Here is a 72,089-nt window from a genome sequence, read left to right as displayed (position 1 = left end):
TAGTAATTGACCACTGAATCTAAATCTAAATCTTACCCTCTCATCCTGACAAATAATTCTTTGTATATAAGGGTGCAATTTTATGGAGTTGGATAATGGTCCCAATTAGTCCATTTGTACAAAAGGCCCTGTAGTGATGTTAGATTAGGTTAATTATTGATGTTGTGGTTTATTCTTAGGAATAGACGTTATTCGTATCTGGTTTATTTGACCTATTACGATTCCCTGGTTAAGTGATGTTAAGTTACGTTAACGCTGGCCAGTCAACCACATTGTGAAAGTCTGTTGTGTTAACTCCAAGGCTGTGTGTTAATTATGAAATGTAAGTTATGTTGATTCCTTTCATATTTGTATTATGAGTATTGGCGTTAGTAATGTGCATATATGTCAGTGCTTGCTGATATTATCGAGTATGCATCGTGCGTGCACTGTATTGTGTGTTTCTGTCTCATGCTAGTTTCAATATATTATCTTTCATCGTGTGCTTATTTTCCTTAGTCATATCATGCTTATGATCCCTTATGATGTACTAATTTTGGTATCATTACCCTTTAAGTTTACAATATGCTATCTGTTATATGTTATATGTTATATGTTATATGTGTCACGGCGTTATCAGTAGTTTGAACGATGTTAGTCGCAGCTGCGCCATTCGCTCATTCCATTGTGCCAGAGTCATTTTCCAGTTGTAGAGATTGGCTGCTAGATGTTGCTCAATTTTTGCTAATGGTGATTTCTCTAGTGACTGAGTTTGACTGAGAATGATTTTATGTTAATATTTTGTCATTTATGTATCTTACTGATGCTGAGATGATGTCTGTATTGTATTTCAGACCACGGCCACGACCAATGACCATGCCTGTTATTACTGTTATTACTAGAATCTCTGCTGTTATTATTAGACTTTGGAACTCATCCTGGCCTTAAGTGGTGTTCTGGCTGACACACTGGGTTGAATGCAGTGTAAAGGACAAACTAGTGCCTCCTATCAGATAGAAGTCTCCCCACACACTGGTGGTCCTTCGAGTCAGATATGACTGTTTACACCCCTTGAAGATAGAGTCTGTTCAATAGTATGAGGCTCAGGGTGGACAGCCCAGGAGCCATATACAACCCCCAGTGTGCTATGCCAACTACAAAGTGGATTTAGTTAGTTATTTGTATAACAGGCATGAACGAGAAGTGGACAAAGCATCAAGAGAGAAAGGCCAGGATGACCCCCCACCCACCTCTACTGATGGCTCTTTAGCTCCCCCATGGCTGAGACAAGATGATGTTCTAGCAGATAACGATATGTGCTACATGGATAGGATAGCACACCAGTTGGTTCCAAAGCAAGACATCCCATTCCTTATCCATACCTGCTCTCCAAGCACCCTGCAAGCTGCTTCTGTGCAGATACAGATACAGGAGAGTAAGCAGGAGCATATTCTACTTCAGAAATCCCAACAGGGAATCTCATCAGACCTAGCAAAACCTTGGTCACTCAGAACAGACATTAAGCCACTGGCTGATACTATTCACCATCTCCAGTTAGGTTTCCCTTCATACTTCTCAGCTGAAACTATATCCATGTGCAAAGCAGCAGGAGCTGACTTCATCAGAGATATCGCTACCCTGCAAGGTGGAACCAGATACTGAGGAAGACGATGACTAACCTACACCTCCTCCATGGCCAGACAGTAAGGAAGATGTGTAATTACCTAGCAACTAGCCTCTACTAGAGCACCTAGATCAGATGATGGACAAGCTTCAAGTCTTAAAGAAGGAAACCCTAGTGACTAAATCTTATAGGCCACTCAAATCAAACGCATCACCACAGATTCCCTCCACATGTACCGCAAGATAGCAGCCACTTCTTCCCAGACTGTCTCTCTGTAACAGCTTATCCATCGCACAGACATCTTACGAGAGCCTGGTCCTACTATTCCTAACTTCACTAACTGAGATTGAGTGAGTTGTCTCATTTGTAGATCACATTAGAGAACATCTTGCCCATCAACAGGACTGAGCTATTTAAATATGTAGTATTAGTAGATCACTTGAAACTAGAAGAAGCTAGGCTGATTTCAGATGCCCATTTGCACTCCCCATACACAGACACTATGGAGGTTCTGAATGATAAGTTTGGCCAGCCTCATCAGATAGCTCTGAAGCAAACTGCTACAGTAATGGACTCTCCTGATGAGAGAGGAGGAGACACAACTGCATTTGAAAAGTTTGCACTCCAGATCCAGTCACTGGTAGGCATGCTCCGGACCATAGTCCCAGAGGGAGAAATGGAATTACAGTGTGGCTCACACATAGTTTGCCTACTCAGACTGTTAGAAACTGGTTCAAAGTGACCAGTCCTTCAGGTTCGATCTCCTCCAAGTTACCCTGTGCCCTCGGTCTTCTGTAGCCGGATCCGGGTAAGTCAAGAGACACTGACACCAGGGTAGTGAATCAAGAGAGTTCCACTTTATTGAGGAAAGCACAGAGTATATATGTGTCCTATATCTACTATCTAAATCTACAGGATGATGGGGAAAAGTGAGGCATGTTCTACAGGTCTACGTAGAAAAGAAAGAAGCAAGGTTAGTAAAGATTAGATGTTCTCTGCATGAACGAGCCACTAGCTGTTCCCATGCCTGCCATGAGCCACTACTGTGCTTAGACAGAGATAGAGAAAGAGAAAGGGAAGGGTAAAGGAGACAAAACAGAGAGCAGATGACCTCGGGTGACCAGCTCGCGGTCAAGCTGCCATGTCATGACTGATAGGCAGAGACCTTGTGTTGGGTGCCTGAAGACAGAAAGGCTCCAGTATCTAACACTCCCCCCTTTGATTCCGAAGGAATCATATATCAGTATAAAGACCTTTCTCATACGCAGGCACCAAGGCAACATTAGCATGATTAATCACAGAGGTATAAATGCGAGTTATGAAAGAAGACAGCAGTGACAAAAAGCAGGGTCCACAAACAAGAATCAACACAATAATCAGGAGCACGGGAAAACAGATGTTTATGAGCCAAGATCCCCAAGGGCTGACAAGGTCAGTTAACCAACTGAACCATGAATCATCGGTGGGTGGAGGCTCAGCAATAGTGGTCTTCATGTACGAAATGATGTCAGTATTGTTGTTATAGTAACTATGTCAAAGGGATGTCAAAGCAACATGTTTCATTAATGACCTTGCAGATGCCTCCCTCCTTTGCCAAGAGGAGATCTAGGGCTAGGCGGTTCTGCAAGACAGCGGTACGGATCTTATCTACCTCATCATTGAGCAATGCCAGGACGTTTTCAGTCCTATTGGCTAAATTAAGTACCTGCCATGCCAAACCATTAATTTTATTAAGGGCTGCAGTAGTTCCTCCTCCCAGGAACAAACTCCAACCCACGTTTGCTCCAGGGTTAGTCCATGGGTTGGCTAATACATACCCACCATACTTATTAGGGCCAGTAATTACAGACCTTTTAGCCCTGTCAGATGTCGACTGCAAATTTGTATACATGACCAGAGACGGGATAGTTAATGCTGGGGTACAACATACTTTCCAGGGAAATTGATGACGGGTATGACTAACAATCAAAGTGGGTAGGCTGAGGTATGCCAACCTACCGCATACCCACATGATAGCTGCAGATGCTCCAGTGCCCAGGATCGCAGGGCAAAGAGATGATGTGCCTGTTATATTATTTATTGTGCATCTGCCCAGTCCTGCGCCTAATGCCCATACCTCATTTTTACACGGTGTGTGGCCTAAAAATGGACCATCAGGTAAGCCTGCAGAACATAGACAGGTGGTACCTATTGCTAGGGTCATGTTTCTGAATTTGGGATAATACTGTTTACTAATGCCAATGTCGCAGTCTGTCCTGTGGTCCAGCCATGAACCACTATCCAAGGCCCATGCAGGGAGATTACCACTGGCAGCTACTGCCTTAGATACATTTAGCATAAACCCTACTCCCATATTGATTTGACAGTCTGATGAATTATGATTAAGTGCTGTTGCCATAACATCATCTACCGGTAATGGTACCCAGGGTGTATGGAATGCTTGACACACCAGGAAGTCCTTCCCTGGCTCCACCTCCCCTGCCGCTACCAGGGAGACCACACAAGCTAAATTACAATTACACTGTTGTTGATGACTCTGAAAGCCCACTATCCCCCCTTTCGTACCTTTCGAAAATAATGCCAATATTATCATACGAATTATTTCTATAGTAAGGTTTTGCATGGACTTATCAGGAAAACAAGGAGAGAAAGGACCAAAGAGTCTGCAAAAGGATGTTAATAGGCAGATAGGATATCTATCAAGTTATAATACCAGTGCTAAAGTGTATTGACATACAGGGCCAAGGAGTACTTCCTTGGTGTGTGGTGCAGCTGAGGGGCAGTCCCTCAGCATGAAATCATATAACAAATTTTGTACTATATGTGAATGTATTAAGGTGCATTTTGCTTGTCAGACACATCAGCTATTTCTTCAGCCAGCTGGCATGTATCCACTGTGCTGATCCTGATGTTAGCACAGCGGTTCGGGTCACTGCGATCATAGTTGTTGGAGGTCTGTACGCAGCTTCACCCACTTTCCAAGGGTTCACGGATTTGACCAAAACAGTGTCACCTGGAATAAATGTATGAGTAGGCTTGTCTGCGGGAAAAGGGAGAGCGCAAGAGACATTACCATGCACACTGTTCAATTTCTCAATCAACATTTGGGTGTAGTCCGCCAAGATCACGTCCATGTCACCTGAATGAGAAACACCTCGGTTACTTTTGACCCATGGGGTGGTAAATGGTCTACCAAAAATGACCTCAAATGGTCACAATTTGGTGGTGGCACTGGGCGTCATTCCGATCTCACACAACACCACTGGCAGTACATCTATCCACTTCTTTCCTGTTTCCATCATAGCCTTTGTTAACCTTTCTTTCAAGGTACGATTCATTCTCTCAACAATGCCAGATGACTGAGGATGATAAGGGATGTGAAACTTCCAGTCAATAGTTAGGTAGGTGCATACTTTCTGAGTTACCTTGGAAATGAAACAGGGTCCCTGATCTAAATCTAGTACCTGAGGCAGACCGTACCTCGGTGTTATCTCCTTGGCTAGGATTTTAACCACAGTTCGGGCATCTTCCTCAGAACAAGGAAACGCCTCAGTCCACTTGGAAAACCTGTCTACAATCACCAGCAGGTACTTCAACTGAAGGTGGCATGTGCGTAAAATCCATCTGTACGAATACCTATTACCAGGGCCTACATTGGGAGCATCTCTGCCAGGGGTCCTGCTGAGATTCTGTGCACATGCACTAGCTTTGTATGGCGTGACATGGACCAAGATGAGACTGAGTGGCAAGTACTCTCCTTTGGTACAACCTGTAGCCCCTTCTATGCCAAATTCACCCTGTAGCATCAGATTTCAGAGAACAGCCAACCAGGGGATGAGGTGAGATTCTCAGTTGACAAATGTTTTTATACTGATAATTGTCTGCAGAGCCTGCAGATTTACCTACTGTTGCTGAGGCTAGACATCTTGTTCAGTTCAGAACACTTCTGCTGTCAGCTGGGTTTGAGTTGTGTCAGAGAGGTTACATACTCATGAGAAGACTGACACTCCTGAAGCCATCCTAGGTCTCAGCTTGCCCTTTTGCAAATACCACCCAATAGATTATGGTGTCCTCTTAGGTTTCATCTTACCCTAGAACACTTGAGCTTAGATGTTAGTCAGATGGTTGTGGGGTAAACATAGAGTCTGGGATGATCCACAGCTACCTTCTGACCTCCTACAGCAGTGGAAAGACTGGAAAGAAGAGTTACAGTTTTTACCCCAGATAGTCCTTTCCTGGCCAAGGATGCTATCTGGTGACTCCAGCTGTTAATCCTTGATAGCCCACTATAGAGTAACTTCCATCTAGCTGCATTCAGATAGGATGGTCCTGTGGTCAGATTGCATGACAGTATTGGCATGGTTTAAATCTGAATCTTGCCATTTTAAGGTCTTTGTCAGCATGCAAGTGGCAGAGTTCCAAGACCTTACAGATCTCCATGACTGTTGGTATGGAGCTCTCCATACCAGAAACCCCGTGTCCATGCCTGTCTCTGCCCAACCTCATTTGGGAGTCTTACTCTCTCCCTTACAGGTCTGCTCAAGCAGCTGAACTGATGGCATTGACCACGCCCTTCTGGGTCAAGGATTAGACCATTTTTATCAGGACTACAGCTCTGATCAGCCCAATGAGAGCAGTCCTGTCATGTACCCTGAGTTTGTATGAAACGCAGATTGCTATCAGTCGGCACCAAGCAATGAGAAAACATGGAGACAGCTTCACATGTCGATGATACATCATATGGGCATGAGCGGCCATTAACAGCTGCCCAACGTGCAACCTCATCCGCTAAGGCATTGCCAGAAACCCCGTCAATGACATCATATGAGGTAAGATGCTGTGAGAACTCGCAGAGCCCAACAGTCAAGGACCTCTGTTCCTACTAGAGTCTAGATCTGTGTCTCGAGCATCCCACAACCATGCTTGAGAATGACCTCCCAGAGCACTGTGGCATTGCTTCTACCAAGCCAAAACCTTGAAGCACAGATCCAAGTATATGCGAAACCTGGGAGGAGCTCCTAGAGAGCACACAGCACAGTAGTCACCCCATTGCTGAGCATTACCAAAGTGTGAAGAGAGTGATCCTGAGGAAAGCAGAAATGTGCAGTATTCCAGATATGTTTTGCCTTTTGAAAGCTGGAAGACCTATTCGTAAGAAAAGCCGATGTGTGTGTCCCATTTGTTGAAAGTCTAGAGCTTATCCATGTGGTGGGGGCCAGGGAGATCAGAAGACCTACTGCTTAATACTCTACATCCAATAATATTTATAGATTCAGCCAATCTGACTACCAGGCTGGTGATTCAGGATTTTGATTGACTTCTGTGACATCCAGGCCCTGAAGGAGTGCTCACTGAGATCTGTCATTCCTTTTGGAGTAGTGCAGCTAACCATGACCTGTGATGTAGTACAGGGCAGAGTGATATGGCTGATCAAAAAACCCGATAGACCACCATGGTAGTACAGGAAACAAGGAAGGTTGAAAGTAACATGCTGACTGAACCAGGTAGAGGACACTGCACCATGGAAACTGGCAAGTTGGGCAGGTGTTCAAACTCAGCAACCTCTGGGGACACATGAGAGTCAGTAGACAGTCGCAGGGGACTCTAGAGAGCCACAAGATGTGGCCATAGGAACAGGCCAGAAGGCCGGAGGGACAGCGTCAGGGGTCACAGGAGAGCCACTGGCCAAAGAATCAGAGGTTGTAGGAGAGCAGCGCAGGTCCAGAGGCACAGTGGCAGCTAGTGGTGGTAGGTCTGGATGAGTCTTCAACACCAGGATCAGAACACTGTACAGCATACCCCTGCCCACTTCTATTTGGGAAGTAGTGCAGCATTGCTTACTCTGAAAATGGAAGGCTGCCCAGCATCTCCTACCTCAGGGAAAGAAGGCAGGATGACATCTTCCATGTAGCGATCAAATGGCTTGGAGATGTCCTCCTTGCCAGGAACTGGAGATGGGGTGGTGACTTCCTCTATGATGCTAGTGGACTGCCCTGGAAACAGACATTTAGGCATACAATTTGGCAGACTCTCAGTTGAACAGGATGTGACAAAGCCATCATCAGAACTGGGAATGTGGAAAGTGGCCTCCAAGATGGAGGCAGGAAATGATGTGGTTTGTTTGGCATCCAAGACAGAAAGTGAGGCAGCCTCTATTGCACGAAAAACATATGATGGTAAGGCAACCTCTATGTCAGGGATGGGAACTGGCTAACTGGCATCCTCCACACCAGAGACAATCGGAACAAACTCAGTGCCGTCTTTAATGCCAGGAACAGGAAACTGAATGTCTCTCAGAGCCAGAAACAGATAGATGAGGGGTTTTCTTCCCATGGGACAGGAGACTGGAGAGCATCCTTAGAAACAGGAAACAAAGCAGTTTCTTCCACACAGGACACAAGAGGCAGGGCAAAAGGCTCGGTGCTGTTGAGTGCTGGGGACACCTCTTCTTTGGCATGTTGCACTAAAAACAGACACTCAGACCACCACCCCCCCCCCCCCCCCCCCCCCCGAGAAGACCTTCAGGCAGGCAAACCTGGATCCTGGCTCTAAATCGGTCACAGGTTCAATTGCAGGAATAATCTCAACTTATTGCCTCTTTTTGCATCAACAATGCTTGTGACTAGATGGATCAATGGACCCAGGATGCTAAAGAAAATGGCAAAGCAACCTCAGAATTCAGACTACAGATGCTGGTACAGATACTAAAGTAGATATTGATCATTTTAATAAATTTTATATCAATCTAATATTAGCACTTTAAGTGTCTCTACTTTCCACAATCCTGCATGTTCTTGCTGGGCTAATATATAAGCCCAAACTCTAGCTTGGCCGTCCAAAAACAATAGCATATAGGTTGCCTTCTTGTACTCCTCCACAGGACTTTCAAGAACAAACTTGAATTATATTTCACATAGCATAAAGAAAGAAGGGAGCATAATTTTCCAGTATAAACCTCTGGACCTCTCACAGGAACTGACAAGGGCAATAGAACAGAACCCATCGGAGTAATAGAGCTTGGATAGCAGATAACATTGAGCTGGGTCCTCACCAATCCTTGGGCTATCTTCATGGTCCTGCTGATATTTTCTGCAATCTTACGAGGCGAAGTATTCTGAAAGGATAGATGAAGCAGGCTGCAATAGTAAATGTTTCAATGCCTTTTTAATGTTGCTTCTATAATCTAGCATCCAGACACAGTGAAATGGATAATCCACATCTCAATAATCAGGGTTAAACAGGGAATAAAACACAAGACGACAAAAATGGATTATAAAGGAAAAAAACACTAATCAGACAAAACTGACACTCAACTAGAAAAAAACATCAAAACAATACTTTGTAGTGTTAACAGGGAACAGAGGGGTATAAGTGTAGATGCACAGGAGTAGATGAAGGTAAGTACAATCAGCAGGAGACAATGACCATAATGGATAATAAGCATAATAAGTAACAGGGAAGTAAACAAAGGCAGGGCTAAGAAGTAAACAAGAGCACATGGCAAGACTGACAGGAAAACAAACAGAACACTATGTCATTCGATTGTCCCATTGTGCCAGAGACATTTACCAGTTATAGAGATTGGCTGTTAGATGTGGCTCAGATTTTGCCTATGGTAAATTCTCTAGTCACTGAGCTTGACTGAGAATGATTTTATGTTAATATTTTGTCATTTATGTAACTTACTGATGCTGAGATGATGTCTGTATTGTATTTCAGACCACGGCCACGACCAATGACCATGCCTGTTATTACTGTTATTACTAGAATCCCTGCTGTTGTTAACTCTTGAACTCATCTTGGTCTTAAGTGGTTTTCTGGTTGATACACTGGGTTGAACACAGTGTAAAGGACAAACTAGCACCTCTAAGCTCATATCAGATAGGAGTCTCCCCCACACCATTAGTCATGGACCATCAAGGTACTTCATAGTGACAGAGGCACCACTTGCCACCGGGCAAAGCAGGCAACTGCTTGGAGCCCCATGCCAGTGGGGGGCCCTAGGGCTGACAAATGTGCGGTGTGCAGTATGACAGTATAAGTGCAGTATGTCAGTATAAGTTTGCAATGACAGTTTGAGACCTCAATTCCCTAAGAGTGGCCAGCATGACTCCACTCATTCCTGTTGCAAGTAGCATGCATGACTGTTTAATAATGACAACAAATTGTTGACAATGAAAGCCAGTCAACAAAAATGAAGAGGAGTTATCCTTCTGGCAGTGAAAAGAGAAAGAAGAAAAAAGAGGAAGAGGAGAAAATAAAGCATGACCGTGGTGAGTGGAGCAAATATAATGCCAAATGTCAAGTCAAATTTATTTATATAGCAGTTTCTATAACAGATGTTGTCACAAATCAGCTATACCAATTTCCAAGTCCAAGCCCCCAGTGAGCAAGCCAAGGGCGACAGTGACATGGAAAAACTCCCTAGAATGTGAAGAAGAAACCTTCAGAAGAACCAGGACTCAAATGGGGGGGGGGGGCCATACTCCTTTGGCCAACAACGGACACTATAATAATAACAATATAGACAATAAGGAGCAGAATAAATAGTGAAAGAGAAAAATAAATAAATAATAATAAAATGAAAAAAATACACAATTCATGCCTAGTCCAGTTTTCTAGAAGTCCTAGTCTGGTCCTGATGGTGTGTGCATGTCCAATCCCACACGAGCATGTCTAACAAGGGCAACAGAGAAGTAGGTGGCTGGTGTGGAGGTGTGGTGGGCTACAACAGGGGGGCATCAGGGGGTGGTGGGAGTAGCCATGGCAGCTGAAATGAGTTGAGGCTCAGTAACATCGTGACATCAAGGGTAGGTGTACCTCAGCAGAAAGAGAGAATGGATTATTAGGTATGTCCAGGTATGAGGGAGTGTAAATTGGGGAGCAATAATGTGCAAAGATGGACTCTGGCAGATCTGGCAGCACAGCTAAAAGGATAGAGCCAAAATCGAAACACAGGCATGAGGGCATCCTGGTACATTAGCACTCTGCCACTCTCAGTCAACACACTTGAGTGAGAAAAGAGAGGTAAAATGACAGCATGATAACATCCCAGTTTACCATAACTCTCAATGCCCACAGACCCCCAGATCTACACCTGTACCCAAGATGGGAAGTAGTTAATAGAATGCCAGACTGTAGTTTTCAACCTAGCCTTAAATATTGAGACTGTGTCTGAATCTAGAACATTTACAGGAAGATTTTTCCATGGTGTGGGAGCTTTATAGGAACAGGCTCTGCCACCTGTAGATTTTCCTATACTTGGGACTAGTAAAGAACCTGCACCTTTTGATCTAAGCAGATGTGGTGGGTCGTAATGTACTAGGAGTTCTCTAAGGTACTGTAGGGAAAGACCATTCAGTGCTTTGTAGGTCATTAGAAGTATTTTATAATCAATATGAAATTTTACTGGGAGCCAATGTAATGTAGCTAAGATAGAAGCATCTTACAAACTGGTAGCGACTGGCTAGATAAGATTTAAAACCAGGAAAGGGCTATTCCCCTAATCCCAATAAAATTATTGGGTCTATTTAGTAAAATGTTGTGATCTATTGTGTCAAATGGTGTACTCAAATCAAACAGTATAAGCAAAGAAACACAACACTGGTCATAAGCCAACAACATGTCATTACGTACTTTAATCAGTGCTGTTTCTATACTGTGATGAGGTCAAAACCCTGACTGAAAGACTTCATGTGTATAATTCAGGTATGAGTTTAGCTGCTGAGCTACACCTTTATCTAGGCTCTCAGAAATAAATGGAAGGTTTGAGATCAGCCTGTAGTTTGACAGCTGATTTTGTCAAAGTCAAAGTCAAATTTATTTATATAGCACTTTTTATAACAGATGTTGTCACAAAGCAGCTTTACAAATGTCCGAGTCCAAGCCTCAAGTGAGCAAGCTAAGGGCGACAGTGGCAAGGAAAAACTCCCTAGAGCATGAGGAAGAAACCTTGAGTGGAACCAAGACTCAAAGTGGGGTGGCCATCCTTCTCTGGCCGACAAAAGTCACCACAATAGTAACAATATAGACAATAAGGAGCAGAATAAATGGTGAAAGAGAAAAATAAATAAATAATAATAACATTTTTAAAAAGCACTTAATTTCTAGTCCAGTTTTCTAGAAGTCCTAGTCTGGTCCTGATGGAATGTGTGTGTTCGAGTAATATAGTGTGTTGAGTCATATAGTGAAAGATAATATGAACACAATTTTAATCTGTTGTTTATATGGATGAAAAAACACCCAGCTTTTGTTGGGTGCTTGTGTTTTAAGCCCGAGTTCTCTTGGCACAAAGATGGATTTTCTCAAACATTGACCTGATTTCTAGAGAAAAGAGATGGAAATTTGTATTTGGAAAATGTGGGTGCTATAATGCTCCTACAATAGACATAATTACATAAATATGTAATGCAAAGTCTTCAGTGCAAGATGGTGCAAAAACATTACATTAAATGCCAAAAAGTGTGAAAGTTGTAAACATATGCAGTTTTACTAGAGATCATGGCAGTAGTGCTGTAAAACAAAGAGGTACACATTATTAGATACACAATATTAAATACAAACACAGGACTACACACGTACACAGTATTAGACACGTACACAACATCAGATAGGTACACAGTACTAGATAAAGTGGCAGAGCACGGCATGTATAACAGATAAATTGGCAGTATTTTGAAGGTATAGGTATGTGTATGATGTTCATATCCAGATTTCATTTTCCATTATGAGATGTATGCTAGGAAGAAGCATTATCGAGCCTCATAATAGCTGACAGAACAGATCCCCTATACCACTGTCAAGGTTGCTGACAGAACAGATCTTGTATAATACCGTGATGGAATAAGCTAGTTGCTAAAGCTGCTTCAAACTATTGCATCATGTATTGGTAAACAGTTCAAAAGGTTATGCAGTTTTGCTCCTTATTGAGATGTTAACCATCCATGTAGTATAGAAAAAAACATTGGCCACCACAAAGTGATATCGCAATCATAAAAATCATAATTTGTGCAAAACTGGACATGGGTAAGATTGTTTTTGCTGTGTGTGTTTTGGGGGTGGTGGGCATAGAGCTGGTTCCAAGCATAAGGGTGGAACTGGGTGCACATGGTCATCAACACAAGTACAACTATGGTCAATAACACAAGAGACACTCTTCCTGTTCTCTGTCCAAACCCCTTCTGTTATTGTTAGTTATTGTAATAGGACTGGGTTGTGTGGAATGCTCACTGTGTTCATTAGGCATGCTTGATTTCATAACAAGCCCAGACAATCAGCAGAGTTGCTCAAAATACAAAGAGAAACGAATACAAATCTGTATGACATGATAAAATGAGCCTTGTGAGATTAGCAGTGTGTCTAATATAAAAACCTGAAATTGACCTAAATTGTGTTGCCTTAACAAAGATGCAGCTATTTCTTACCATTGTGTGCAAACAGATCAGAACTGTGTTCTGAGAGAGAGAGAGAGAGAGAGAGAGAGAGAGAGAGAGAGAGAGAGAGAGAGATGTTTCCATAGAAACAGACAGGGGTCCTTCATCTGCTGTTTTAGCACAGTGCCTTCGTTTGTTTATTAAAGGACTCGAAGGGGGATGATGGGTCTTTAGTGGATGTGTGCTTTTGGCATTTGGGCTTAAGATCTTCATTTTAAATATCCAAAATCAAAATTGAGCCCCTAGATTTATCGAGTAATTTATATAGGAAGTAACTGCAGTGTAGGGGTAGTAAAAAGTGATTTTTTTTCACAGCGGTCCATCAACTGTGCAAGCAAATACCTCTTAGAAAACAATTACTTTCATATATGGACCAGGAAATCTTTAACAAGTTTACGCCCCCCCCCCCCCCCACTTTAATCATTAAATGTTAACCAACCAAGATCTGTGAGGTAATGAGACACTGTTATATGCTCCCATTTAATTCATAAATGAGATTTTAAAAAAAGAATTATTCCCGCATTTCTCGCAAAGAAATGCACTTACCAGAGCCCTATAGAGATCTCCACCAAACATGTCGCAGGCTGAATGTGCTAGGAGTGACCCTTTTCTCTGAACAGTTGTCCTCCAAAATATGCTCAGCAGTAGTATTTGAACAATAATTATTATAATAGATGCGTACATTTTGAATTTGTTATTGAGCGTCACTAAACCTAGCAGGATAACCTAGCTAGCTGTCGTGTCTGAGGTAAATGTATTTACATTTCAGAGCAACAAAAATGATAATTTTTTCATTTAACTATTTGTTTATATTGATTAACTTAAGCTAGCTACTTTGTCAAACCGTATGTGCAACCCCTTATCGCATGTTACAATAGATTGTGGTATGACGTTTAGATATACAACAGCCAAGTAGAATTATTTCTTCATGTGGAAGTTTTTTACGCAAGGTCACCGGACATGTCAGCTCCCTGAAACCCAAAATTTTTATCGCCATCTCTAAATTTGGAGGGAGAAGCTAAACTAACGTTTTAAAACTAAATTAGGTTTATCGCAGCTAGTCAGTTAGCTCAGAGTCGCTAAAATAACTAACATTACCTTTTCGTCGTTCGGAGAATTCATATAGGTTAGCGATTTAGTTAGCCACAGCTTTGGCGACTGTTCCTTGATAAAGTGCAGTTAAAATAGTGTGCTGGAGAACCCGTTTGAACGTCGAAACAATTCCAATCAGCATCAGAACATAAAAACACACACAAGATATACTCTGAGGACACCACTTTATTGTACAACACAGTCTCATTTTGTAATTAGTTATTATAGGACAGACATACCTTAAGCAAAGAAAATGTAGCACAGAAAGAGAAATACCGAGCAAGTTCAGTGTCGAGATCGTGCGCGTAATCTTTCATGTTCCATGCCGGGTAGCGTTACTGATTGGCCAGACTAAACTAATTCTGCGTCTGTGGTGAATCCGAAATCGTGCGTGTCAGTAGTTTAATACTAACTTCTTAACGCAAGGTTGAAGATTGACTTTACACCCCAACTTACGTTCGAACTTGCATTCAATTGGTGTAGCTGGCTGCTGGTCCAGTCACCACAACTATCACATTCTAGTTATGGCAGGTCATCACACATAGCCTGTAGCCACGAAAAAAAGAAATTATTCACTTCGGACCCGCATGGCGATTTACATAACCACAAGAACAACAAAAAAGATCAAGGAGAAATGAACATTACTGAACCCCATTAAACAGTGTTTCCGTCAGTTTCTGTGACACCTATCTGAATCCCAGCCATCATTTTGAGAGGCTGAGGTACTAGCTACATACCGTAGTCTTTTTTAGCTTGGACGGCAGTCACAGAAGGAGGTAAGAGCAGCCGTAGATTCCGCACGACGTTGCTAACTTTGCAAAAACTGAGAATCATAGGTGGCTGCAGTCTTATATCGTAACGTTAATGACTCTGTGCTCATACTGCTTTCAGCAGAATATTCATTGCTTAGAGTAGCACCATCCGAAAAAGGCCATGCTGGCAAACACCTGCAAGAAGTGTGGCCAGTTCTACCAATGAAACCTGACAGTTCAGGGGAGGGGCACAGTATTCTGCCTTCGCCAATGTCGTTAACACCCATCATTATCAGCCTTTAAATGTGTTTCTACGCACAACGTTATGAAGCAGACAATGGACGCAGCCAAAAATGCATCACAAATTATTCAATAAAAAGAAACAAAATACATGACCCGCTGATGTGACAATTTTATTTTCAAAATACAATGTTAAATATGAACAAAACTGTTCAAACTGCGTACAGGATACGGCTGCCGGCGCTTGTGGATCTAAGTGCCCTTTTCACAGACTGTTTGGACAGATGTTTGAAGAAAGCTGTTATATACAATATTTTTTCAGAGCACACTTTTAAAAAGTGGTGGGGACAAAATCGGCCAGTTCAGAAAGTAGTGGGGATATGTCCCTTGCATCCCCTGTGTAAAATGACGGCTATGCCTGTCGCCCAGTAAAATGTGCATAATGCATTTGTGGACAGACCTGGACGTAAGGTGGAACACAAACCCTTCCCCAAAGTCTGATTAAAGGATGCTGAATTTAGAACAGAAATAATAATTTGTATCCCTCCACACCACAAGAGTTTTTTTTTTTTTTTTTTTTTCCCATTTAGCTGTGTTTCAGTCTGGGTTTGAGTAAGGCTATGTTATGCCTGCAAGTGTGTTTATCCAGTTACGTTTGTACTTCATGCCAACTCACCATTTGAGTAGACAACTCTCTTATTGTTATTTCCTTTCTTCATTCTCCTCCATGCAATTAATTTGTGCTTCTAGTGTGGGTAGGGCATGCTGTGTGTCCAACAGTTTTGCAGCTGAGAGGTTTGATGAGAAAACCAGCATGGCTGTGCATTAAAACCTGTTTAAATGGGCTAAACAATGGGTGCTTTGTGAGTCTCCCCTTTTATTTTATTTTTTAAAATCTTTTTCTTCTCTTTGGCTGCCACTCCATATGAAATAACATTGGACATCAGAGAAGGGGGTGGCTTCCTCCATTGCATCACAGCACACTAAGCAAAGCCAAATAAAAGAAGAGGGAGGGGTGTGGGGGCGAGTCTCTGAAAAGAGGAGCATGCAGGTTAGACTTGCTTGCACACCCTTTCACTGCTTTGTGTAAAAGGAAACGCTGCCACTTTTAAAGTAACCTTCAAGCTTCACGTCCCCTTAGAAAAAAGCACGCAATGCATGCTGTTGATCTCAGTTTGTCTTCATGAGGACCTTTATAGGAGTGACACGTTGCCTGAGCACTCATTCTCCATTAGCCTGATGGATGACAAAGTTGCTAATGGCTGTAGTTGTGTGACTGATTCAAGCCAGTGGTCCTTGTATATGAAATCTGACATAAACACTTTGATATGGGAACTTTCTGATGCTGCTACTGATGTTTTAACCTAACAAACGATTATTTGTCTTAGTGAGTAAAAAGAAGAAGATGAAAAACAATAATTCTTGTATGCACTTGGTTCCTTAGTATGGTACCAAGTATATAACATTTGTAAAGTTCTACTGAAAGCTTCAGAAGCAGAGTGAAGGGTCTGTGGACATCTTGTCTCAGGTGCACATAAAACAAGTGAAAGTGGAAACACAGTTGCACAAGACCCTTGCACAATTCTAGCATTCACTGTTCAAGAAATGAACTTTTTGTGAGCCTTACCCACAATGCCAAGCTGTCACATTGTCATGATGAACCTTATTAGGCTTCACTGGATCAACTCATATGTGCCCACATGTTTTCCTCTCCACCCCTCGTGGAGCTTACAGCCCCCTCAAGATACATCCACCCTCCAGGGGGCAGGAATTATAGAAGCACCATAAGACATTTTTATATGAAACACCTTTCTGCCTTCAAGTCCCTTACTCATTAAAACAACACCCCCTAGTCCAAACCCCCATCACCCAAGCCTCTGCTTCCTGAAGAGGTCAGGTTATGGCTTGGGGGCCTCTGAGGGAAGGTTTAGAGGGTAGTAACTAAGGGGTGGAAAATTAGGCATGACCTGACATGGATCCTGCAAAACATGCTCTCTTTTATCTCATAAAAAACCTCATTTGTTTGGGAAAGGGCCTTGTGTTTCTGAGGGGCATAGTGAGGCCAGTAGGGTTTAAGTTTGCTTCAGTAGCTGAACTTTCCAATGATATTTACAAACGTTATATCATAAATGACAATAAAAACCTTATTAACTGTCTTATCACTGTTTAGGAGCCAACAGTGATAAAATAATTTACATTGTGATTTGTTTGCAGTACATTTAAATAAAATTAATGTTGGATAATGTTGTCACAACTTGATAGTGATGCAATGTTTTTGCAAACATTCATTTATTTTTGCAACCCTATTTGGTCATATTTACAGACCTTATTTGGCCCTATTTGTAAAGCAGAAATAAATGTAGCACATAGGGTATTTATGACTATTGCTTTGACAAGCCATGAATCAAACTATTGAACCCAGGAATGGATGTTGCCTGCTCTAAATCTTCCATATAATGCTCCTAGCCTAGTCTGTTTAATGTGAACAACAGTAGAGATTTATGCTGTGATTACAAGTCCCCCCCCGTATTGTGGCTTAAAGCTGTCCCACCATAGTTTCTTATAAATCCAATAATTATTACTACTTCATATGGCTGCCACTTTTTTAGTTCTCATTCCAATACCGTGTGCAGGTACTTTCCAGACAAAGTCTTCTCTGTCTTTGACTAATGTGTTAATGAGTAATTGAAATTCTGATCTGCAGTCATTGCTCCATTTATCAATGGATTTATGAGTCTCTTTCTCCATCTTTATGTTGAGCTGTCTGTAAATAGCACAGAAGTTGCCGCACTTTCATCCAGCAGTTCCTCAGAAGCTCACGGCTATTTTGTCAGGACAACAAGATTTTTCCACAGGCTAATAAGTCATAATAAGTCATGATTGTGCAGAGTTCAAAGTATACCGTGGGGAAACTGACCCTGTGCTAAGCTCTTATGACTTATTGGAAAGAATGGGGAAAAGTTAAATATGATCTTTATTCCGTGATCCTAATTTTCACTGCCATCATCATCATCATCATCATCATCATCATTGTCATCATCATCATCATCATCATCATCATCCTTTCATGATGTAACTCTAACACTAATTATATTACATTCTAAGCTTGGTCAGTAAACCTAGCTTCTTAAGAATAATCATAATTTGAGGGGATTGATGGCTTGTCTACTGCTGTTTATCACTTCAGTTTTTAAGCAACAGCAGGTTTGTGTTTTGCTTTTGGAAACAGATGAGTGGTTATTCTAGCTTTTTGTTATGGATTGTGCCTATGTGGAATATTCTGTAGGTGGTGGATTGCTTTTTTCCAGTCTTTCAGAATGTGTAAGGACATTCCCGTTCCCAAAGAGCTCCAGTCCAGTTAGTGTTGGTTGGACTGTGGGTCGTGTGGATAGATTCAAACGTGATGGATTACAGTTTGTCATTATCCATCTGTCTCTGGAAATCATCTCCTTGTATTTACATCAGCTGTGCTTTTACTTTCCAGAGGCCTTCATAAGTCCTAATCGCTCACACATGTTTCTTGTTGAACAAAGAGGCACCTTCCTTCTGGTACTGTCTCCGTTGCTCTCTGTCTCTTTCATGGCCCACAGTTTGTTATATACTGTCGTAAAGTATTATCCTGTAAGTCAGTGAAGAAACAGCTGGGCCACATGCCTGCGCTCCACTTTACTGCTAGCACATCTTTTACTGCTGGGATAAATCTGGTTCTTACTGGCACAGACTCTCTTTGATGCTAACAGAACAATTAGTTGATTGTACTAGTCGAATTACTCAGAAACTGGCCTTCACGTAATTGGATGCTAAGATCCAGGTGGAAGCAGAGGTGGAAGTTGCAAGAATCTGGTGGTCAGGCAACTCAGAAGCTGACCCTCATCTGCTCTCACTGGGGAACTGTCTGCCCAGCTGGTAAATAGGATAGCACTGTGTTGGGTCCTGGGATGTGTTAGTACACTGGTTTGGCTCCTGTCATCTCACAGCTGGGTGAGAGAAGCATGAAGAGCCTGATGTGTTTGTTGGTGTGACAAGACTGTTTCCTCTCACTGCTCAGCTCTGTACAGAGGAGTGGCCTTTTCTTTGTTTCAATCTAGAGAATTAATGAGCTTCTGCATTCCACCATTTAAATAACAGGATTCATGGATAATCTGATGTCAAAATATAAAAAATAATAAACAATTTAACAATTAAAGCACAACTCTGTGTTAGTGACTCCATGGGCTTATGCTCACAATGGTCTGCCATTTGGTCAGTGACCAAATTCAGATGGAGGTTGGATATTGGTTAATGGTTATTAACCATTTTTTAAATGTCAAATGACATTGACATTTAGCCGACCATTTGCGTGTTCTATGTGATGAGATTCACAGCTTCTGAGAAGCAAACTCCTTAATCTCCTGAGGCTGCAGAATAGGGACTTGATAGCAGAAGTGAGGATTAGTGAACACTCATGGTTACTTACAGATAAGTGGAAGCTCTAATGGCAGGAGATCTGGAGATGGGCCTGAATGACTCACAGTAGTTTCTTCTCAGGTGGAACTAGTTTGCAAAATTCTCAGACTACAGGGAGAGAGGGCTAAAACGATGGCTTTAAATCCTTCTGTGACTTTATTACTGTCAGTAATTCTACTGACTTCTTGGCATGACATTCACTTCATGGTCACTGAATCACCTTCTCCATGGAAGTTCAAACAGCTCCTGTATCTTGCCAAACATACAACAGAAAGTTTCCTCATCATCTCGGAATCTCAAAGTGGTGTGATTTGGAGATTGTTCCTCAGTTTCCCCATTTGGTTGATGCATTTACCTAATAGCATGAAGGCAGTCCCCAGCAGAACTTACATCACCATAGTGGTAAATTTCAAGATTCCTAAAGTTTTGGGTGGTGAGGTGGGGCCTGTTACTGTGAGTCTCCAACCTCCATCTGAATGCTTTCTCCAGGACCATGTGGGTGCCATTCATGTGTTTATCCACTTCATATAGCCATTCATCACATGGGGCCAGGTCCAGCAGAAAGGCCAAGAGGTTCTGAGCCAGGACATACAACTCTCTCTCAACAGCCTCCCATGTTGAAAAGATGAAGTGAGAGCTGGGTGGCCACAGAGAAAGATTAAAAGTGAATTCAGGAGGCAATGGAGGAAGCATGAGGAGACATGAGGAAACATTCTCTCCTTTTATCATTTGCATGGTGCTCTGGACACACGGGGCAACTTCACAGCCCCTTATAGCTATTTGTTCCATCAGTTTCGGACCATGCTTAATGCTGCACTTTAAGAGGGGAGCTGTTGCTTTGCAACAGCTTCTGCCACAGTCATGCTTCTGTCTATATGCAGGTGAGCTGCCAGAGTGGATGTAATGTGTGGATACATGTGGAAGGGACACCTGTGGTCACTAGACTCCACACAGCAGTAGACAGCATGAAAGTTTTAATGAACAAGCTTTTTCATGGTGAAACAATGAATGATACTTTAAATGGTACAACTTTCAGGTAAATATTTGTATTACTTTAGTATGTTGTGTTTTTTATATTAACTGTTCAGGATAATGAAGATGTGTGCCAGTGCTTACTGTATGTCAAAACAATTCCTTAGTGTTGATTTATAATGTAAATGTAAATTATCTAAATGCTCTTTATAAACCCTGAAAAGGGAAAAGTAAAACTCAACCCATTTGTCTATAAATCAGTCAAGTTTATACCACCATAATACAGATCATTGCACTGTAGAATGGTGTCTGTTATTCTACTGTCCCTGTGAGCCAGCCAGAAAATGAAATGCCTCTGAAGATTTTGCCAGTCTTACCCATAATTAAGGAAGAACTTTCCATGCTTATGAACACAGCCATGGCCATCCAAAGCCTCTGTCTATGGAAATGCTCCTGGAATCACAGTCTCATGCCCTGTGGGTTCTGACACATACCCAGGTTGGGAGGAAGAGTGGGGAAGTTAGCTTGGTTTGCTGTGGCTGTGAAAGCCCTGGTGCCCATCCAAGGATGACTACTGTGAGCTAATGGATATTACTGTGATCTCGGAAACTAGCATTGACACTAATACTGAAGTAAAAAAGAGACAAAAAGACCTGAATTGGAATGATGAGTTTTATGGCTTGCAGTATTTTTGGATCGAATTTGTGGTTCAAAATTTAAAATGTAAAAATTCAGTTTTCTTATTTAATATAAAGAGTTAAAAAAACTAAAACAAAAACAAAACAACAACAACAACAACAAAACAGACAGTAATGAGAGTTTGCCCTTCATTTCTAGCTAATCATATAAACCTTCTAGTCTACAGCTGGAGAGCATGTATTGCCCATAGTTATCAATTAATTAATTAATTAATATATTTATCTTCTAAACCCACTTAATCCAATTCAGAGTCCCAATTGTTATATTATTCAGTTAGTATGTGTATAGAACCTAACAGATGCTTGTGACATTACAGTCAAAAGTGTGCCCAAGTCTTTTCAGGAATTTCCATTTAACCCTACTAATATGTGTTAAAACAAGAATACATAGTAACACATTGTATCGCTTAATAGTTTGTTTCCTATTACTGAGCAAAAGTGGACTTGTTTGTATATTTCTTTGAAAATAGTCATTTGTAGATTAATGCAAATCATTGTTTACTTTAATGGGAAAATAGCAAATTAGCTAGGCTTTAAGTTAATAGTGCTATCAGACCAGTTTCTGACTCACTTACTGGATAGCTACTATCTTCTACATAAAAATTCATTTGAAAGTGCAGCATGTGTTGTGCAGTAGATTCTGATGTTGGCTGCCCAAATGTAACCTGGAGGAATTTGTTATTGGCAGGAAGCAAATCTAATTAGATCAAGCATTTCTTATTTTTCCTTTTGAACCTGGAAATTTGAAGTTGGCCCTTATTATTAGTTAACATTTGAGGTATTGTGTTGATTTATTTATTTTTTTACTTCTCATTACTCTATTAATTAACATTATGCATGATGACTCCATGATGAAATGTCTCTGTCAGTAGTCGGGCAAAACCAGACGCTTGTGGATATGAAAAGAGGAGGGGATTTATTAACAGCACAGGGATAGGGGTTAATCCTACGATTCAAGACGTAGAGAAATAGCCAGTCCAAGTCCGAAACCAAAAGAGCAAAGATACAAAAAAACAAGCAACAAATCCGAAAGGGGTAGGCAAAAACACAAAAACCAGAAATACGAAAAGAGGGTACGATACACAGAAAGGCTATCCAAAAAGAACGCTCAGTTAGAGATGAACTGTCGGCAATACTTCGCAAAGACTGTGAGTCCGAAACCTTCAGATATACACTATAAATCAGGACATACAGGTGGGTTCAATACTCTGGTGAAACGGATCTGATTAAACGCCTCCGATTGGTCACGTCGTTGACTGGGTGACGAATGGGCTGCTGGGTATTGTAGTCTACATTGGGCTCTGGCGTCATGACTCTGACTGAATTGATCGGTTAGTGATATCTTAGTGAAGCTTCACTGTATATCCCTTTGCTTATCTCCCTATTCTTTTTTTTTTTAAATCCCTATCAATTAATCACGATGTTCTAATATTTACATCTGTGCAAAAATCTTGGGAGAAAAGTGTTGTTGTTAATATTTGTGTAAATGATCTGAACTTGCCCTCTATAGCTGCATGTGTTCTACTCTCCAGATTATCTGTGTTGGAGCATATATCTACCTGCTCTGTACTGCTAGAGATAGGCCTCTCTCCTTGACATAACCTCACTCTTGCTGTCATCAAGATTTCTAGACATAAGACGTCCAGTGAATTCATTACACCTTCCAAGGGGTGTAAATCACACCTGTTGGCACACACATGTCTCAAAAAGCAGAGCATCAAAACCTCCTGAGGAGTCATTAAAATGTCACTTTTTCACCATTCTGTTCCTCTCAGGGACCCCGTGTTTAAAATTCCTTGCATACTTTGCTTAATTATTGGGATTGAAATAATGTCATTTTCCATTTTGAGGTTGAAGTGTGCTCATATAAACAAATGTGTATGATGGTGAGATCAGGCAAAAAATGGTTTTCTTTCTGGTTGTCTTCTCCTCTTCCTCTTCCTCCTCCTCCTCCTCTCTCCTTTTGTTCCCACTCAGGTTCTTCTGCTGTCAGCAGAAGGGGAAATGCTTAGGCCTCAGTGGGTGGGATTCTTTTTGAGGACTTTTGACTGCTCTTTGATTGCATGACTGATCCTGCAGCCCTTTAAAATGAGCCTCCAGCAGTGGGGAATTGGCCACTGTAATAAAGCAACCTGCTACGATCAGCAAGACCCAACCAGGAGCACATGATCTCTTATGTATGGGTTTTCCTTGCTCCTAAAGGTGTAGGCACACTCTCTCTCTCTCTCTCTCTCTCTCTCTCTCTCTCTCTCTCTCTCTCTCTCTCTCTCTCTCACTCACTCTGTCTCTCAAACCCCCTCTGTGAAAGCAAGTAAACAAAATAAACAAATCATTTTGAATTCAATTACTAGAAAATGGATAAAGGCACACAATTTGTCGTTTGTATGTATTACTAATAGAACAGTAACCTGTAATGGGGTAACATTATTACCATGCTACTTTGACCTTCTGGTTAGTATAAATGAAAAAAAGAAAATTAGTTATGTATGTTTCACATTCTGCATTTAGCCTTTGCTGTGATGATGCTGAATATGCTGTGAGTCAGTTTTCTCCACTCTCCTAAGAGTGAATTTGTAGACTGAACTTAACTTGAGTCCTGTGTATATATGAAAAAGTCCATCTCAGGCACAAGTGTCAACCTCAACACTCGTAGATGAATCCTGCGGCCTTTTTGTATCATTTAGGCTAAAGTTTTAATTGATAAATTGATTCCTTCAGGAAATTATGACCTTTGAACACTTCGAACAGCTCTCTTTTTTTTCTCAAAATCTAATGCTGCTGTGCCTCTCTTGTGTTCATATTTTGCTCAGCTCTTTGGGTTTGCATTTGAGAGAAACTGTGGCATGCCAGCAATTGTTGTTTTTTTTGTTTGTTTTTTTTTTAATGTTTGCGTTCTTCAGGATACTGGTGCTGGTGGTTTTTCACTCATTGCTTCAGGTCTTTTGCAGGGAATATTCGGAACAGCATGAAATCCTGCAGAGAGAGAAAGAAAGAGATGAAGAATGCTGCTAAAGATCACACGGATACTGCACCTTTGCCACTTCCATGATGAAATATGAGCCCGTGACTCTTCGGCTATCTTCAAGCCTGTTATCCATCTGTCATGGCGGGTTTTGGAAGAAGGACTCCTTAGCCCGACGCTAAATCAAATGGTTCATGCTGGCTGTTTCCCAGAAGCCACAAAAACACGCTTGCAAGCTGCGTTTTGGCCTTATACAGCCCTAGTGATAAGTATCTCTGTGCCTATGAAATATTAACAGGGAAAAAAATAAATCCTGGTTTAGGTTTTTTGAATTAAATGTGTTCCAAACAAACTTGTCAGTTTGGATTTTAGCATATGTCCACAAAAATAAAGACAACCCAAGTCTGAGTAAGTGGTGCTAAACCAAAGGGTCAGAATAGGACATGTGAGGACATGTGAAACACATGTGGGTGCTATAACAAAATTAGCTGCATTATTTACAAAAAAGCTGGTCAGGTAAATAGTCAGCCATGCCATGCTACTGTGCTACATGCTGCAAAGTGCATTACATACACTTAGAAGCCAGCTAGCTAAGTGAAAACGGCACAGTCTCACGTGGCCATATGCTAGCTGTGACATGTTTCAAATTAGGATAAGAGAAGATTGTCCATAGGCCAAAAACTGACCCTGCAGTATTCCAATAATCGCATTTCCCACACACCTCATTCTAATATTAGCTCTTGTGACATTAAGCAGAATTTATTACTGAGAACGTTTATTCTGTTCTATGCTAGATATTAGAAAAGTTTCATGTTCCAACTGTTAATGTTGCATTCATGAACAAAGCACTTCATGTCAAGTTGAAACAAAGCACCTCATCTCTGTGTGGACAAGGCTATTTACTCAAGAGGCAGTGTATAAATAAAGAACCAAGGCTAATGGTCTCCTTACCATTCCACAGCTGGAACAGAAGAGAATAGAGTCTGCCAAAGAGCATCCTTCCATGATTCAGGACCTTGCTTGGGAGCCTTTATGGGTTCCATTACTTTTTGAAAACCTTTAAATCTGAGGCAAACTAAATTTATTTTATGTAGTTAGATGTGCAGATAGGAAACAGCTCTCTTTTAGCAGGGCTTCTCTGATTCTAGCATGAGGATTTGGTTTCTATGTGCAACAGATGTCAACAGGATTTCTAAGTAACGGGGTTTATAAATAATAATAATAAATACATTTTCTCAGCACTTTTGAAATTTACAGAATGCTTTATAGATTAAAACACAAAGAAGAAAAGAAACACCAATAAATGTGAGAAGACCACAAAGAGATCATTGAAAGTTAAAGCTGGCTTCCCTCTACAGCTTGGTTTCTGGAGTGACCAGCAAATTCTTGTTTGATGATTTGCTCTAGACCATATCTAACAATTATTTTGCTAATTTTAAATTATTTAGAAAAAAAAAAAAGGTTTTAATCAATTTCAGAAGTTATTAAGTTGTTATTGTAAATTGGGAGCCAGTGTAAACAGCCATCTATTTACACTGGCGTTTACAATTTATAACCGGAGGTTTTTGTGCGTAAAATTGATGTTTATGTCATGGTATGCATAAATATAAGGTTCTATGACCAGGTACGTCTTTAACAGGATACAGCTTTATTTACATAACCACAGTAATAGTACTCTCAGGTCTCTCTCTTTATTGAAGTAACCACAGTAATAGTACTCTCAGGTCTTTCTCTTTATTTACATAACCACAGTAATAGTACTCTCAGGTCTTTCTCTTTATTGAAGTAACCACAGTAATAGTACTCTCAGGTCTTTCTCTTTATTTACGTAACCACAGTAATAGTACTCTCAGGTCTTTCTCTTTATTTACGTAACCACAGTAATAGTACTCTCAGGTCTTTCTCTTTATTTACGTAACCACAGTAATAGTACTCTCAGGTCTTTCTCTTTATTTACGTAACCACAGTAATAGTACTCTCAGGTCTTTCTCTTTATTTACATAACCACAGTAATAGTACTCTCAGGTCTTTCTCTTTATTGAAGTAACCACAGTAATAGTACTCTCAGGTCTTTCTCTTTATTGAAGTAACCACAGTAATAGTACTCTCAGGTCTTTCTCTTTATTGAAGTAACCACAGTAATAGTACTCTCAGGTCTTTCTCTTTATTGAAGTAACCACAGTAATAGTACTCTCAGGTCTTTCTCTTTATTGAAGTAACCACAGTAATAGTACTCTCAGGTCTTTCTCTTTATTGAAGTAACCACAGTAATAGTACTCTCAGGTCTTTCTCTTTATTGAAGTAACCACAGTAATAGTACTCTCAGGTCTTTCTCTTTATTGAAGTAACCACAGTAACAGTACTCTCAGGTCTTTCTCTTTATTGAAGTAACCACAGTAACAGTACTCTCAGGTCTTTCTCTTTATTTACATAACCACAGTAATAGTACTCTCAGGTCTTTCTCTTTATTGAAGTAACCACAGTAACAGTACTCTCAGGTCTTTCTCTTTATTGAAGTAACCACAGTAACAGTACTCTCAGGTGTCTCTCTTGAGCCGTCCATTACCACTTTCTTCTTCCTACCTGATTTACCCCTGATCCTTGACATCACAGCTACTTCAAACCCCATTAACTAATTAATTTTTAATTTTAATTAATCTCACTGTCTCCCCCTAGTCCTCCATCTCTCTTTCTCAGTGAGTGAATAGTTAGGCTGGTTTCCTTGCCCACGCTGCATCGTTCACACTTGCACAAGCGAATGCGGAAAAGTGTGTTTGGAACGTGTGCGCTTAGGAAGTGGCACAGGGAACAGTCTTTGCACTGGGAGTTTGCCTTCTTCTCATTTGTTGTTGCTGCTGCCATTGTTGTTGTGAGAAACCGGATCTGTGAATAATGATTCTCCAGATATATCCTATCAAAACAGGAGTAGCCTCTTCACACTTGAGGCTGTTTCTTTACTTACTGCTTCAATCATTAATGTATTTCCCAGGCCACAGTGCAGTGACTGGCCCACTTCCATATCCTATCATAGCTGGCGCGAGCTTGTTCAGTCAGTTTGTATTGACTCAGTATTTCTTAGTTGCTCCTTTCCCCACCGTCACAGACAACAGCCACACTGTGTGTGCGTATATATAAGGGAATAGGTCATGGGCTTAAGGAAGTGGGAAACTGACAGCATTAACACAAGGATCTGAGCCATTAAATGGATCAGAGGTGAGTTTTTTTCTCAATCAGGATTAAGATGACTATATAACCAGCCAAAGCAGGTATTAACACAGTGACAAACACTGCCCTGACCGACTCCACCAGCAGTCTCCCACAATCTAATAGATTTGTGTGTGTGTGTGTGTGCAAGAGATAGAGAGAGATATATATAGAGAGAGGGCAGGGCATGATAAAATGCCTCACAGTGTGTATAAGTGTGTGTGGACATGCGTGTATGACATGCGCAGTAGTGACAGGAGCCCATGAGTGTGTATATATGTAAGATTGTGTGAGAGTATGTTTATGGGATAATTTTTCTATCTTCTGCATGTGCGTGTGTATATGTTCTTAATTTTTCCCCTCTGTGGATGTGTCTGTAAGGATGTATTTGTGAGTGTCTTCAGTCTATTTTGGTCTCTAACACCAGACTGTATTTGTCTCTACTGTACAGTGTTTGTCATTGTATGAATGTCTGAGACATACTGGCTCACCATAGCCATATTTGTCTTCTGTCGTTGGACACTCTAAGTATACCAGGCCCATTCATTCACTTGAATAAAACAGTATTTTTCTACCTTGATGTGAATGTTTTGACTGTTTACACAGCATAACCTTTCAACCGGCTGTGTTTTTGTGTGCAATATGCAAACTGAGAAAGAGGGGTGACAGTTTTAAAGAAAAGCAATGAAAGTTTAGACAGACATACAAACACACCACACTGGCCAGTACATTTCTCCCTCATTTATGCACAGATAGGGAAACCCATACAACAAGACATACACGCACTGCATGGACAGACACCATCCTTGCAAACAAAGAGAAGTTACTACAGTACTGTAAGATTTGAAGAGCTTCACACAATGCAGCAGAGGAAGGCTCATTGCATAGAGAGAGCCCCACATGGTGCTCTGAGCTGTGTCCCTCTCATCCAATTCCACATAGAGAAATGGCAGCGAGGGCAGAGGTGAAGGTGGTCAACGCCTCCTTTATTCCCACGCACTGGACGCCTCCTGTGTGCCTCCTCTTGCCGGTCCAGGCTCCAGGGCTCAGGGGCTCTTGTCAATGTATAGTATAACTATGTGTGCCAGGAAACCCAGCGGAGAAGGTGAAATAGGCAGCTAGCGAAAAACCGCAAAGTTTGTTCACAGACAGCCGTGCCGAAAAAAAAGATTCCACATCAGCAACCATATGTAATTAACTGTTTTAGGTAGGTAGCTATAAAGCTGCATTTGTTCCTTTCCTTGGATTTCCTTTTTCGGGGCTTGGGAGAACCGATTCTATCAGCACTGCTCAGCCCCTGCTCACAAAATTGTGTTTGTCTCTTTGTCTCCCCTCTAGAAGTGGTTTGTGGTTCTGGCCAGTACAGTGGAAAGCCAGAGGGAGGGACAACTTTGTGGCTGGGCAGGGGGGCGGAGGAGTGGTAGTGGAAAGCAATTGGTACATAGTAGGAACAGTAAAGAACAAAGCATTCTGGGTTCCAGTTGTCCCTCAGTGACTCGGAGGTGAAGAGTTCAGGCCAGCAAATGATGAACAGTTCTTTAAGGGTTCTCTAAGCTAAACAAAATCAAACACGCTTCCATGCCTCTTATTTCTGTCCATGGTGAGATTTTCATAAAAGCAAAATAAACTTAGCTAACAATTCTGGTGTTTGAGGGCAATCTGTAGATTCTTGTGGGTCTGCTCTGTGAGCAATCATGTGTGTATTTGTTTGTATGTGTGCGCATACACGTTTATGGTTTATGTTTGCAGGTGCATACCGGGAGTTAATGACAGTAATCATATGGTCATATGGGTTTACGGTGTATGACAATACTGTCTGTAATCTCCCACATTGCTTGGCCACAATCATCTATGACTTTAAACTAGAGCCCAGTGCCCTCTGAGTCCATTCCATATATATATATATATATATACATACACACACACACACACACACACACACACACACACACACACACACACACACACACACACACACACACACACACACACACACACACACAAGCTGCAGCCCATGGCCAGACCTTGCTTCACTGATCTTCACTCACCCACAGCCCATAGAGGAGGACTTGAAAGTCAAATCAAGTTATTCATTTTCTGGGGTGATGTCATCCTCAGCTGCCCTATAATCAACAATTTCCTGCAATGTGATTGGAGGAGTCAAGACCCGCTTTGCGCATGAGAGGATTTTAAGGGCTGCCAGTGGCAAGTAGGGCACAGGAATGTTGGAGGTACCCACATTAATGGCTGTAATTTTAGGTGCCCACGTTAATGCCTTTGTCCTAATCACAAAATTACTTGCAGCTGTTAATGGTTTAGTAGTACATAAGAAGCTGTTAATAACAGAGCCAAAATAAAACTAACCTAAATGTAATAGTAACAGACTGGTAATAATGAACACAGACAATGAGAAGGCCAGAGATTTGGCTGGGTAAGTGTGACCCACCTCAGTTAAACCCACCCATGTGCTTACAATGCTCTTCCCTAGTGCCATGCAGTGTCAGTCTTCAGAAAGAGAAGAGGAAGGGGAAAATCTTAGCTTGGAATTATACACTGTATTCAGCATTAAACACACTTAAGAGAGGAAATTACATCAAAATGGCAGGATGAAATCATGATCTTGAAAAGAATTTGAACTGGCTGGCATAGACTGGTAATTGCTATTATACACATTGCAATCTATCATTAGGGTTCACAATATAGCAATATAACCTATAATGCCTGTCAGAACAAATTGTGCACTCATCTTCCCAAATGTACATTCTGATAGCTGCACAATGAGCAGTGATGGAACAAATTCTATGATTAATGTCTGTATACAGTGAAATATTTGCAATTAGAACATCTGAAGTGTTCAAATATATTTGGGAATTGAGGACTGATGCCTGCAAAAGAGTAGCAGTCACTGAGCAATCAACAGAACAGCAATACAAGGATAAAGACAAATTTAATTGGCTACTTTAATTAACTAAATTAGCCATATGTTTTTTCTTTTTTTCTTTCTTTTTTTTTTCTTTTTTTTTACAGTATAAGCAACAATATATGATCATTCTCAGTTGCCATTAACTTTGACAATACCTCTTCTAACAAGGAAATAGCTTCATTTTTTATTACCTAAAAGAAAAATGAAAGCAAATGAATTTTGTTGTTAAGGATGTCAGCTTGATCACTGTCCTCTGGTCCACTCCCGGACCAAGTGGCCACCTCAGCTGCAATCTGTGAGGTTAAGAGGTACATTTGAGGTACAGGTTAGGAGGTCTGCCAACTCAGAAAAAAAACAAAACAAAACCAAAATAAAACACAAGGAGACTAAATTCTTGGTGTATTCATACAGTTTAACACATTCTATGCTTAGCCCAAAACATTATATATCATTCATGGAATATGACTATATTGTGAATGGAACCAATAATTTGGAGTCTGACGTGATACTTACCAAATAATCTGGATTGAAAGTAATTATGGAAACAATATAACAAAGCCAATGCTTTGGGCTGTGGAGTTCTGGCTCAGGCTTTCCTTCGATTTCAAAGGTAAGTGATGTGTTAATGCTTAAATTGTGTGAAAAATTATAACTGTATCATACCTTGGTCAAATTCTTTCTATAGTTGGTGCCTTGCTTCCATGGAACCACAGCACCCCCTGTTAGTTGTTAATAGTTTTGTACAAACTATTTTCTTTGAAACTCTTAAGCAATTGTTACCCGTTTGGGCTGACCTACAATCCCCCCCCCCCCCCCCCCCCCCCCATTCAAACCAGTTAGAGGGATAACCACCAAACTGGCTGAAGAAGACCACTTGGTCAAAATCGATAGGTTAAAATCAATCTTTTTTTTTTTCTTTTTTTTTTAATAACACAAATCATTCTGTCAGTTTATATAGCCAAACAATGTCTCTTTCCTAACTGCTACTTGTACCTGTAATGTTGGTCAGATGCTCCTGACACTAATTCCTTCGGCAGATGGGAAAGACGTGTTTCCCCACGTGAGTGGCAAAACCATCGTCTCAACCTAACATGATGAAGCCACTAGAGGGCAACAGTGTAACATGTTGCATCCGTTTTCATTCGTGACTAACGCTCTATAGTAATACACTGGATGAGCAAAATTTAAATCACTTCACGTTTTAAATTTTAAATTTCATTTTTTTTCTACTGTGGGCAGCACCAGGAACGTTTGGGGTTAAAAACGTGTCTGCCACTAAAGAAAAGGAAACCTTATAATTTCAGTAACACATTGTACGTTTCCATTGAACTCGGCGAAATTTGTCCTCCTCCTGACGCCATTGCCTATTTATCTAGCCCAGAGACTGCCCACAGCTCTGCTGGGAGGGCCTAAGTAAATCCCCGTGTACTTTGAGCTGGGAGAAATATCAACAGCTGGAGTAAACAGTAGGAACACTCTGTAGTCTCTGAATCTCATGGTGAGTTTTAAAACTGAATTGCGATCCACAATGTGCACGGATCAGAAACAAAATTATTTATTGCTTTTTGCTAGATGTGCAGAATAGTTTATTAGTGTTTTTAAACTAGAGTACGTGCCATTCATAGTGAATACAATACCAAGTATAGTTTTTATAGATTGTTTGCGTACGGTAGTTACGGTCTGGTTTAATAAAAAAAGATTTTTCCTGTGAAATACCCATGTTTCTTAACCACAATCCAGGAGCTCTCTGTGCATTTACAAAAATATTGACTGGACATGAAAATCTATAATGATAAATCAGTTGTTTAGTTTAGTGGTGTATTTTCTAAATGAGCTCAATTCCTGTCTAGCTTGAGTAAAAGTGAACAACTCGTACAACTGTGCCACATAAAGCTCAACAAGCCCTCAGTCACAGCTCTGCGAGAGGAATTACAAGGCCTGACTTGGGGTGCTTTACCCACTGGACAAAAGGTAATATGAAGGCAGCCAAAAAAAAAAATTTAAATAAAATAAATCCAGATCTGCAGAATGGATCACCCACCCCTCAAGTCCCATCATTGCATCTAAGTGTGAACATGACAAATTAGACAAAAACATAATGCGATAAAAATACATTGCGGTCTCTAATGAGGACACTTCCTTTGCCCTGCAGCCTTAGTAGGTCCTCACAGCTATTTGATTAAAGGGACAGAGAACACTTAGTGTCTTTAGGTGTCTCTACATAGGATGCTTGTGTTCCCTTCTTACAGTGGTAAGTGATGGACTAAGTCCAATTCAGGGTGTAGTCAACTGATCTTGACCCTGCAAAAGGTCCCCAGTCTTTGTATAATGAGACAAATGATTGTCTTTTTAGTACATTTTCCAGCTACATAAATGTCAGCTCTGTGCAATAGACTTTTTTGGAAAGGACCAGGAAAACTCCTGAGCAGTGTCAGAGGTGTCATGGGTAAATGTCAGATAACTGTGGGGTGTTACTGGCTGTCAAAAGGTAGAGCTGATTAAATTAGTTCAAGGCCTTGACATTTGGCCCTTAAAATTGCTTTCAGAAGGACAACCATAAAGGTCTCATTTCCTGGAGCCTGCTTGAGATCTGTGTAGGGCCACTACACAGATAGAGCAGAATACTGATTTATTCACAAGTCAAAGACCTAAACCATTAAAATGATTGGTGGGTGGCAGTGCTCCAAAATGTCCTTATGTAGTGTCGATTAACTTGGGCAAACAGGATTAAATCAAACAACATGAAAAGTAAGTGAAATATTAGATTAAAACATTTTCTTTAAAAAATTCATCAGGAACACTCCTTTCTGTTGTGTTTTAATCTGTGGACATCTGTGTATACCATTTAAGATTGCCAAAAGTATTCACTCACCCATCCTAATCATTGAATTCAGGTGTTACAATCACTTCCATGGCCACAGGTGTATGAAACCAAGCACCTAGGCATGCAGACTGCTTCAACAAACGTTTATTAAAGAATGGGTCACTCTTAGGAGCTCAGTGAATTCCAGTGTGGTACTGTGATAGGATGCCACCTGTGCAACAAGTCCAGTCGTGAAATTTCCTCACTACTAAATATTCCACAGTCAACCGTCAGTGGTATTATAACAAAGTGGAAGCAATTGGGAAGGACAGCAACTCAGCCACGAAGTGGTAGGCCACGTAAAATGACAGAGTGGGGTCAGCGGATGCTGAGGCGCATAGTGTGCAGAGATTGCCAACTTTCTGCAAAGTCAATCGCCACAGACCTCCAAACCTCATGTGGCCTTCTGATTAGCTCAAGAACAGAGCCTAGAGAGCGTCATGGAACGGGATTCCATGACTGAGCAGCTGCATATAAGCCTTACATCACCAAGCGCAATGCAAAGCGTTGCATGCAGTGGTGTAAAGCATGCTGCCACTGGACTCTAGAGCAGTGAGACGTGTTCTCTGGAGGGACGAATCACGCTTCTCCGTCTGGCAATCTGATGGATGAGTCTGGGTTTGTTGGTTGCCAGGAGAACAGTATTTGTCTGACTGCATTGCACCAAGTGTAAAGTTTTCTGGAGGGGGAATTATGGTATGAGGTTGTTTTTCAAGAGTTGGGCTCAGCTCCTTAGTTTCAGTGAAAGGAACTGTTAATGCTTCAGCATACCAAGAGAGTTTGGACAATTTCATGCTCCCAACTTTGTGGGAACAGTTTGGGGATGGCCCCTTCCTGTTCCAACATGACTGCGCACCAGTGCACAAAGCAAGGTCCATAAAGACATGGATGAGTGAGTTTGGTGTGGAAGAAGTTTACTGGCCTGCACAGAGTCTGACCTCAACCCGATAGAACACCTTTGGGATGAATTGAACTGGAGACTGCGAGCCAGGGCTACTTGTCATTGAAGCCTATGAAGGAATACATTTGGCAATATAGTGTAGCTACCTAGGTAGCAACATCAGGCAGTATATACACCGTACTACAATAAAAGACAGCATAAGAAAACTGCCCTGTTCTGGTCAAAATCGAAGGTACCATTGCAAAGTTCATGGTCTGAGTAAAGTTGTTGCTGTGAGGTAATTGTTGTGGTGAATGGTAAACAAAAGAAGTAGATGCACAACTTAGCAGCTAATGTTAGAGTTTCTTTATGCATAAAATGCTGCCCAGTTAAAGTAGGTACCTACAATAGCTGTATCTATTCGTGTATCTGCCTATTCAAAAGAAAAGAACACTGATTCATTGCTGTAATGTTTTAACAGTAGAGTGATGGGTTGAAAACTGCATTTACTAGTAAGTGTCCATCCTTTGGAGAGTACAGACTGATACAACCAAAATTAAACATCTTCAGGGTTAATGTTTAATGGATGATTTGAAAATGTGTAATAGAATAAGCCCTGAAAGGCACTTCAGCAATAATTTTATAAATAAAATATTAGAATAGGCAGTGCATTATATTTTACCATGGGATGTAATTAGAGTAATTGACCACAAATTATTTAATATTTTATATAGCCATTTAACAGTATGTAAGATTTATGTGCTGGATGTGCTGACATTATTTCAGCAGTATGTTCCATTGTGGTTGCCTCCCTTTCAACCACAAAATCTATCTGTCTTGCTAGACAGATTAGAATAATATGAAAATGATTAATTGCATTGCAGGGTCGGTGAGGGTTGCCCATTACAGAGGAACAACTTGCTGTCATTCCTGTGCTGAGGCGATGTGTCTATTTCTAAGGGATCAGCACAACAGGCACCTCTCAGAAAAACAATTTCCAATTAACTTCTGCTTTATGTGCGTGCTCTTGCATGGCTTCTTTGGATCATCATGTGTGGGACTGGGAGAACCTTAGTGATTAGACAGCACTGCTGTTTAATTTAAAGCACGAGAGACTTCCAAACATAACCAATGGCACATCATAATAGTAGGAAAGGCTCCTCTGAGAAATATAATCAAGAGAATGTGAGACGTATTCATCCAGCTCCCCTACATTGATAGTCACAAATTATAGCAAAGACATTTATTCAGCAATAGTAAAGGGCAAATTGAGGCTTTATGAAACACTCAAATGTTTGAAGCAACTGCCTAAAATTGCTTCACTCTTTCAAAATAATCTGACACCCATCCCCATGGTGACACCTACTGGTCAAAGTGCTGATGCTTCAGGAAAAGTGTAACTGTTTTCTTCTGGCTTTGTCCTTTTGACTGTGTTGCCATAGTTAGGTCTGCTGGAGTCCACTCTTGCATTTTATATAGCACTATTTTACACACTTTAGTATTTGACCATGCCTAACGATCTTTCTGCAGAGGTACATCCTGGTTTCGGGTTGTTGCTGAGCCTCCACTAGTCTCAGCTGTTGTTGCTCCTCCTGCACACCAACCCCTTGCTGTGGCTCCTCTCACCTCCACTCTCACCCACTCACTTCTCCATCATCCTGGTTCCCTCCTCTCCCTGGAGAAGGCTCTAGGCCGTCTGGGCATGCGTGCCTAAGTTGTTCTTTCACCAGATGGACCTCAGACCCACTTAAACTCACTGAATTCAGACTAGGACTTTTAGGAGTACAGAATAGACTTCTGTTGCTTACTTGTTTTTATTACTTAATTTGTTCTTTATTTTGCTCCTGTTGTGGAGTCTGGTCTCAACCAGAGGAGGATGGGCTCCTCCTTTGAGTCTTGGTTCCTCAAGTAATTTTTCTGTTTTTTTCCTGGATTTTTCCTCTTACTCTTAGGGAGTTTTTCCTTGCCACTGCCCTCTTTGGCTTGCTCACTAGAGGCTTGGACTCAGACATCTATGAAGCTGCTTTGTGACAATAGTTGTTGTATAAACTGCTTTAAAAATAAATTTGACTTTGATAACTGATTTTGTATCTATCAAAATATGACGAGGGGCACGTCTAGAAGGTGTTCCTCTCAGTTTAATTAATTACTTTTAGTTTGCCATTTCTGGAACATATAAATCATAGCAGTTCCATCATAAAAGTAATATGAATTGCAAACGAATTAAGCAAATGTAAGATTAAGAATTAAGTAAAACTTAAAAATAACTATTCTTATTTTTGAATGTCTTATATACAGTAGGGCCATCTGTAGCCTATTAATAGGAACATGGGCATTCTACATGTAATGCTAAAAATGAGCCCATGTGGTAGAAATGATGCAATCATTCATTCAACAAATCTGTTTATGACCAACAGAGTGTGAAAGAGTATGTTAAGTATCTTAAGATTCTTTTAGTTTGAAAATGGTTTCTAGACTGTGGTATGAAGATGAGAAACCAGCCAGGACTTGGTGCTTTAAGATCAGGACTTGGTGCTGATCAGCTACCTGAAGGCAAATGCTGCAGCTCATGAGTGTCTAGCAAATGTCAACTGAGCATTTAGAAATTTATTTTCAAGCACTTTTGAAGCAGTTTAGAGAATGGTTAGAGATGGAATAACCAAACTATGTGCTGATACTTTGTGGAAGAAAGAGACTTATTATGGAAGAACCTCAGAAATGATGACCAGCAATGTTTTGCTAAGACGAAACTAAGGAGTTACTGTAGTTACTAAGAAAATCCTTAGCTGAAAAACAATTACACTGACATAGTTATTTAGGGTTTGGGAAATGTTGAGGACTTCTTTGAATAATCTTTGATCAGATATTTAAAATTGGATTGTTTTGGGGGCTACTTTAATTTGCATTACTTTATACCACTGAACATACAGTAACTAAAATACATTGAATGCCAAAACAATGATGTGATTAAAACTACATTTGATGAGTTTTCACTTATAAAGGACTTTTAACTTGAGTGTTTGTATTTTAAGATACAATTTTATGCGTATATGTTGTTGTCCCTCAGTGTCTCTCATTAGCGGGATTTTAAAGAGCAAAAAAAAATTGCATTCTTGAATTTACATGGTTGTATTTGCTATCATGCATCATAAGTCAAGTGTTTAACACAAGTAGAAATAGTGGAAAATAGTTTTATAGAGTCAGTCAAGCCATGTTGGTAGTCCTTGGTTGTGAGATGGGGTTACAGTGCAAATACTTTGGCAAACAATTGGGAACCCGTTAAGACCAGTTGCAGTGTATTTGAGACAGCAGCATACGGCAAGCTCATCAGGGGAGCAATCATCAGCCGGTTGAGCTGCAAAGCTCCTGCAGGTTTGGCAGTGGCTGTGAGGAGCCTCGTTCAAACTGATGCTCTGTTCCCTTAGTTTATCCAGTCGCAACGCTCACAGCACAGTAGTATGGTAAAGAGGATATGCAGAATCCCAAATCCTTCATTTTCTTACATTGTAGCTCACATTTAGGCCATCTCATAATGGTAGCTTCAGCCAAACTGCTAGCTGGACAGTTTTATAATAGAATAAGCTACACAAAACAGTAAGATGTACTCTAGATGTTAAATTGGATCCATCTGGTTAGGCAGGACCAAAACAGAAATACTATCAATAAGGTAAAGCTGTGTAAAATTTGGAGTACAAAAAAATGACTGATGATTACATGGTATATCCATAACTTGCAGAATACACAAGTTACCCATAATGACCTGTTATTCTTCAAACTGTGCGACTGAAGATTATTTAGAAGTGGAGCTCTGTCATCATGTGGAGCATCATTGCTCCATAGGGTATCAAACATGAAGGCTGGGGTCTGTGGGATGATAGCGATATCTCTCAATGAGTGGCATATACCTTCAAGTGGCTTATTCAGGGTACTTCAAGTTCAAATCAAGACTAATTCCTGTCACCAACAGTTACTCAGGATACTCTTCTACTGTATATTTGTATGTTTGTATTTGTTTGACTAATAAACTGCATATGGAGATGAAGATGGATTTTGTGTTCGTTTCCCTCACAGCTCGACTGTAAATGCAGACAGGCAGTTATAGATAGACTCTGCCTAAATAGTACATGGAGATTTTTCCCACTTAGCCTTTTCAAATCTGTATTTACTTTATCTCACTGTTGGATGAGAATATTAATTTTCACACACAGAAGTATTTTGTGGTCTTTTTGTTGCCCTTCTGCCAAGCTATGCAAGTTAAGTGCAGAGTGCAGAGTGGACATATTTGACATTTTTCGGATATTTTTCCCTTTCTTTATTTTATTTTATAATTTTTTTTTTTTTCTGTGCCTCATCATTAGCACACCGGTGCTCTGGGGGAGGGGCAGTATGCCTGTGGAGAGAAACAAGGCAATATCCAGCTCTCTCTTCTGTAGCAGACTCCATGTGCATTAATTAATCAATGTTTAACTGACTGGAGATGATGTTAGCCATATGTATCCCCTTGTGACCGCCTGCCAACAATATGCTGTTTTTTTCTTCTTCTTCAATTTAAATGACATATAATTTATTTTAGCTAATCAGAGACATTTTTTCACAGAAAGAGACCCATAGACTGCTCATTACCAGATCCTCTTCAGTCTCAGGCTTCACAGAGAGTTATATGGTGGCACTCATCTATAAAGGAATTTTTCTAAGAATAAAAAATATTTTACTTCAGTTTTTTTCATTGACAACTTTTAATCATTCTCTTTAGCAGATGTTTTGTTAATGTGTTATTGCAGCATAGTGAGAACCTCCTTAAAGCTAAGTGACATATTCAGTAAAGAAAGAGAACTAGCTTAGAGGTTTATAATGCATTTAATAAGGGGAGTTTGACATTCTTACTGTGTGTTTAATGAGGCAGATTTCAACATTTAAAAAAACAAAACAAAACAAAAAAAACCCAAATATTTCCAAGTGACAGTGTTTCAAAATGATATGAATAATGAAAAAAACACTTCCATAAATCTTATATACATTGTACAAGTTGAGATTTGTTTGTTGTAGTTGCAGGTAGTCCTATGGGCAATGCACTTTTGTATGCTAAATTCTGTAAATGTAAATGCATTAACGTAGTTGCCAAGTTAAAAAAAATTAGCATGGATCAATGTCTTAGCATCAATGTTTTAGACTCACTCATGCTATATTCCTTAAATATTATAAACAGAACCAGAGGTAAATGACATTTGACAAATTTTACAGGAGAGCACAGATAACGTTCAGCCATTCTCTTTCCTGTCTATGTTTATTAACATAGGTTTACATAATTTATTAAAAATTGGCTTAAAATCTGCATCTGATCTTTATTTGCCATTAGATAGGTCTCAAGAGCTTTATTTTGATATATAGAACTCTTTTCACCCAAAACATTACTTACCATCATCAGGTTCCAATCCCTTATAATTTATCATTATTAATTTGTATGACATGGCTATGGATTGTCAGTGAAAATTACAAGAAATGAGCAGTTCCTTCAATACCTTTATATTTTCTGTCAAGCATGTAGCTAGTGTACATTTTTCAATTTATCACTACTGGCCAAGTAAAACGACCAAACATATTTTCATTCAGACCCTGGAAAAAAGCTGTGGCGAGTTTATATTACAGAGATTAAAACTTTTGCAGTTTTTCAGTCTTATTAAAACAAAACAAAACAACAACAACAGCAGCTTTATGGTGACAATCAAAAGAAAGACTGTTTCTGTTTATCAATCCAAAAAATGAATAATATAAACAGGAAGATTCTTCTGGCCAATGATTTCAAGGGTTGAAAATATGTCACATGAACTACATAACAGCTGTCCTGTGTGAAACACACCATTTGCTGTCTTTATGTTTCAGCTGTATTTAAGTGCATACCCTGATCTCGGCTCTTCACAAACTGCTTCATTACTTTGTTGTCCTTGGGGTACCTGCACAGGCAGAATCTTGTCTCCCAACTGTCTGCTAGATGTCAGCAACATTTCTTCCCCTGCACACAGATGACTGCATGTGTAGCTGATTCTGGTCTTGCTTCAGCTGTGCAGATCTAGGAACAGTGTTGAAAAAGCAAATTAACACCAAGATTAAAAAATGAAGTGTTTAGTGGTCACGGCAGGGCAGAAATCCTTCAGGATCTGGAGTGCAAACACTTGATCATCTGTATTCACTGTGTTGAAAAGAGTCTTTTGGATTACCCACTTAATCAAGTATCCATTTGGCTCAAGGAGACTGATTAAAAACTTGTCAGGGACTGAAATCCAAGCAAAGACTGAAGTGTTTCCACACCGAATAGATAGTATATGACATCACAAATTCTGTATTTGAGTTTTGTAAAGGACAAAACTACCTAAAACTGTTTTCAACAGAGAGAGATGGCAATTTTTTTTAACAATCTTAAAAAACAAAAAAAAAACAAAACAAAACAAAACAAAAAACCTACCCACCAAACAGGAATTGGTCTAACTGTACAAGCAGGGTTGGCTTTCCAGTTCCTGGAAAAATCGGAGTAATGGCTGCTGCTTTTATATTACTTTTTGCTTGAGCACCGGAAAAACAATAGATTTTCTCCATAAGCTCAAAGGAAAAGGGGTATCTCTGAATGCATGTATACTTCTTATCACAACGTGCACTACAATAAATTCTGCTATACATTGTGCTGCTTCCCATTGTTATTGTTATTCTGAGAATCCATCTCTCATATTCAAATTTGTAGTAAAGTACACAGAGATCCCAGAGAAACAGAACGTTTTGGACAGAGGTCCTTCATCAAACGCTAATCCACCCTCTGGAAACTCACTTCCTTAAACAAAAGGGAAACAAAAGAAAAGTACAACATAACTTCCCTAAGTCCCTAACAACAAGTACAACATAACTTCCCTAAGTCCCTAACAACAAGTACAACATAACTTCCCTAAGTCCCTAACAACAAAATGGTTGAAAAGGGCAAAAGAAAATGGCAGCAACCCCCACAGCTCCAAAGAAAGAAAACACTCACATTCCTAGGCGCCTTAATGCAAAAACGTGTATGAAACCAGTATTTCTCATAATGCTCTTGTATAAAGCCTAAGCATAACTTCTCAAAGCTTCTTACTAAGCAATTGAATGTCAAGTACAGTCTCCAAAGGCCTTATTAAAAGAACCTGGCACACAGAGCTCATTACAATCTCATAAGGCCCTATTGAAGAACCTAATATAAGACCTTCGTCTACCGTGACTGCATGGAGTCTACTGCTCTAGACACCATAGGGCAACAGAACATTCTCAACATGCATATTTAACCAGTAGCTGATGAGACCCTCGGTCAACCAATCAGCTTTCGGTCCTAATCAACCAGTCACATGATGATCCGGCCACTTGTTGCTTCTCTTGTTGCAGCGCCATTTCCTGGAGGACCTTTGAAACAAAACTAAAAAGCAAAGAGGCACAGTACAAAACCAAAGCAGTGGCGGGCGTAACAAAAAATAAAAAAATAAAAAAATAAAATTTTATATATATATATATATATATATATATATATATATATTGTGTGTGTGTATATATATGTATTGTGGTGTGGTGTAGCTAGGGTCTTGTTGGTGCAAAACAAATCTGTGGACCCCCTATGTAAAATAAGCACAATGTAATTTGCTTGTTTAATTCCTATTTTATGACTCAGTAAACTCAATGGTCTATTTAACGTTTATTTAAATATATGTAATATCACAATAAATATATTTAATAACATGCTACTGGCCAAATAAGAATTGTTTACCAAACAATTACCATGCAATGTGCATATTTTGATCAAATACATATTTTGATGTATTTTAATAGAAGTACGTTCATGTTTCAGTATTGGTTATAAATAATGACTATATCATATTTGAAAGGTCAGTTTAAAAAACATTTGTCTGTTTGTCTTCTATGGATGAAACAGTTTATCACTAAAAGGGGCATAAAATGAATGTCAGGGAGTGTAAAGCAGTGTGTGTTTAGGCTGATGAGGTATAGTGTTAAGTTAAATGATCTATTAGTTAATTATCGATGCATATGGCATAAACTCTGATAGAAGGAAGTCAGATGGAATTGCAGTGTGTGTCAATTGTGATCTTATTTTAATAACCATTGCCTGATTATATGAAGGTCAAAAACCTTTTGTCACATTTTATTTCTGTCTATTTATCTCTAAATTCTATTTGGAGAATAAAAAAATCTTAATAAAGTGTTCTCATTTATTATCTTATTTATTATTCATATTATCTTGAAAATCCCCTAGGTAGGTTTTTCAACCTTGTGACATCCTACTTTTCACCCTACTCAGTTTGTCAAAATTTATAATTATAAGTCTAACTCTATATTCCTATGAGCTTGAAAGGCTCTACACTGGGTCCAATCCTGTTTGGCATGTGCATTAATAAATTGTGTATGTATAGTGGGATAGCTTAATGTATGCTCATGATACAGTTACTGAGTGTGAACTGAATGTGTCAGTTTGTATGTTTTTCTCTAAATTCCACAGTGTCAACGTAGAACAAGATATTCTTCATCTCAGGAAAGAGACTACATGTTATCTTAAAATACCAATATTTTGGAGTATATATAGAGCCAAATCTCAGCTTCAAAACCCACGTAAGAGGCGTAAAATTAGGTTTGGCAAATTCGTCATTCTAGAAATATCCTATGAACTGAGGCAGATAAGATATACTTTGACTCAGTGATTCTCTTCCACTTCAAATATTGTCTTAGGAGTTGTAGATTTAAAACCCCTGGAAGTCAAACAAGCACTTAAAAATTTAGACAAGAAGCCATTCAGTTTTCATTATTGTCATATTCTAAAGCAGTATAATCTACTTAGCTGGGAAAGCCTCATCGTCCAGTTTCTAAGATTATGCTTTCATTAGCAGCATCTCCTCTGTCTGGCTTTATTAACGTCAAATCTACTCTATGCAGAGTTAACAGAGGCACAGCTAAGGTGGACTGCACTATTCCACACAGGAAACCTGCATTTAGTCATGCTGCCTTTTCCTTCAGTGTATCACATCAATGAAATTCATTACCACAATTAATTAGAGAATCCCACTCCTGCCATTCATTTAAGTAAAATTCCTCTCCTGTCATTTATTAAACCACTAAAAGCTCATCTATGTTCATCAGAATTCGTATATATAGAAGTGATTTCCAAAACAAAATCCATAATGTCCTAAACGTGGTTTAGATGTAACTCTACAGTTTGCCTTTATTCAGTATGCAGGGATCTATGAATATGCAAATAGTCCCTGCCTCTATCTCCACCCACCCCTGCACCGCTCATGCTTACCTTCTCATTGTCTTCAAACACCCAAACCTCAGCTTGTTTTCTGTTGCTAGCTGCTGTACGCTACATAATAGCAATAATATTGGAGAAATTCAGCCATACCTGTTCGACCGGACTCAGAGGAAGAAGTAGAACACCGAATTGCCTACATGTCAGTGTTTTACAATGGTAATGTATTTACCCACTACAATGTTATAAAAGTAACAGAAACAGATAACATGAGCTTTCGACTACAGTATCAATCAGCTAATAATGTGTTGCTAATGTTGGACAACCATGGTCTTGAGCACTCACCATCTTGTAAAGATAAAAGTCTCTGGAGAAAGTCATGTAGTTTATAACTAATATCGTACTATACTACATGTATATGTGTCCTAATGTTACCTCTAATCATAGTTGTTCACTGTGTGACAATTCCCATGGAGCAGGAAAATATATTTCTGTCAAAATGATCCGATTAAAATATAGTGTTGCCTTAACCCGCTTTCGCACTGTGCGATAATTGGCCGAATTTTGCTGTCATAGGCCAAATCGCACATTGCGTATGAATATCGTTGATCGTGGGGTGAGATCGGTGGAGGTAGAACGCAATACTCTACAGCGACTGATTTAGTGCCTCTGCAACCAAAGACACATGACGTCTGAGTTCTGGCAGAGTCAGGAAATGTAGGTGGAAATCGCAGTGTGACCTCTCCTACAAGGCTCGTATACAAGCCACCCATGAGAGGACGGTGAGTGATTTGACTCTCATGGGACAGCGACAAATACTGGCCATGGCATGCTCGTTTATGATGTGCTCATTCATTTAATCGCAGATCTGTCGTTAGAGAATATTTACTGTGCAGTCTGACTTTAAAAACACATATCATCTCCAAATGTCGGACAATGAACTCTGCCAAAATTTTACTGGCATCATCTTCTTCAGGCTGACATGTAATGGACCAATGGAATTGCACAGTGTTAACCCAGGTTTACTTGTGGTGATAATTAAAGGTGTCAACATGGAAAACTATTTACCTTAACTCAAACTATTGGCTTACCAATTGTTTGTGTAATGGGTAGTTGCTTTAATATATCCATTCTCTATAGCTAACTTTTTCCTTCTAGCTTCATCACCACTTAAGTGGATGTAGTTGTCATTCAATATGTCAAATCACTACAACTGGGATACTGCACCAGGAACAATGGCTTGGCAGCCTAAATGATTTGTAAGTCGGAGCTGATGTGGTACTATGAAATACAAATGTGCAGTCATATTTTAGTTTTCAAACAAACCTGATTATCAAGTTGACTATTTCTTGAGCATAGTGATGCCTTGCTGTAAATCAGCTAATCAGAGAAGAGCTTATCAAATTATTCATGAGCCCACCAAAAAAGGGAAAATGGCTTGTTTCATTCCAGGGTCAAATCATGGGGTTATAAATGCTCACATAAAACTGCATCTGGGCATTTTTCACCCTGAGCAAAGTCAAATAGCTTCTCTAGACATCAGCAAAAATTTTAAATACTGAGTAAATGCATTCTATGTCACCTTTTAATGTGTCACCCAGTTTTCTGAAAAAAATTCTCCTAATTTTTATCAAATATGCAAATATTGAGAAGGATTTTCACAATATGCTATACCACAGAAGTAACCCTAGTCTTCTATTACTCTCGAATGCATCTCAGTTCAACATCATTATATTACCATCTCTCAGTGCTAATTTGCAACACAATCAAACTAGCTCCAGCGAAGCCTTTAGAAAATGAAGAGGTTACATGCAAAAAGAGCCTGAGACAGATAGAATAGTTGGGCTTTTGCGTTGTTCAAGACACAATCTCTTATATGTCAGGGGATGGCCAAAGATGGGTCAAGTTAAAATTAAATGGCCATTAAATTAAAGGTCATTCATTGATTATTTAAGTGGAGTTATGGCATTTATGATGACAGTGTAAGACTTTGGAAGCCTGTGAGCATGGCCAAAAAAGACTAGTTTTGAATAATTGAAGTTGTAGAGCCACAGGTACCATGTGTCAGACAGCTCTTCCTAGTTTACATCAGGATGGATTTTGGGTTTGCTGTTTCATCAGATTTTCATACTTTTATGTCAAGGAGAAATGCAGGAAGTCTTTGGTTATGCATGAAAGACGAGAAATCCACTGCGTAACAAGTACTTAGACATTTCCAGCCACGTCTTTGTTGCACTGAGGTAGAAACACAAGGCATAGGGAGTGCTTTGGACATATGAAAAGGGGTTAGCTGCTCCATTATCACCTGAAGGTAAACATGTTACACAGTTGAAATGCATTGTTTATAAATCAAATGAGGTCCCTCAAAGATCAGAAAGCCCCAGACCCCCTGTACTCATGTGCAGCTGGATGTAGATAGAAGCCTCACAAATTGTTTGTGTAATGGGCGGAAAGAAGCTGAAGGACATTTTATTTAAGGAGTAAGCTCTTTAGAGATTTAGGGCTACCATGGAAACAAAATTGTGCCGAAGCAAGCTCTTAGCTTTGAATGTAGTTCCTTCTTCCATGCAAAACCTAATTTAATAACTGCTGAGATTTTAGGCAGTGTCAGTGAGTCCGGTATCAGGTAGTTTGATAATTAATGGGAATACAAATAGAGAAAAGTACAGACATGTGCAGTAAAATACACACTTGCACACACGTATAAATTAATACAAAATAATTTTCATGTTTTACCCACCATTAATTTATAATTGTTTACAATTAAGCCAATACGTAATTTAGCTTTAATAATAGCATATCATTTTGTTCATTAAAACAGTGAGCAATGATAACTGTTAAATGGAGTTTTGAAGTCTAAGTGAAGTAAGTCTCAGTTTGCTAATCTGAAGTAGAAATGTTTGTGCTTTCACCTCAACATTATTCTTAAGAAGCTGAAAATGAGTTCACGGCTATACTGCTGCTCATTTTCAAGGTTTTGGACCACTCCCTTTTTTGGCTAGTTGTGAAGACTGTGCATACAAATGTCATGAGTGTGTTGGTGGATCTTTAGAGTTTGCATATGCATGAATATGAGAATTTTTGTAGATAATGGTTGTCCCACAGTATTTGTGTGGGTGTGTGACAAGACTCAGATCCCCAGGAGAAGGTGTCAGTGAAGGCTGTCACGTCATTTCACTCTTCTCACAGAGACACGCAAGGTTGGGGATGTGATTCTTATTCCATGTAGCACACTGTCTCTCCCACCTGCATATACTCACACATTAATGGGTGCACATGAGGGCTGATGTCAGGCCTGGACGTATAATTGAAGGTAATGCCCAAATAGAAAACTTACAAAGACCTAGGTAAATATATTATGACTTAAGTAACATTAAGGCAAAACAGCAAGAGCAAAATCCGAAGAAATAATACATATAATGTAATATAATGTAAAGCCAAGATGGAAAACAGCCTCCTTGAGAAACCAGCATAAGCTGATAAAAGATGCATGAGTGTTGACATACCCAAATATAATATTGATTTGCCAATGCTAAACAACGTCAACATCAAAGAAGGCAATACCAGTAGTGATGCTCATTTAGCTCTATTAAAACTCCATCCAAGAGAGAAAGTTGTAAGAGGGCACGAAAAACTCTAGTCCTCGTTTTGGTGGTTGCTCTGCAGGTTCTTTATGTTGCGTTCATAGATGATTGTCATGGTTGACGCGACACTGACACGGATGTTTCTTTTTCTTTTGATCTTCACTCATTTCAGGATGTGCTCTGTCAGGTCTCCTTCACCCAGCGCTAGAAGAATGGCCAAATACCAGAAAGGTGCTTTTATTTCCAAACTCCAAATCCCTGAAAAAGCCACCTTTTTTCATCTCGTGGTGTTAATGATGTAACATTACAAACTCCCATATCTATTATTATTATTATTATTATTATTATATTAAACTCCCATACCATTATTTCCTGTTTCCATGTTTGATGATTGCCATTTAATTCATAACCAGCCAGTTCTAGTTACCATCTCTAAAAGTGGTACAATACTAGCTTTATTCAGGCTGCAACAAGTGCCTTCATATAATACCCAGGATGCAGTTGTTTTCTTTTTTAACCATAAGGGGTGAGAATCCAAGTTGAGCACTAGAGTGTGTGCTGAGATAGCCCACTCTCAAACCTGCAATTATGACTCATTTTCCACACTCAGATAATAAAACACAAATTGTTACAAAGCTTCATCTGAAATGCATAATGAACAGCTCTGTCTCCACTGTCAGACATACTAGAAGGCTCCCCAGAGTCTGGTTGGCAAAGTGCTGATTATAATACATGTTAATAGGCATTGTGGTGGGAGGTCTGCGATATACCAAACTGCACATTACCACAAATGTGATAAGCGTTAATTTGTAATTTGGTGGTATAGTAGAAGGACGATGTGACCTGAAGTATAAAAAGTACTGTTAGATGTACATTGAAACCATAAGCAAGTTAGAGAATAGTCTTCAAGTTGTTGATTGCTTACTGCTTTTGGTTTATAGGTGATAAGAGCATATGTATAGCTCTGCACATCGTATGTCAATGGTTGTGACACTGGTGCCACTTTATAAAGATTAATTATTCAAACTAAAAACACCTGTATTATTATGGTTATTTTACTAATGTAAACTACAGTCCTAGAATTCCAGTAGGAGCAGGCATATTCTACATGTACTCATGTGTTCACATTAACATCACACCATGTGAGATCCAGAGGTGAAGTTAGGTTAATTAAAAATCTGCTCTTGTATTTTTCAGGATATTAGACCAGCCCCATTTCAGCCCCACTGAGAAGACATCATTTGGTTTTATTGGCCTGTGTCATTTTTTTGTTGTTGTTATAAACTGGATAAGGTTCAAGACATTGGCAGAACAGTTACCAAAGCAGTTAAAATGGAACAGGCAGCATCAACGCTTATGACCTCAGTTTTAGACATATGGTAGATTAGGGTTATATCAATGTTTATGACGTCAGTTTTAGACATATGGTAGATTAGGGTTATATCAATGTTTATGACCTCAGTTTTAGACATATGGTAGATTAGGGTTATATCAATGTTTATGACCTCAGTTTTAGACATATGGTAGATTAGGGTTATATCAATGTTTATGACCTCAGTTTTAGACATATGGTAGATTAGGGTTATATCAATGTTTATGACCTCAGTTTTAGACATATGGTAGATTAGGGTTATATCAATGTTTATGACCTCAGTTTTAGACATATGGTAGATTAGTGTTATATCAATGTTTATGACGTCAGTTTTAGACATATGGTAGATTAGGGTTATATCAATGTTTACGACGTCAGTTTTAGACATATGGTAGATTAGGGTTATATCAATGTTTATGACGTCAGTTTTAGACATATGGTAGATTAGGGTTATATCAATGTTTATGACGTCAGTTTTAGACATATGGTAGATCACGGTTATGTCTGACCTCTGGCTGACAGTCTGATTTGCAACTAAAGGCGAATATCCAGGCGCAGAACCAGAGCCTCCAGGCTTCATAGTGTGCTACAGATGCCACCGTCTCAATTCCATATGCCAAATAAAAACTCTTTGGGAACACTCACCAGTTTATTGTGCACTGTCATGAACAAGCATTTTATTTATTCCCAGAAGAGATTAAAACAGGTAAAGTTCGAAATAGTGTCTATATAATTGTGCACAGTAAGGAAAGTTTTTTGCTCAGGCAATTGCTAGTCTGTGATCAGGTTCGCTGTCCAAAAAGACAGAACATTCTCTCTATCTTGCATTTCTAGTCCACTTTCATGCACACTCTATGCAGCTCACTGATCTTACCCATCTACTTGGTTTTTATTTAGTTCGAGATGCACTGTACTGTACTGCAGTAAAGGGCTTCATGGTTTTGGCTCTGTTTTCAATAATTCTGAGAAACACAGGGCTCACATCAAAAGGCCACATTTGTAAACAAGGAGAGGAGGTAAATGGCAACCCAGTGTCTGTTAACTGGGTAAAGAGCTCCCTAAATTATTATAATAGTGAGTGGTTTTGGATGGGTTGGTAGAAGGATAACAGCAACTCTCATGTCACACTCAGTAAGAACCTGGAGCTTGTTTGTGACACTTGAATGAATGGTATAATGAGATCACATGTGAGATCATATGTGCATTTCAATATTTTTAATGGAAAGTTAGCAGTTTCAGACAATAGTGCTTTCCATCAAAGGCTTCTCCACAGAGCCAGAGAAACTGCAGCCAATGTAATTGAGTAGATGTTTTTGTGTTCATAGGAGGAAAATATTTTACCGTACCCTTTTAAAGACACCCCCCTCCCCTAAGAAGAATGGCTAACCAAAGATTTTTCAGTATGTCCACTTTGAAAAATTGAGCTCGAGGATAATGTTTCTCATTGATCTTCTGTCTTTGTTGTTCTTCCCACATGAAAACTATATATAATATTAAATATAGATTGTTTTCCAATCAAATAGCATTCAAAGGCGTAGTCTCTGCTTGTACAGCTTGCCAGAAAAACATCTGCTCGCAGGCGTGGTAAAAAGCCTGACTTCATCTGAGCATTTAGAGTGGCATTTAGCATTAATTAAACACAAAAGCACATTCTCCTCTCAATTATACCTCCTCCACCATTGTACACACTCCAAAAGTTCTAACTGAACTGGATAAATCCTCATCGACTTCTGTTCTATGGAGAGGAATGCTAGAACAGTGTTCTTTTCTTCTGCTTCCACCCCTTTTAAAAAAATAATAATTTTTTACATTTTTGACAGGGATGTTTAGAGCGCAGAAATGGAAGACTGCAGAACTAGATCACTTCGGTAGTCTCTCTCCAGACGAATTTTGCCTTTGATTTCATAGAAGACAGGTGCAATAAGAGATAAAACAACTTGACCACATGCAGCCAAGACCCTGTATAATCTGTTTTGGTGAAGTATGTGGAAGAGTGTGGATATGGTGCTGTCCCCTCCCTGCCAGCTATGGCTTCCATGCTCTACACAAGCGAGAAAGAGAACGAGACATGTTTCCTCAGGCTGCTTTATGAGAGCCAGATTTTTCTTGCTGGCCATTGCATGTTTCCTCAGGCATGAGACTGGCATTGACTGGCACAAACCAACAGCATACATGTGCCTGTGTGGAGGTGGGAGGGTGCCTAGGTGTGTGCGGGTGTGTGTGTGTGTGTGTGTGTGTGTCTGTGTGTGTGGGCAGGGTGCACACAGGGTGCGCAGGGTTCGTGTGCTGAGAGAGGACTCTAGCATCTTTCTTTCTTCTCTATTTGAGACCAACAGGAGAAATTAAGCGATACTATTTGTTAAGAACAGAAATCAATATGAGTGTCTGCTCCCTTCATGAGAAGAGCCATGGACCATGCATGGACACTTAGCCCTGTGTGAAACAGCAATCACATAGAATCAACTGCAAGAATAGTCAGGAAACGGTTGCCATAGCTGCCAGAATCTAATGAAGTATGGAGGCCCTACATATGTTAGAAGATTTTTCTGCCACTGACTTTTTGGGCATTTTCAGGTTTAGAGTAAATTCATTAATTTCTATTTTTGCTGCCAAAATCCCTGCTTAGCAGTGTGACATGCAATTAAATGAATGCTGGCATAATTAGTTAATTTAGTGCTGAGAATCAGCTATATTGTCTAGGAAAACAACTGATTATATTTTTACTAGCATAAATGCATGGCAGGGTCTTTGTTACAGAGTTCACTAAGAAACCATTGTCCTGATTATACATTCTGGAGATAATTGGAGAGGTTGTGGATTAAAGAAGAAACCAGCTGAAGTGACAACAGGCCGTAAGTAAAATGAAAGAACATTTATTTAAATAATTCTTTAAATAACATTTGTGAAAACAAAGTGTAAATAAAAAGACAAGAACAGAAAGAACATTAATAATGTACTGAATCCATCTGAATTTTTCTTCAAAAAATTCTAATATGTTCCCATGAGATGCCATTTGCTATGTCTTAAGCAAGCTAAAATGAATAACTCGGGTATCTAGTACTTGTTAACTGCGCTATTTCATGCCACTAATACTTTGTTTCCAAAGGTCATGACTGCCTTTTTGTAATTAAACATCACAGTCATTTTAAGCTCTTTTGTGATGGTCCTTTATGAAAAAAAGCTTAAAAAGGAATGCCAAAAACACATTTTACAGGAGCCATCAGAGTGAATGTGTAATCATGCCCACATATTCTCTCACAGTGATGACAGCAGAGATTCATACATCTTGAATAATTTTTTAAAACTGTATCAGTCTATGAGGGAACACTCAAAAATACTGAATGTAGAACACTTGATGAAGTGCATAAGCATTATAGTCACGTTTATATAAATGGTATCTGGCAAAATGCCTAAAGAATTGTTGATTTTTTGAGTTTACTCAAAAGGTTCATGAATTTGTTGTAAATTAATTTGAGTTACCCTTATTTGTTTAGTTCTATAATGTGTACCAATATGTAAATACTCACGGGCCAGTTTATTAGAAACACCTACACACTCACGGGACAGTTTATCAGCCGCACTTCTGAGTACATTTCATGGGTGTTTAAGCACAGACTATAGCCCATCTTTTGCCATGCCAAATTTGTCATCCACTCTTTACCCTCTCCATCACTGGTAGGTTTTTGACCATCTGGATAGATATTGTACCACAGGATTAATATTTATAATATTACTTGGGTGGTGGACCATTCTCAACAGGGCAGGGCTTTACATATCTAGTTTTCTCAGGAACCTGCAGACAGAAATGTTTGTATTGAATCATGCAGTAAAGTAAGTACATATTTGAAAAATGATTTGGCCAGTAAGAAATGCTAACCATAATGACCCAACGGTAATCAAATGAAATGTATTGGTCATGAAATTTCACTATGCATGAACTGTCCTGTACAGTCCGTGTCAATCTGACATTGACTGATCCACTCATTTAGCTGAGATGAATAACTCCAGTTAATAGTGTGGCACAACGGAGGCCTGTCGAACACTAAAACAACTGCACAAATGTTGAATACGGATGTTCACAATGCTTATTGTTAATGACCGCAAAGCTGGGGCTACTTCTTTGCTTTATTAGCTGTCCCGGCAATACAACTTTAGTAGATAAACAAGCGATGCCCAACTACACCCACACTCACTTTATTGAAGCTTTTATTAGTTAGAAAGTTATTGTGGGTGTGCACCTCTACTGTACACACAGTTTATAGGTAACCATCCCTTCCTTCATCAGTGGTCAGTCTCTGACAGCTGTCAGCTGGGATTTTTGCTGGAAGACCATTGTCAAGTCAACCATGACGATGATGCACATAATGCCTCCTGCAGCACTGGCCAGTGCAACGGCCTCCTCCATGCCACAACTATGTCAGTGTAAATGCTGATTTGAAAGTGGTCCACCCAGTTACAGTTACAGGTATTCAGTGGTCATTATATCTCTTTGCTGGTTGATAGACACAACCTTTGGAATGTGCAGTGAGTTCTTTGCTTAAGGGCCAATGGCAGCAGTTAACAGCTCGAATGTCTGAATCTGAAATCTTCCTGGACTCTGGGGACATCCGCAGTGAATATCTCCCTTGAGCCTTACTCACAAGATTCCTCCCGTCATTTGGAAAATAGTAGCAACCATTTTTTGGGTTCAACTGCTCTGACCTAACCACAGAAAAAAACCTTTTTCCAAATTAGAACATGGAAACTTTGCAATGTTACATGTGAAAATTATATTATGATTGCTATACTAATGTCATTGCTATTTGCCCACTGACATTGCAGAGTTAATGAGATTTCACACATTCACACTCTCATATCTATTTCCAAGATGCATCAGAGCACAAAAGGGTATTCATAACTACTCGCAGTCTTCTCACCTCCCAGTTCCTTAAATGTAGTTGAATATCATTTTTGCTATTATATTGAACATCTAGCTCTGCAGTGCATGCTTATAAACTACTTCTGGGTTTAATTAGTCAGGAACAGAAGAATATGAACACAACGTTCAGGTTGATTATGTTTTTAAGATCACCTGTGGGTAATATTGTAGGCAACATTAGCTTAGTGACTCCTTCCTCTCTGCAGTGATTTACCTTTAATTGTCTTTCATTGTGGGTGTTCCTGTAATTAAATCTGCATTTAGGGGGATCATGTCTTTCAGTGCTGTGAAAAGCTATTGCAAAAAAAATTAAATAGAATCCACTTTAAGCAAGGCTTAGTCTGTGAGTCACCCAAACTTCACTTCTAGTGTAACCTCGTCCTCTGATATGTCATGTACTAGACTTCAGCTTGACTGAGTGTTTCTCAGCCTGCAAAGAAAAGCCATTTATCTACCCAGCTACTGAAACCCACCAGACTGTCTCAATCTACACTCAGTAAAGTGTATATACTCACTCATAATGGCTGCATATTATTGCAGGAATGTGGCAGTGACCCTTTTATTGCTATAGCAATTTGCAGAGGCAGCCCACTGCCTGAGCTGAGTAAAAAGAGCCTAATGTGTGTTGTTGCACTCTAAACACAAATTTCATCAAGTGCACGAAGCCCTGAGCAGTGGCCAGGAAATGGGGAATGATAAACCTCAGGGATTGAAAGGAAATATTCAAATAAGATAACTTGATAGAAAATCTGGATGTTCTGTGTGACTGTCACTGCATCAGATTGTCAGACTGTTTGCAGCTCTGCACAGATCAAGGCTAAACTTAAAGTAAATGTACCACAATACTGGCTCAGTAAATAAGGCGTTTCCATAAAGGAAAGCAGGTGAGATTAGACCTTTGAGGTCATATGGGTAATTTTACTGCCTATAATCTAATTTAATGCATAGAAACTCTTATTCTGTAACATATGCAGTGATATGGAATTTTGGACTGTTTTCATGCAGATGGTCCAGACCTTAAAGCTTAGTTTTTTCCTGTCCAGAAGTTTAAGATCTCTTTATAGGGTTAGAGTTAGGGCTAGGGTTAGGGTTAGAGTTAGGGCTAGGGTTAGGGTTAGGGTTAGAGTTAGGGCTAGGGTTAGGGTTAGGCGCCACAGATGGGGACACTGGTGAGGAGCGCCTTCATGTTTTCATCATTTTACGGGACTTCAGCAAAGATAAACTCGCTGACAAACAGCATATCACCTACCCCACTGATGGGGACCTCAGACAGAAGCTCAATTGGGCCCAATTCATAGTCAGTACTGTGAAGACATGGACTAATGAGACTAAAGAAAGACTCCAAGACTGCATGGAATTAAAGACTTGGGTGTGTTTGACAATGCTACAAGCAACCTGGATGAATACACAGACACTGTGACATCCTATAGCAGCTTTTTCAAGGACATGTTTGCTCCCACCAGGACTCATTAAATACAACAATGACAAGCCCTGGTTTAATGCCAAGCTGATACAAGGAGGAAGCATATAGAAGTGGGCATTGGTCACTGGACAATGAGGCAAGGAAGCAATCAAGAAAAGCTTTTTAAACAAACTGTGCAGAATGATCATCTGTGCAGCATTATCAGGTCACTGACTGTTGGTGTTAAACTGCCCCACACTGTTGAATCTGCACACATATAGAATCAGGTGTATGGAGAAAATCACAACTGACCTATCATGACCTGGCCATGACCTGTTCCTGCACCTTCCCTCAGGTCAGAGCTTTAGCCAAATGAGGGTCATGAACAGAAGATTATCACAATTCCCATAATACACATAATTACACACATAACTTCCCATAATGCATATAATTACACACATAAACATTCCATCTTGTCTTATCTTGATCTTGACAGAGTATCATCACCTTTATCTGCCCTATCTGCCCTACTTTTTTGTCTGTCAAAATGTATTTATTTATTTATTACTTTCTTATCCATCCTACAACTGCATGTTCCAACTGCTGCACTCAGCACTTTTAACAACCGAAGCCGAATGCACATGTAAAGTTTACACGTATGCCTGTGAGTATGAATGTGCATTCATATGTGTGTGGTTTGTGTGTGTGTGTTTGGTGGAATTGTTTCTTGTAGTACTGTATATAAGCAACTGTGCGGTGTGCACCACTGTAACAAATTCCTTATATGTGCGAGCATAACTGTCAAATAAAGCCTGATTCTGATTCTGACTCTATTCTATTTTGTCCTATGAACTTTGAAACCATGAATACTTTGAAGCCAATATTTTCAGGGATGCAGGGCCCCTGCCTGTAGGTATTTCAGCGCAACTGGTTTCCATGGTTAACATTGATGCCAATATTTAATACCAGATTCAAGCTGACTCCAGCTAATACTGTTGCTCGTGTTTTCTTTACTGTGCATTTGAGTTGAACTGCTGCATGCATTTGGATTTTATTATTCCATTATTCAGACTCTTTCACTCCAGGGGTATGCAATTTATCTTAATACAAATTACTGAATAAGTGAGTGTCATAGCCAGTGGGTCAATTGTTAAAGAAGATATAATGTTATAATAAAATTGAAAACAGTTACAATTCACTACACATATTACTCCAAATGTAAAATAATCTAATTATATTTAAATACAAAATTGTGGTCATAGTCATAAACCTCTTTGATGTCATTACGTCAGTGTTCAGGTAATTCCACAAGCAAATTCTGCTGACGCTGCATCCAAGCAGACCCTCTGGAAGTTTCCAAACATTATTTGGCATTATTCCCCTTACAGCCTAGCTGAATGGCAGAATTAGACAGTCGTTCAGCCCTTTGGACTTTCTCGGGAGTGGTTACATTAAGTCGACGAGACTACAAGTGTAGAGAAGACCAAAGAGTCAGTTTGGGCATTTGTTTCTTTTGCATGTAGCCCAACATTTTTTCCAGACTCCAAACATCTTTATAATCTTTTCAAATGTATATTTGAAGTTAATTAGTCAGTCATGTCTTGTGTGACCAATAATTAAATGCAATCTTTTCTGTTGTATACACTTTTAACTAACCATAGATTAGATTAGTACAATGGGAGCAGTTAAATAAAGGGGAATCCATTAAAGATTCATGGTAATAGTAAGTAACAGAAAATAACAGAACCAGATGTTATCTTCATTGCTTAATATCATCACTGATTTAATTCATCATAATATTCAGTACTGTCATTTATCAGCCCAAGGTCACTGACCTGCATGTTACTATTGGTAGATCTGAGAGTTCTTGCAGGAACATACACCTGCAGATTTCCTGAGGTAAGATGCAGTAAGATCAGAAAACATTTGAAGGTTATTATGAGTATTTTAAAATCAGTTTTTTAAAAACACAAGTGGCCAGTGCAGCTGTCTGAGAACAAGAGAAATATGCCCCCTCATTCTCATGTGTGTCACTTCCTGCAACAGCATTTTGTACTCTCAGCAAGCTAATGATGGAAAACCTCGATAGGCCAATAAAGAAATGTAGGTGAGTTGGATAAAAAAAAAAGCATAAATGTTTTTACTGTCAGTTGTCAGAGAAGGCCGTGCACCTAATATAAATTACACAGGTTATAAAATGCATAGGATACAGAATGTTTTTTCAGACATTACTTATATGGTTCTTAAAGCTAAAAGTAGTTTTTAGCATTTAGAAATAAGAACTGCAGTGCAACATTTCTCAGTTCACCAATCCTAACAACAAGGAATTCAGTTTTGTCTTCAATTAGCTGCAGAACATTGTGTCATATCCAGGAGTTGATGTTTAAATAAACAAGGGGCTGATGGATCTTGGAGTGTCCGTAAATATGGACAAATACAGCTCATACTAGGGAGATGCACAGCTCTCTATCACCTGCATACAGAGGGAAGGGAATCCTGTATTTTTAAATCATCCTTGCTTATAGGAGCATATGGAGATTAAATAATGCTGGTTACAAGATTGGCCCTTGAGAGACTCCACAAAACAAAGCAAATATTAACATTAATAATAATATTTACAGTATTTAATATTTGTAAATGAAAGGAAGGGTTTGCTAGCCAAACAATGCAGTGGATAGCAATGATGGCAGTTTGAAATGCTTCTTCCCTTTGTTTAATCAGACTGGTAAACCCAATACAATGAGCAGCATTTTCCCCGGTAATGTACCAAAGTTGAAGTTAAAGTGAAAAAATATGATTTAGATATTCTGTTACATAAATATATAGACTGAAGTAATGATTGAGCTCCCACTATCTGAGCTAAAATTACTGACAGGTGTATTTGCCACTGTCTGATTATACCCTACAGGTGCCATATTTGAAAAATAAATAAAGGTTTGAAAATTCCAGGTCTCATAAACATCATAAATAAATCATAAATAAATACATTCTTTGTAAAGAATTGAGACAGGTCTGAGTGAGAGACAAAGAAAACAGCATAATGTTTCAAAATGGTGCAGTTTTACCTTATGACTTTGTTTCTCTGTTAAAAAGCAAAAAAAAAATTTTTTTACTACATATTAATCATGATGAAAGCAGTTGTAATGCGCACATGTATAGTCTAATGTAAATACTACCTGTTCATGTTTGTCTCTTTTTTTCTGTTACTTCATCACATAAAGGCAGGTTACCATTGCTTCGCAATTTATTTGTAATGTTAAAATTTAACATTGTTTTAAACAGAGCATGCATATTGATTTCAGTATGGCATTGATTTCAATTTCAGATGTGCATCTTCATGCTCTTATATATAATCTTTGTTTACACCTTAGCTAGCAAAACGTTAATGTTAGCGCTTTGGTGTGTCTGCCTTCTCTGTAGCCTACATATTTAAGCAGTCAGTAAAAAGTCAATCATTTGATTTGTATGTCAACAGTTGGTGGAAGTGCCCCATGATTTATGTATACATTTACAGCACAGACCATCATTTACAGTCCAGAGCAATGTACAGGATGCTTTATCTACTTGAAAAATGTATCCTTAACATAGTACTAAAAGGTAAGGCTAGGATCACCTTTAAGCTTAAGCCCTGATAGAGACAACAGTAAGCACAGACACGTGATACACAGCACAACTGCTGATATACTTTTAAAATTATTTTATGTACAGGATTAGAGCTTAAGTCTTCTGGGTCTTCTATTTGTTTGTGAATGAATCTCAGCTGTTCAGACAGACAGGGAAGTTCATTCAATCACCTCGGTGCAAATACAGGGAGAAGAGCTTGAAGCTAGTCTTCCTTGGTTGTTCTTTTGTAGCTGGGTTATGCCTAGCCAGACTAGGCTGATGTGAGCTATGGTGCAGCCTTCAGGAAGGCAAGCAATGTAATGTGGGAAAGTACACCAATCCAGTCTAGAAAAGGAAGCAATGGAGTGATGCCAGAGAATTTGGTTTGAACACAAATAATGCAGCTGCATTCTGGGTAAACTGCCTAATGGTATGCATGGGAAGATTAATCAGGGACAAGTTACAGTAGTGCAGTCCTGAGATTGGGACTGAGTAGACACCTGAGTATCCTCCCTGGAGACAAATGACATGAATCCCCTAGAAAAACCTGCATGTCTACATCATTATTTGCAACATGTATAGTGTAGGCCTATATGGTGTTATTGACAGCTCATTGTCAAACTCCATGCCCAAGTTTCAAATGGTCCCAGGAAGTCTTAGGTTACTGACATGGCAGCTGGGATTTGAGCTGATGTTAGTTATACTTTGATGTTATACTTTATGGTGAATGCAACGAAGGGGAAGAAATTGTGTGAGAGAAAAAAAATATAATATAGCTTGTGTGGACCAGATACAGGTACTTCTAGCTTTCCCTTGCAGAAGTTTGACTTTGTGTCAGATATCACAGAGAATGGAAGTCATAGCTGAGTTCAGCTTTCTAGACAGGTGGTTCACAGTCTGTGATGCCACCAATTATGAAGGGTACCACACCAAGATTGTACTTAAATCTCATTTAAGTAATTGTTAACTATTACTGTTAGAATTAGAAAATTGGCAGGCAATCATTTGAAATTAACAAATTAACTTTTAATTCCTGAGGGAACAATGGCTTGCAATCTACTATTTCAAGGGAAGTTAATACATTTTGTAAAGAAAAGTTTCACCAAGTTTTATTAAAACTTCATCTAGGGTCGAATTGCAGTAAGGATTGGAAGTTCTGAAGTTCTGAAGTGAGCTTTCAGAACCTCCCGTTCTCTCTCTCTCTCTCACACACACACACACACACACACACACACACACACACACACACACACACACACACACACACACACACACACACACACACACGTACGTACGTTTTCATCATATTAACTACCATGTGCCTTATATGCAAATAAGTTAATGAAGCAATACATCATCCTCATGGCATTTTAAATTTGGCTGCTGCACACAATATTATATATTGTAGTCAAGCAGGGTGATCTATATGCTGGTACATTAAAGGCTATGTTACAGTAACTACAGGCCTACATAGCTCACAGCTTTATCTTAGAATGACAAGTAATGCATTACAAAAAGATATAGTAATTGTTCAATAGGCTGACAAAAATAAAGGCTCTCCCATTAGTAATGAATGTGTTAAACAGAATGCCTTCAAACTGGATGTAATTTAAGTGTGATACTCCTAGATGGTAACTAACTGCTAAGATGTATGTGTATATTGTACATTGTCCTTAACAGTACAACCATACGTTTGCAAGGTGAAGGAAGAACTTCACCTGGACTTCTTGTTATGCTGCTGCTGAGTATTTCCCAACTGTAGGTCTCATAAGAGTTTCATAAAGCAACTGAAAACACTACAAACTAAATATAGGTTTGGTAGTTGATATTAAGGTTAATTTAATATAATTTGTAACAGATTGGATATTTAATAAGTGGGTCGACACTGCACACCTTGTGGACAAGAATAATGCAAAGGTTAAGATATTCACGTGTAGGGTTTGAATACAAAAACAAGGTTTAGGCTCTTTTACAAATTGTTTAACTGGTGATTGAAATGAATCCTAGTTACCTCCTTACAGGAAGCTTCAGCTGATGATGAAGGTGTAGTTGTAACTCCCTTCTCAAATTAATATCAAATATAATCAATTAATATGTAGTACTGATCATGCACAATCATTGAAATACTCAGAAGCCATCAAGCCAAACTCTAGTTATAGACACTCCATAATTTCTGTGTCTCTTCTTAGGAGTGCAATAAACAACATCAGTGGTGTTTTTCTTAGTTTATTTTCATTCATCTTCTCAAAACATAAGTGTTTAGTGTCTGGTACAAAAGAAAAAAGGCCTTTGAAGAAAGGAATCCATAATACCTCTTAAGTAAAGTATTTTTAAGAGTACTCAAAAAGCTAAAGAAAGCACTAATGATTAGATAAGGATAGCTGTGTGTATATATATACAACCTGTAGTTTTACTCAGTGCAGGTGTGTCATGTTTCATTTCCAAAGTACAAAGCGCTTCGAGTGCTTGGTTAATATAAGACTTGGAACACAGAAAATATGCCTTCAGAGAAACACTTTCTGAACTGGACTCACAAAGACTCATGCCTCAGAGCCTGAAAGACATACAAGCAGGCAAGATATGCAACTACCAATCTGCACTACCTGATTTCACTGTGAAAGCAAATTCACAATTGATGATGAAGTTATCTATAATTTCATTGACAAACCAATAAAACTGTATATGCTGGATCATCTGATAATTTGCTGGAATAAGGCTTTGTGGATTGCCAATTTGCAAAATTAATTTAATAGCCATTATTATCATATAAAACTGTTTTTCAAGGGCACATATATTGAGATTAAAATTTAGGATCAGGTATAATGTGATCTGCAAGGGCTGTTGGAACAATGAATGACATGCAGAGCCCCCATGAAATAAAAGGAGTTGACAATATGCTGCATGCAATATAAAATGGTTTGCTTTAAGTGTTTCAGTATCTCATTGGTAACATTCTGTGCTGAGAATGGAAAGATTTTCTCTATGCAATCAGCATGGGTGACTGCGTTCTTATCCTTACTTCACAAATCACTCTGAGCCTCTCACTACCTCCAGTGAAAAAAGGATGGACATTTTAAGAGAACGACCGGGATTGTTTGCTCCACGGGTTCGATGAGCCACATCTCTTGCAAAATTATTAACAACAAACTCACTTTATTTCTAACAATGACCCACTACTCATGAAGAATGAAAATCTATGAAGAATATGTGCATTTGGGTCAGAAAGAGAGAGTGAGGCAGATATGTATTTGTTTTTGCAAAATTAAAAAAGGGGAAATAAAGAATATATTTAGACGTGTTACCGTAACTTACAAGTCATCCACCATTAGATGTAATATAAATTACACCAAGTTCTTCCTTTCATGTATATTCTCATACATGCAAAATAAATAAAGAGAGCCAGATGTTTGTGAAAAGCCAGAGCACAAAATATGACTTCATGTGTCTGCAGTATAGGCTTACAGTGAGGTTGTTACTGCCCAGTTTACCAAGGCTGAGATTAACTGTATCAACTTCATAAGGGCCCACCTACTAGTTTTACTCTCATTGTGAGCTGCAGGGTTTAAATGCACTATACATGCATACTACCATTTCACTGGCTCTTCAGTGAAATGGTAGATTGCATGTATAGTAGAGACAGTAGAGAACACTTCCATTGTCATTTTTGGCACAATCCTTCTACATTAGGCATGATCCTCCCTCAAGTACATTGACCCACATTTTACAAAGTTAAGATGAGGCAGTTCTGAGTCTACTTCATGGCCATCACCCCCTCCCTGGAATGTGCTGGAATACCTCCACAGCCTCTAAAAATTTCATATAGCCCTATGTGACTATTCTCCCCAAACCTCTGAAAAATAGTCAAGAAAATATGTTTTAAAAAATTATATATACACACACACATTGTTCACCCAAAATAATTAGCTCTCCCATCACAAAAACATTAAAACAAACAGTTGCATACATTGTTTGTGCATATATAGATACTACTCTCTCATTCAGGTCAAATTGCAGACAGTACAACTAAGCTTTGCAATGCTGTGTTGCCTCTGGAGATGTGCAGGTTTTTCTGAATATTTTCTCCCTCAGTGTTTAAGAGACTCTATGACAGGTGTCCATGCATAGACACTTAAACTAAGGATCACTACTGAGGTAGGACGTGTAGGATTGTCAACATCAAGAGGCTTAAAGTTTGACAGTGAGGAATTACTGGATTGGGTTTAATATACTTGACGTGTGCACTGTGCAGATGTATATGAGAAAATAAAGGAAGCTGTATTATATGGGAAAATGATAATTAACCTTCATTAAGCATCTTACTGTTTGGTGACTAGATGCTTTTTAACAGCTGTACAATCAGCAGACTGAGTTCTTTAAATGGCACTCCTATTTGTATCTGAACTTTTCCTCGAAGCGTAAACATGCAGAATGGCATCGCTGCAGTTCTGTTTGCACATATTTATTATTCTCCACTCAGCTACCACAAGCTGCCCAATAAAACACACAACTCAGCTCTGCTTAAAAGATGAGCCACACAGACTAATGGCAACTGCTGAAATGTAGCCAACGAGAGTCACTGCAAACATTTTGTGACTAGTTTGTAACAGGCTTATGAGCCAGATTTTTTATTTATTTATTTTTTAAGACACTTGCATTTGCTCTGCCAGAGCATAAGAGATGCTTTTATACACTATATGGTTAAAACTATGAATATTTGGGCATTCCATGTGTATTAATATGGAATTACACCACCTCCATTCTGTGGATATTTGAGCACATTCACTCAAAAGAGCACTCATTTAGCAGACACCCTTATCCAGAGTGACTTAAGTGCCTTGTTTACTCAGAATATCCTAGCACAGTAGGTTAGAATCAGACATACCAATGAACTAGAACACAGGGATGAATGCTGATACCTAGAAGTACAAAATTCATAAGGTCTCCATTGATAAGTGCTATAAACAATAAGTGCTAGTGTTTGTTAACAAATACCCAACAATAAGTATTAATTTAGTCAGTATAGAAGCAGTGTCAGTTGTCCTTTAAATATTCTGAAAATAGATGGGTCTTCAGTCTGCAAGGGACTCTGCTGTCCAGACAGCAAGCGGGAGTTCATTCCACCATCTTGGAGCCAGGACAGAGTAGTCTTGATGCTCGTCATCCACAAGACCTGAAGCAAGATATTTAAAGCCAAGCTGTACTTGGTTTAAAGTACTCGAGGTACAGATCTGGCTTTGACCATTGACTTCATGTATGAAGGGGCTGGTCCATTTTTGGCTTTGTAGGCAAGCATCAAGGTTTTAAATCTGATGCGTGCAGCTACAGGGAGCCAATGAAGGGAGCGCAGCAGTGGAGTAACATGTGTAAACTTCAGAAGATTGAAGACCAGTTGTGCTGTTGCATTCTGGACAAGTTGTAGGGGTTGATGGCTTTTAGAGGAAGACCAGCAAGTAGCAAGTTGCAGTAGTCTAGCTTTGAGATCACAAGAGACTGCACAAACACCTGGGTAGCTTCCTGTGAGAGAAAGGGCCAAATTCTTCGCATGTTACAAAGGAGGAATTTGCAAGACTGGGTTAGATTAGAAACATGAAGAGTGACAGCTGGTTGTCCAAAGTTATGCCCAGGCTACAGGCATCTTTGGATGGTGATACCAGGAAGTTCTCAAAGGAAACAGTGAGATCATGGTAAGGGTTGGGAGTACCTGGGATGAACAGAAGCTTGCTTTTACCAGGGATCAGCTTCAAGTGGTGGGCTGTCATCCATGATGCAATGTCAGTCAAGCATGCCGAGATACGTCTGGAGACCTGCGTGTCAGAGGGTGGAAAAGAAATGGTGTCATCAGCATAGCAGTGGTAGGAGAAACCATAAGAAGATATTACATCACCAAGAGAACGGGTATACAAAAGCAGGCCTAATACTGAGCCTGTGGACCACGAGTGGACTCCACATAATATGGAAGTGGATCCTCTCCATGTCACCTGATGGGACCATTCCTCCAGATTGGCTCTGCTTGGAGATGGTTTCAGTCCTGTCACACCAACCCAAGTTTGTGAAGTCCAGTAGGTGAGATGTAGATGAACTGAGCACCACCAAACCTTCTCCAGATGTTGAGTCATCCTGATTTAACTAGTTCAATAAGTGCTGAGCCCACCCCTCAATTCACACCTAAAGCCAGGGCAAAACTACAACTAGGTTTAGACAACAAGCCATGAATTTCACAGAATCTAAGGCAAAAGTAAGTGAACTCAGAGCCTACCTTAACCAACCACAAGATAATCCAACATGACAAACCAAAGCACACATTTTAAAGGTCATGTCACAGCATCCCAATTGGATTCAGATCAGGACTTTAACAAAATGAAGACTTTGGAATGGCCTAGTCATTCAGAGGTGGACTTGCTGGTGCTTTGGATCATTGTCCTGCTGCAGAACTCAAGGGCACATCAGCTTGAGGTCACAAACAGGTGGCTAGACATTCTCCTTCAGGATTTTTTGGTAGACAGCAGAATTCATGGTTCCATTTACCACAGCAAGTCTTCCAGGTCCTGAAGCAGCAAAACAGCCCCAGATCACCACACTACCACCACCATATTTTACTGTTGGTTTGATGTTCCTTTTATAAAATGCTGTTATACTTTTATGCCAGATGTAATGGGGCATAAACCTTCCAAAAAGTTCAAATTGTCTCATCAGTCCACAGAGTATTTTCCCAAAAGTCTTGGGGATAATCAAGATGCTTTCTGGCAAAACTGAGATGAGCCTTTGTTCTTTTTGCTCAGCAGTGGTTTTCATCTTGGAACTCTGCCATGCAGGCCATTTTTTGCCCAGTATCTCTTATGGTGGAGTCATGAACACTGACCTTAACTGAGGCAAGTGAGGCCTCTTGGATGAGTGGTCACTGCACTCTTGGGGTAATTTTGGTCAGCCAGCCACTCCTGGGAAGGTTCACCACTGTTCCATGTATTTGCCATTTGTGGATAATGGCTCTCACTGTGGTTCACTGGAGTCCCAAAGCTTTAGAAATGGCTTTATAACCTTTTCCAGACTGATAGAGCTCAATTACTTTGTATTTCATTTGTTCCTGAATTGCTTTGGCTCACAGCATGCTGGCTAGTTTTTGAGAATCCTTTGGTCTACTTCATGTTGTCAGGCAGGTCCTATTTAAGTGATTTCTTGATTGAGAACAGGTGTGGCAGTAATCAGGCCTGGATGTGGCTAGAGAAATTAAACTCAGTCCTCCAAAGATGTGATAAACCACAGTTAATTTATGTTTTACGGGGGGTTAATCACTTTTCACACAGGGCCATGTAGGTTTGGATTTTTCTTTTCCCTTAGTAATAAAAACCTCCATTTAAAAACTGCATTTTGTGTTTACTTGTGTTATGTTTGACTAATATTTAAATTTGTTTGATGATCTGAAGCATTGAAGTGTGGCAAACATGAAAAAAAAAAAATCAGGAAGGGGGCAAACACTTTTTCACACCACTGTATATATAAAGTACACAAGGTTTCCAGAGAAACAGAATATTTTGCATGGTGGTCCTTCATCCGTTGTGTGTGCCAGCAAAGTACTTCTACAAAGCACCGTGAGTGATCTTAATGATTGACTATAATGTTACAGTTCACGCATTAATACACAGAGTTGGCTTTAGTATTGCAGATCTTCTTCATAGATACCAAAGACAAATCTGATGAAGAATAATCAAACACAATTCAAGTTAGGGCTACCAAGGTTTGTTTGTGGTCATTATTCTGCAAGGCTTACAGGTAGTGAAGGGGAATCCAAATAAACCCTTTCTGTTACAAAGTGGAGCCCAGTGTGGACATTTCTGATAGTCATGCTCATAACCCATAGCCAGGATCACAAAACAGGTAGACAAAGACGACAGTCCCAAATCCGTAATCATAGTCAGAACACAGACAAACAAGGTCCAGAATCCACAAAGTGGATGGATAAACAAGGAAGCAGGAAACAAGGGACCAAAAAAATCCACCATGCTACCATGAAAAAAACAGAATAATGAAAAATAATTTGCAATTTCCTGTGGTATTAGTGTGGTCACAGCTTAAGCTTAAGGTTTTTTAATGAATTTGGGGTTAGGGTTATTAAAATCAAGAATCAGACTGATTCTTATATAAATGTTTTAATTATAGTTACAGAAGGAAACAACCAATAAATAATAAATCACACATGAAGAGCACAAATGGCATTTGTTAGGGCTATAAGAGGAAGTTGTCTCAGCCAGAACACCTTATTTTTCAAATTTTACAGGAAGCATTAAGAACAATATAAATCTTTTTTAACACAATATCTAAATTACAAATAATTAGACCATGAATGACTTTCAGATTCCTCCAGACCTTGTTCTCTGACTTCCTCAATAAGAAAACAGACCATGAAATTCCCCAGCAAGATGCCAATAATCCATTCTATGGTTCTAAACCTCAGTCAATAGTCAATACATTACAAGTACATTTTTACTGCAGTCTCGTTGGGAATAACAAGGTATGTCTCTTCCATTTTTAACCTTTTCTTCTAAAACTACCTTTTGACCTCTTTGATCTCTCCAGTTACTGGTCTATTTCTAGCACATCTTTTCTATTAACATTTTGGAGAAAGAGGCTGCCAGCTTCTGGGAATAACAAGCATTAAGTATTTCAGTCAGGCTTCTGGAAGTAGTCTAGAATCAGCACTGACTACTTCCTAGTGATTTACATTTACCTGAGATTATTAATCTGTTTCTCTACTGATACTGCTGGATTATCATACTGATACCACATTTCACCAATTTGTTAGTATGATTTTTAGAGCATAAAAGACAGCAATACGATGTCCCATAAGGTCGGATTTTAAGACACTTAAAACTGTTGTCCTCCCTTGGACATAGAAATCACAAACATAACTGTGGGCTCCGTGTATTATACTGATTAAACAATTATATCTATATGTTTGGCCATATTCAGCAACACAGCTGCACAAAATATAAGACTATCTTATAGAAATAAAAGCTTGCATAACAAAAAACAACAACAAAACATTGATACATTCTAATAAAACAGAAGTACCAATGTTTGCTTTGCTCAAAATAACATTGCTTGAAATAATGTTGGTTGATTGTATCATAGAGTTAGCCTAGAGGTTCGTTTAGTAAAACCAAAAGTTATAGATAAGGATATAAATAACATATAAACAACATCTCCCTAAATATCTCTATATCTCTGAATCATTATAGCCCAGCTAGACCATACATTAACCCTAAAACCATTATAGCCCATGTGTTAACCCTGGGATTGCTTGTGAAAGGCAAGGTTTTGTTTTACACTTCTGCTGCACTTCTAATTCCTAAGCAGTGTAAGTCCTGTTTTCAAATCTAATACTTATTTTGTAGGAGATATGCAGTAGATGGTTATGAGGCAGTATATTTATTTTCCGTGTTATTCATTTTAAATTAAGAACATCACTGAGAGCTCCTTTCTGAGCATATTACTTACAGTCTATATAAGTATCTGTTTATGAACCTTATGTTGAAACTTTAACATATCACATTCTCTATAGAGAATTTTAATTATGTAATTTACTACTCAATTCTAAAGCCTGTTTAGAGTTTGGCTCAAATATATTTGTGTTCCACCATTAAAACTGTTAAAAGTAATGTTCAGGATACCATATATTAAAGTTGATTCAGATAAAATCCATAAACAGGGTCAATGCCCTGAGGAGATGTTCGAGTCACAGTTCTGATTGCTGGATAGCTAGGACATAGATTTCTCCTCATGGAACAGGGGAGACAGGGCAGGACTGGAAGATTAACTACAACAAAAAATAAATGGTGCCCAGTTACATTACAAATTTTGAAATGTCTTACCATTTACATTTACATTTACAACATTTGGCAGATGCAACTTTCAAAAGTGTTTTGTCATTTACTCTTACAATGCATCTAGCCAGTACTGCAGGTTAGAGTTGAAGGTACCAATGAACTAGAATGCTGTTGAAATACAGGGATCGATGTTGATGCCTGGAAGTGTTAATCAAGTATAAGCTCTATCTCAGATAACAATAAGTGTAATAAACAATACCCTACAATATGTATGAGAGTTTCAGTTACTCCACGCAGGTCTAGGATCAGTGGTCATTTAAATATTCCACAAACAGATGGAGAACAGCAGCATCTGCTTCTGGTTTTGTATACATAAAGTGTTTTTGCTTGAATTTTACAAGTCGGTTAGAATGCAGCTTGGTTGCTAGCAAACTAGCTAATTCACCAGCCTTAAACAAATACTTATGTGTTTATATATTTACATGTGAAACGTTTGCTAGAGGTTTGTTGTACAAAACCTTTGAATATGACCATTTCCGCTGATATGAATGTAATTTCACTGACAATATTTTACTTTGCTAATATGAATGTAATTTTAATGATAATAATTAGCATATTTTTTCTGACTGGCTAAAGTGCAGATTTTTATTAGTATAATTTTGTTTGCAAAAATCTCAATCCGTAGCACAAAAACTTTATTACTTATCCATTACTTATGTAAACAAAATATTTAATTCTAGCAATTTGTTTTTGCTAATCGTCATTGTAACTTGAGTTAAATCTAACACATATAGTGTTTACCGTTTTTAAAATGTAATATTTGCATTGTCCTGTGTATGAATCAAGTTTTATATACAGAAGAGGCCAGACTGCAATGCTTTTATAAACACAAGATCTTAGTCCTAACTTGCTGTAAATTTTGAACTTGGCTCTGAGACCTTTCCATCCTGCTCCCATTCAGTCAGACACTCCCCACCTCCTTTCACAACGCACTGTTCATCAAATGGCTCCAGAGCAAGGTCAGAGATGTCAGAACCAATTACAGCACACCTCCTTTCACAATTAATTTCCTACAGTCTGAATGTTTGCTTACAGTCTGCATTAAAATCCAAAGATTATGCACTTGAATTGAAGGGGTTACAGGAGAATGCTGAATTAATAATCTAGACTCAACATCAATCATACGATTTGGGATTAGTCAGGGTGCTATTTTTTTCTCTTGCAAAGCCTCCATAATAACTCTTACATGTGTAACTTTCCATTATACATGTACAAAAAAAATAATTATGTACCTTTTTTGTTGTATTATTTGAGACATTATGACACAGGAGTGAGATGTGATTGTGGGAAAATAATGAAATGCTTTTATTAGACAAACAGGAAAAAGCAGTTGAGGGACTGGATAGATAATAATCACAAGTTTGCTGGGTCAAGCTCCACTATTGCCAAGTTACCACTGTTGGGCCCCTGAGAAAGGCTCTGAATTGCTTGAATTGTACTTGGTCACAATTGTAAGTTGCTTTGGATAAAATGCTAAATGCTATAAAATCTTAATTTTTTTGTACAGAGTCACTTATCAGGGTATAATTTTGAAATCGTTTAGTTCCAAGTCCCTGCACTTGACAGCAGGTCTATAAACGTGAGCAGGGAGAGAGATAATAAGCATAATACAAGCTTTGCTTTTATCCTCATTTCTTTCTCCGCATTACAGATGTCAGACATCATAAGATTCTCTGGTTTCTGACATAGTATGAGAGAAAATGAAGAGCCTGATGAAGAGGGATTGGGGGGGCAGAACATGGGGTAATGTTTCTGTCTCCATCTGTCTCATAATGAGTACATGGAGACGAGTCTATCGGGCTTCATGTAATGAGATGTTGGAGACAAAGGGAAGATCAACATCAACAGTCTTAAGAGAGATGGAAAGTACTTAGTTCTGATTCATTGTGAATAGGTGAGCTTGGTATGTTTAGGATATTAGATGGTTTAGAAGTTCAGAAGTGAAATTTATGTTTATTATATTTATACATTCATTCATTTATTTTTTCAAACTTTTAATTTTTTAAATGTATAGTTTTTTCTATTTATTTTTTTTCACTACTAGGTATTTGGGAGGTTTGATTATCAATATAAATTTCCAACAATTTTCAAAAGGTTTACCAAAAATGTTGCAGTTAACTGCAACACATGTGAGAAGAATAAGACTGGCATACTGGCTTGTATCTCTCTGGCCTAAAAAAAGCATTTGTCTTACTGTTGCAACACGTGTGTTCAGTCAAAATGCACAGACACTGGCTGGCTCCAGAACAAAACACAAAATGCAAAACAAAATACAAACTTTTATGATCAGAAAAAGTGCAGCATTTTATTTTGTTTTGGAATGTATATTCCTCTGATGTTTATGCATAAAACAAAAAAATAGGAACATAGCAAATATAGTAATAACACCAATAAGGCATTATATCAGTATAATGTAATGCTTTTTGAAACCTTACAACCTCTCATATACATACAGAAATGCATTCCTCTTTTTTAGCATCTGTAGTGTGTGTGTGTGTGTGTGTGTGTGTGTGTGTGTGTGTGTGTGTGTGTGTGTGTGTGCGTGTGTGTGTATATCAGAGAGAGAGAGGGTGGAGAAATGTCACCTGACTGACCACAGCTAATAATGAGCCACATTGACAAATAGCCGACACACAGATGTTTCTTGCTTAATTGTGGAAATAACCACTATAGTGCTATTTTCAAAATGTTTCATTTTCAAAATCTAAACCTCAAACGTTTCAACTTGCTCATATCCAAAGTGCTTGTTGTTCCATTTATTTATTGTTTTAAATAAATGACCTTTAGTAACTCTCTAAACATTATGCAGGACCAGGTAGTTTTCGAACTGTCACAGTAATAGTGTTTAAGCTAAATGGGGTGGTAGAGCAAAAGAGACATAAGGTCTGATTAAATAGTCCATTATTTTAACTGCGCAGCAGAGTTCACGATAATTAAACCAAACCTGGATGACTACCACATCAGGCTAAATTGCAGTGAGACACAGCAATGTGACATTTTGGTGTACACGGGGCTGCATTGCTACAGTAGTCACGGCAGACTGGCTATAATGGGACATTGAGGGAGAGACTCCACTTCACTGCAGGTGCAGTTAATGACTTCAAATTAGCAATTTAGCATCTAGCTCACAGCATTGATATGTGGTTTAATAGATTTTAACTGGCTTTGAGATTAGAACTGAATTGGAAGCAAAAATGATGCTAACTCTATAGGGCTCTTTCACATGTGTTTCAGATAAAAGCAAAAATGCCTTTATGTCATACTGCCAGTGAATCATCTACAAATGTTATTGTTGAAATCAGGTTATCACAGTATTATGTATAGTTAGTATGTGTAATTATATTGCTATGCAAAAGTTTAAAACATGTTTAGAAAATCTATGTGTTTTACTGCACTACTGGAGTTGTTTTCTTGTAATCTTGTTTTGTTATTCATTCAAGGAAGTCTGTGGATTCTTTGTTGGATATCGAGTGCTGGGAATTTCTCTGCCTTTTAAACCTTTGTGTGTGATTCATCTGTAATGTCAGGACACTCATTAAGGCTCAATTACATTCATTGAAAACTGGAGGTGTGTTGTGAAGCAGCCAGGGTAGAGATTTTATGAGAGTAGGACAACATTGTAAATAGACCATAAGTGGTGTCTCCAACCCCACCACTACTCAAACATGTTTGTTCCAATTTGTCATAAATGGCCTCCTGCACTCTTCTTTCAAACCACTTCTCTGCTCAAGATTCGTTCTGGTTAGAGGAGTTGTCTCTCTTATGTTGCCCGCGCACATATAGAGTGGATGTTTTGTCCTGCTGATGCACAAGTCCACGCACAAATCCTTGTATTGTACTACGTATATTACACTCGCTCTGCTTGTGATGTGGTGTATGGGCTTTTGGGTTCACAGGCAATTCTCTTAACATTGTGTTGACTTTAAGGCAGGAATGCGATAGCAGGAATGTGCTGTTTGTTGAATGCTCTCCTGAGGTTCTCAGACAATCTAGCCTCATG

The sequence above is a fragment of the Electrophorus electricus genome, chromosome 4 (assembly GCF_013358815.1).
Source record: "Electrophorus electricus isolate fEleEle1 chromosome 4, fEleEle1.pri, whole genome shotgun sequence".
Lineage (NCBI taxonomy): Eukaryota > Metazoa > Chordata > Actinopteri > Gymnotiformes > Gymnotidae > Electrophorus > Electrophorus electricus.
This window is presented reverse-complemented; position numbering follows the sequence as displayed.